Here is a 65598-nt window from a genome sequence, read left to right on the forward strand (position 1 = left end):
TTCTGAGGTCATTCCATCTTAAACTTGATGTTCACTTTATCCAGGATGATCAGGCATTAAGATCTGTTTTATTCTTCTTCAAGTCACCTTGTACAGAGTTGGGCCAAATAATCTAGTTATTATTTTTACTGATACACACATTGGCCTTCATCACTCTGTTGGCCTGGGCAGCCTCTTCCTGTCAAGTGAAAGCCCTTCAGGCATCAAGCAAACTGAGGAACTCTGTGCTCCTCCCCAAATCATCTCTTTGCCTCACACCCAGAGATAATCACTGTCTCCACTTTCGTGTTTATGTGGTTACTAGTCTCCAAAGATGGTTCCCCAGGTAGTCACACCCTTGTATCATCTTTGCCCCTGAATATGGGCAAAATCTGTGAATCATTTCTGACCAATAAAATACATTATTAATGTTGTATGACTTCCAAAGCTGAGTTATGAGATTTGCAACTTATATGTAGTCTCTTAGAATGCTCATTCTTGAGTGACTTCTTCAGAAACCAGCCACCCTTCTGTAAAAGATCCTAAGCCACACGGAGAAGAAACCCAACTGAGCTCCTAGCCAGCTGTCAACTGCCAGAGATCCTGGACACCAAGCCTAGTTGAGTCTTTGGTCCCAGTTACTGTTTAGTCGCATTAGAGATGCCAAGTAAGAACTGCTCAGCTAAGCCCAAACATGAAACCAAGACAGATATTAATCAATTGTGTCAAGCCACTGGATTGTGGGGTGAGTTGTTACATCTCAATGGATAACTAGAACACCTTCTCATTCACTCACTTGCTGTTTTTAACATTTTAACATGTATCATTTGGTATAAACTTAATTATGCAAAAACAATATGGTATCATGCTATACATAGCTCCCTGTGATTTTAAAAAACTCATTCGTTTTAAAATTCATGTTTTGCATATAGCTTTGCTTCATTAATTTTCACTGATGTTCCTCTGTGTTAATATTCCAAAATTTATCCATTGTTTTAGTAATGGACAGACTACTTTCAAATATTTGCTGCTAAGAATATCTGTATACGTATCTCTTGGTGCTCATATGCGTTTATCTAGCATACATATGTAGGAGTGGCACTTCTGTTTTATGACATGCACATGAATAATCTGACATCATTGATCTGTATCAATTTATACTCCCACTAGTAGAGGATGAATGCCAGTTGTTCCACACGTTCCAAAACTCAAGTGTCACCCATCTTAATTTTTGCTCACCTGTACTTGTAAAATCATACCTCCAGTCTAATTTGCATTTTTTAACTAATAGTGAAGTTAACTATCTTTTAATGTTTTGGGGAAAATGTATTTCTTCTGTGAAATAAGTAGCCATGTATTCAGACCACTTCTACTAGGTTGCCTTTTAAAAACTTATTTGTATAAATTATTTAAATTTTCCAGATGATTCATTTGTTGGCATGTTGTGGAAAGATGTCCTTCTATTGTCTTTTCACTTCCTTTTTGGTATACTTTGATAAGCAGTTCTTTAATGTGAACAAATATATAAAACTTTTTATATAGCTTACCTGCATCCTGAAAACCATTTCCTACCCTGAAGTCATAGTTATTCCTTACATATTTTTCCAAAAGTCAGTTTTGCCTTTCATATATTTGTATGGTGAGAGTAGGCATCCATTCTTTTTATATGTGAACAAACCATGTTTTTTAGAGCCATTATTGTAGAGTTTATTCTTCCCTCATACTTGTCCTGTCATGAATACTTATATGTTACCATTTTCCTGGCTTGTTTTTGATAAATACCCTTTTACCAAGTTAAGAAGTTCCTTTCCACTACTGTTTGGTTAACAGTTTTTAACATGAGTGATTATTTTGGTTGCCTTTTCTGTGTTTGATGATATGTATTTAATCTGTTACGATGGTGCATAGCACTTATGTTTTCTAATGTTAAATAAACCATATATTCCCATACCAAAAAAAAAGAAAAAAACATTTATCATGATGTATTAAACTATGTTTAGGTACTTAATGGTTTGGAATTTTTATATTTCTCTTTATGGATGATAGGGGCCTTCAACTTTCCTTTTTTTGTGCCTCCCTGCTTGATTTTGGTACTGGGTTATATTACATTCATTTTGCTTATACATTATCTCCTCTGTAAGATCCTGAATAAGACTTAAATTGTCTGTTATTGCATGATTGATAGATTTCAACTTAAGAATAACTGGGCCTACTCCGCGACTGCCACTGTGCAGATTGGACTCAGTTGTTCTCGCACCTCGCTCTGCTTCCTCTACAATTATGTCTGACAAACCTGATATGGCTGAGATTGAGAAATTTGATAAGTCAAAATCAAAGACAGAAATGCAAGAGAAGAATCCACTGTCTTCCAAAGAAACAACAAAAGCAAGCAGGCAAATTGTAATGTGGCATGCACCACCAGCATGCACTGTAGGTTCTACAAGCATTGCCTTATTTTACTTTTTAGCTGTTTTAATTTGAAAGATGCATAGAGGTTTAAGTTTCAATGACTGCCCTGGTCCCTTTTCATATTCAAGAACTACTGACAACGACATCCGCACCTGCCTCTCCTACCTGCCTGTCTGGCTGGCAGAGAAGGAAAAGAACTTGCATGTTGGTGAAGGCAGAAGCTGCGGGGAACAGTGAAATCTAGAGTAAAAGCCAAGCTGGTCCAAGGTGTCCTGCAGGCTGTAAAATGCAGTTTAATCAGAGTGCCATTCTTTTTGTTCAAATGACTTTATTAGAATGCAGTTTTAAAATATGCAGTTTTAAAACCTGAAAAAACTGGGCCTTGTATTTTTCTGTGATTTTATTGTATTATTATTTACTATTGGGGGGGTGATTTTAGGACTATCTATCTATACTTGGAGAATTCTAGGGTCTCAATGTTTGTGTCCCCTCAAAATTTATATGTGGAAATCCTAACCCCAAATGTGATGGCATGAGGAGACAGAGCCTTTGGCAGGTGACTGTCATGAGTGCGGAGCCCTCATGAATGTGATTAGTGTCCTTATAAGAGGCCCCAGAGAGATCCCTCACCCCTTCCATCACATGAGAACATGAGAAGGCACTGGCTATGAAGCTGATATTATGCCCTCGCCAGAACACAACCACGCTGGTGCCTCGATCTTGGACTTCGCTGCCTTCAATAGAAATGTTTCCATTTATAAGCCACGCGGTCTGTGGCATTTTGTTATAGCAGCCCAAACAGGCTAAGACAGAAGTTATTTTTCTTAGAATTTCCCCAGGAATTACAGAGAATTTAAAAGAATGGCTATAGGGCTACACTGTTAAAATAATTTTTAAACATTTATTAGCAAATTAACTTGCAAAAGCAGTTGTTTTCTGAATAATCTTTCTCTGCTTAATACAACAAAGGTAATCACTTTATAAGAAAACCAAGTGAAATACCATGCATTTAGTGATTTAAAATAAAGTGACTTTAGATCTGAATCAGAGATTGAAATAAGTAGTCAGGGAGAAAACTCACAGGTCCATATACCTGCATAGTTTACTGAGTGATTTTCAAGTGAATGGCTTAGAAAGCAAAGAAACAACCTAAAAGTTTTAACAATCACCAAATACACAATTTGCTTTTAAACAATTAAAAAAAAATTTTTAGTGACAGTGAGGTAGTTACAGGTCACCTGCTTGCATTTCTCCAAAATATTCTTCTTACCAAAGTGGTGTGCATAACACCTAAATATAGTTTCAAAAAATAGATTCCCAGATTAATCTGAAGTCTAGATTTTATGGCTGCGCTTTTACATATGTCAACATGCTTCCCAGTGATGCTTGTGAAAGCTAGTGGCTGTTATCACACATCACCAGAAATAAAATAAAATACTGACCCTTTGATCTTACAAATTTTCTATTTTAGGGTCAGTAATAACTTAAAAACACATGTGGAAAAATTTTTTTTATAGCTTTCCTAATATTCCAAAGGATATCCTGCATCATGAAGTCTCTGATGTTTGATGAGGTCTAAATTCTGAAATTTAACCCACAATTAACTACTTTTTATCACTTTCTCCCCAAGACGAATTCTTTGATATTCAATATGAAATGAACTTCAGTTGGAAGATTTTCCACATGCATTTTATTTATAGTTTTTCTCCAGTATGAGTCCTCTGATGATTAGTAAGAGATGAGCTCTGACTAAAAGCTTTCCCACATTCTTTACATTTATAAGGCTTTTCTCCTGTATGAATTCTCATGTGTGTCATAAGGGAAGAACTTTGTCTGAAGGCTTTTCCACATACTTTGCAGTTATATGGTTTCTCTCCAGTATGAATTCTCTGGTGCTGAATTAGAGCTGAGCTTTGGTTGAAGGCCTTTTCACAGTCGTTGCATTTATAAGGTTTCTCTCCAGTATGAATTTTTCGATGCGTATTAACTGCAGAATGAGAACTGAAGGCTTTTCCACATTCTTTACAATTATATGGTTTCTCTCCAGTATGGATTCTGTTATGTATATTAAGCCGTGAAATCCAGGAGAAAGCTTTCCCACATTCGTTACATTTGTAGGGTTTTTCTCCAGTGTGAATTCTTTGATGTTGTATAAGAGCTGAGCTTTGGCTAAAGGCTTTCCCACATTCTTTACATGCATAAGGCTTCTCACCTGTGTGAATCCTCTGATGTATAATAAGGGCTGAATGGTAACTGAATACTTTTCCACACTCATTACAATTAAAGGGTTTCTCTCCAGTATGTATTCTATGGTGTCTACTTAGCCGTGATATTGAAGTAAAGGCTTTCCCACACTGAGTACATTCATACGGTTTCTCTCCAGTATGAATTCTATGATGTTGAATAAGAGATGAGCACTGGCTAAAGGCTCTCCCACATTCATTACACTTATAGGGCTTTTCTCCAGTATGAATTCGCTGGTGATTATTAAGGGATGAACTACCTTTAAATGTTTTCCCACATTCATTACACTTATAAGGTCTCTCTCCAGTATGCATTCTCTGATGTCCAATGAGAGAGGTAGTAAAACTGAAGGCTTTCCCACACTCATTACATATGTAAGGTTTCTCTCCAGTATGAACTCTCAGGTGCTGAGTTAGGGATGAGCTTTGGCTGAAAGCTTTCCTACATTCTTTACATTTATAGAGCTTCTCTCCAGTGTGGATTCTCTGATGTTTACTCAGGGAAGAACTGTGGAGGAAGATTTTCCCACAGATGTTACATTTGTAACATTTTCGCACTGTATTGACTTCCAGTTGTTTAAATAGAATTGAATAGTGTTGTAAATGGGGCTTCCTTCCTCTGGAAACAATTCTGGATTTTCTAATAATTGATGATTTTAGACCAAGATTTTTCTCAACACCTACTAAGCTCCTCTCTTTCGTGTAGGTTTTCTTGATGGTAACCAAGACTTTCCTGAAAGGTTTATTCTTTTTGCCCTGCTGCTTCTCTAGCTTGTCCTCACTTATGTAGGTTTTCCCCAACTTGAAGTCCAAAGTACTATCATCTATGAGTTTATTCATTACTTCCTGATAGTCTTCTTCGGAATTTGTGGTCTCAAACAAGCTCTCCCATCCTAAAATAAACAAAACATGTAAGTCTCCCTTGCTCTGGGAATAATGAAAAGTGACATCAAAATATATAAGGATCACTAACAAATATATCCTTGAAATCTTAGAAAAAGTAGGCAAGAAGGGCAGGAAAAAGCAGCAGGATGAAGACCCGCCTTGGTGAGAAGGGTCTGAAGAAAATGACATAGAGGTAGGCTGAGGAACTCATGGGGAAGCTCTTCTAGGAGCCAAGCCTGCTTGAGTGGCTCAGGTCAGCAGGGAGCAAGGCATTTCTGAGCACAGTGGAATGTGTCGGTCCTCCACTTCATCTCCATGTTTGTCACCAGGCATCAAGGTAAATCCAAGACAAAACTGGAGGAGCTGTGAAAAAGTGAAAGAGCTACTGTCCCTATAAAGCTCTCTGAAACACAGGGCGTCAACTAGGTCTGTTTTGGGACTCATTCAAATAATGTTGGGATGGACATGAACTCACTCAAAAAATATTTCCTGAGTGCCCACTATGCACCATGCAAAGGTCAAGACTCAGTATTACAGGGATTGTGCCTGATAAGAGTCCAATTTTTACAAGGTTTACAATCTCACAGAATACTGACAATGACCAAGTAAACAAATAAGTGCTAGAAAGTGGTAAGAATTGTAAAAACAAAACAAAACAACAGGTGATATGTAGTAAGACTGAATAAGCTGATATTTTAAACTAGGTGATGAGAAAATAAAATTAAACATGAGATCTAAATAATAAGAGCTGGCCATGTAAAAATGTGGGCATAAAAATTATTCTAGTCAGAAAAAAAAATTAAAAAAAAAAAACACCACAAAGGCCATAAGGCAGAAATAAGTTTTCTGTGTTTGAAGAACATAAAGAAGTCCAATGTGGCTTACGCAAGAGGAACAAGGGAAGAGTGCTATAAGGTGAAGAGGTGGACAGGGGTCATATCATGTGAGGTCTCTTGTAAGATATAGGAAGGCATTCGGAATTTCTTCTAAGGATCACTGGAGGTTAGGAGGGACTTGATAATTGTGTTTAAAAAGGATCACTACGGTTTTGTGACAAACAAACTGTAATTTGCGGGTGGGGAAAAGAGAACAAGGGCAGATGCAGAGCAGCCAATTAGGAGGCCACCAAAACTTCCTGGATGGAGATGATGGCAGTTTGCAGTGGCACAGTAATGGAGGCAGGCACAGCGGGTTGTTTTGGAGGTAGAAATGACAAGTATCTTTACCTATGAATACAGTGTACAGAGTAAGTGAAAGAAAGGACTCAAAAATGATGCTTAGCTTCTGGCTTGGACAGATTGATGGAGAGTGGTGCTATATAATGATATACTGGGGAATACTGGGAAAAAGAATACATTTTTGAAAATAACCTCTGTCTACTTTTTTGATCACTTAGTATACAATGCAAGAAATGGAATCATTGATTCAAAAGGAATAAATGTATTCTACGAAAAGAACTTTTATTTCCTTAACCAAAAAGGAAATACACAGTTGTAATTTAACACAGAAAATTATAAAAATATAGTTCACCAATAAACACATCATGCAAATACAATCACTGTTATATACGGAATTTAGCTCACCAGAACTTTTCTGTATATTAAAAAACACTTTTACTTAAAAATAAAAACAGGTTGAAACTAAGTTTCTCCCTTCCCCACTTCACTTAAAAAAAAGAAAAGCATGGGCCTCTCTCCATGTCAATAAATGTAGGTTAACACTATCATTTTAATGACTATGTAAGATTCCAATGTACGAATGCATTGTAATTTACTAAATCCTCTTTTGAGAGCCATTTAGCTTTCTTTTTCTCCAGTAATCCCTCATGTTATAACAAACATTCTTTCACACCACCTTTGCAACTTTGCACAATTATAGAATTATTTTCTTAAGATAAATTTCCAGACCTGGAATTGATTTTAATAAAGTCAGACAGTCCTAAAGAAAGACTGTACCAATCAAAGTCCCACTAAAGATACTGCTCACCACTTAGAGCAGTAGCAAAAACACTGGATATGTATTTCTTAATTTATGGTAATTTATAAGGAAAAATGGTGTCTTATTTTTTTGTTTGCATTTCAATGACTATAATGAGGTTGAATAGTTTTTCAAAAAATCCTATGTGAATGCTCAGTTCATATACCTTGCTTTTTAATCACAACATTCACGTCTTTGTACTATAATTACTCTCTGGACATCTTCTCTCTTTCTCTTTATATCATACCTTTGTATTCTATAGCCATAGCAGTAATATTAATAGGGAAAAACTCGAAACTAAAATTACCAAAAGATTGTTCAATAAAATATAGTTTAACAATACAACAGAATTCCTTCAAAGAGGTAGGTCTCTATTTAATGAAGGTTGAATAATTGAAAGACAGTTATAAAGACTTGAGAACAATATGTGTAATTAATCTCTGTTTCTCTCCTTCTGTGTGTGCCTGTCTCTCTCATGCAATATTCACGGTCTGAAAGGATAAGTAGTAAAATAACTGCAAAGGTTCACCATGGTTGGTAAAATTTCAGGCGAATCTCCTTCTTTAGCTCCTCTTTTTTACAACACTATGTATATCTTATACTATGTATACCTTATAAAAATAAAAACAATTTTTTAAATGCTTATTAAAGAATTAGTCAATTTGATACTAACGATTTTTTGGCCAACCAGAAAGCTCAGAGCCAAATCTGAAACTCACCCGAGGTTACCCGCTCTGTTTACAACAAGTCTTCTTTATTTTCTAGGGTTCTAAATGAATTTCTATTTTATTATGTCATTACTCTTATAGTCAACTTCCTTGAATTGTTGGTGGAATGTGGCAGAAAATATGTAAGTATGTAGTAGAAAAAAAAAAATCCCTGAAATGAAAAAGACTTTGATCTTCGAAGCAAAGGGCCCAGTGAGTACCGAACATTAATGATAAAGAGGATGTCCTGAGAGATTCCGGACAAAGGCAAAGAAAAAAAAATGTTTTTTATACTAGAAATGGAGGAAAGAGAATCACACTAATGGGGGCTTTTTATTAAAAACACTAAGAGCCCAAAGACAATGGAGCAAAATTTGGACAATTCTGATACCAGAATTCTAGATCCAAATGTAACTCCCACAGGAGAGGTAAAAGAATTGATTTTAAACATGCACTAATACAGCACCCATGAACCTTTCTGAAAACATTTAAGAAAATGTTCTGGTTAAACCAAAGGAGAAAAGCTGAAGACAGAATTCATGAAAGGAAAACACAAGACTAAGCTGACACAGAGAGTCTGTCTCCTGCCATTGGGAAAAATAAATACTGGATAAGCAGAAAAACTAAAAAGAGAGCCATCTCTGTGCCAGAAACAAGGACCAAATTCAAAGTAGAACAAGAGAGCGAGAGCTTATGATTCAGCAACCCACAGGGATTCAGAGATTGACAGCTATGTCCTGGCAGCCAGAATCTGGGACATGTTATCTTGAAATTTTTCACACAGAAATTCAGGAAAATGGCATGACTATCTACAAACCTTCTGCCTTCATTTGATAATTGTTATCATTTTGCTACCCCTGCTTTCTCTCCCGTGCTATATATAAATACACAACGTTTTATAGAAACACAAACATCTGCTTTCTCTTTTTAGCTGAACCATATATAAGTGGCGGACAAAAAAAAGTCCAAGCAAAAATCCAACACGAAAGAGTGGGGGATGTACTTAGTGTTAAAAGGTATGTATGAACTGCAAAAGCAAAATAATTTAAGAAAATAATCAATCCAGGAAAAGGAAAAAGGGGGAATATATGAATTACAAGCCTTAACACACTATATACTGCATTACATATTCTGCAATCAAATTACAAGGGACATATTAAAAAAGTGCAACTCATATTGGGAGAATGCAACTCTCCCTCTGAACCTGCTGTATCAAGTACTCACAAGGCAGAGGGCGAGGGAACATACACCCTGCCCCACATGGCTGCCTGGCCCGGCATATCAACAAGAGTCCTGGTCAATGTCAGTAGAGAGCAGCCTCTTCCCAAACTGGCTGATGATGCTATGCCTATTCCCCAGTGACTCACTCACCTAGACATGCACCACAAGAAACTCCGTTTTCCACCATCCAGGGGTCCTCCCCTTGCTGTAACTGGAAGATAACCTTTGGTTTGGAAAAGAGAATCCCTGTTGGTGAGCAAGAACAAGAGAATGAGTCCATGGCCCAGACATGAGCAGCCATCGTGGCATACAGATCCCACCCCCGGGTCTCTGGGCCAGACGGACAGTCCAAGGAAGGAGAGAGGTGTGGTCTCAGAGGGGCTCCCAGAGGATGGCCAGGAGGTGTCTCAGGGAAAAGTCAGAGCTCTGGCTGTGCGCTCCTAAGCTGGAACTCCTGGGAGATGCAGGGGAACAAAGTTCAGGTGACAGGAGACAGGAGATGCACGGAAAGGGTATCTGCCCCCAGCTCTAGCAAGCTGAGAACCTTCACAGCAGCTGAGGGCAACAGCAAGTGCCACTCTGCAAGCCCCATTCTTGGTGGTGGGCTGCACCTGGCCACACCCTCCAACATCCCCCTTGGAGAGAGTGCCAAGATGCTCCCCAGCAGCTTCTGCGTCACAAGGAAGGATCCTCACCCAGTGACACCAGGGAGCTGTAGTTCTCCAGCATCACCTCCCGGTACAAGGCTCTCTGTGCGGGGTCCAAGTACAGCCACTCATCCCGGCTGAAGTGCACAGCCACATCTCTGAATGTCACGGACTCCTGTAAAGACAAACCCACTTCTGCTCGACCAGGACCATCCCCAAAAGGAGATGACTGAGCAGCAACCCTGTCACCATGCAGGGTTCCAAGCATTTCAAGCCAAGTAGCTCCTGATACTCCATAATTATAGGGCACATGTTTACCACATGCCACTGGGGGTGAAGCGTGTGCCGGCTGAATGCCGAGGCCTAGCAGCCAAACAAGACAAGTACTTGAAATTATGAAACAAAACAGAAAGATGAAAACACCAACCCTCAGACATGGGATGTACAATCACTTAGACCAAATGCTTGTTTTACAGGTGAGACATGAGAATCGAATTTTAACAGGAGGCTTCTGCACACTTGGGAAGGAGAGAAAGGAGGAGGGGGAGGGAGGAGAGGAGAGGGAGGAGGAGGGAGGGAGGAGGAGACAGGGGACAGGACAGGACAGGAAAGGAAAGGAAAGGAAAGGAAAGAAGGAAGGGGTGTGGCTGGACTGTGGGCTCCAGGAACCTTCAACCAGGCTGATGAGATGGCAGCACTGGGACCCACCCTGCCTAGCCCACCTAGCCCAGAAGCCTTTGTCCTTTGACCTCAATCCCCTTTCACTGGACCACAATCACCTCTTTTAAACTAGTGGCCCCTTTCTTTTGTTTTTGTTTTTGTTTTTTAAAAAAAAGTAAATTAGAAAAGATCGATAAGCAAAAAAATGCTAATCTAACTTTTTATCATCAGAAATGTTTTGTTAACTTTGTCCTGTATGTGCTTTCAGACTTTTCACATGCTAATATGGCTCTAGATTTAAACAAAAACAACACATTATACAAATACCTGTACCCCACTCAATATGTTTTATTTGCTGTCCAGTATTTCACTGTATAGATCAATCAGTTAAGCAATCTACTGGTGGGCATTTGCGTTATTTTCACTTTTGTAACTCTAAAATTGCTAGCTTGAACATCCCTGCACATCACCAGAACACCGTGCCAAGCTTTTTTCCTTTGGATACATTTCTAGAGGTCTATGTATTAGGTCACAGCTTGTTCTCTCTTTACCATTCCCCAAAACCCTGAAAGGAGGTCACAAGGCCAGGATGTTCTCTGACCTGTAAGGACAAACACAAATTAAAAATAAGAGGCTGCTGGAAATGGGAAAGGAGGCTTCTGCCCTCTCTTCCTGTGTTCTTCTTGAATTCCTTTCTCAGTCCTTTCCAAACACATGTAAATATTTTTAAAGGTTAAATAAACCTCACAGCTCAGGAAATGTTCCTCAAGGACCCGTCACTATCTCTCTGAATGTGCCCAGCTTCTAGTTTCTAAGGAAGAAATGGGCCTAACTTGTCACCTGACAAATTTCCAAATTGAAAACTGGGTTTAATCCACTTAGCTGCATAAGACTGAGCTTTCTAGCTCTGCGCCTCTTTAGCAGATGGCCTGCCATGCAGGTCACATTCAGGCTTAATGCTTACTCAGAAATAACAAGTGTTTTCTTTCTCTTCTACTTTTGGGGAGAAGTCTTCTGGGTTGGGGAGAGATTGTTTTTAATTATAGTTCCCCAAGTGCCATGAAAGGACAAAGGGAAGGAATCCGTGTGGACCAGATGACGCCCCCTCCACAGGAGGGCTCACTTCCTGGGAACCATCAGAGATGAGACTTCCTTTCGTTTCCCCATCAACATGAGTGTGGGACTGCTTGTAAGTCTCAAATCACCTCAAACTAGGGCGCATCCTTGACCACACCTGCTGACGCAGAGGCCTTCTTTCCAGGATCTTCCTAGGAAATCTTCTGGACCCCTATCAGGTACTGCTGTAGTTGACTGGAAGGCAAAGTGACTGGAAGGCAAAGACCATGCCTTTCCTCCGGGATTCCCTAGTGTTCTAAAGGAATTATCTGACCCTTCCAGATCTCCATCCTCCGTAGGGCAAAAAACTTACCTGGATCCCTCACAAAGCACTGGGTGTGGCAGTGGCAAGGGGATGGGGCCCATTCAATTCCTAGTCAACAAGTACTTAACTGTTAAGTGCGGAATTCACCAAGAGACTAGCCCCAGGGCGAGGGACAGACTTACCTTCCATTGTTCCTAACTCATCTGGTCCCTAACCCCTTGAAGGGCTTCCTCCATGTCCCTTAGAAAAGTTCAACAATGGGTGAAGCCAGTTCATGAACCTCTAAACCTGGAAGGCAGTTCAAGAAAGAAAGCTTCACTCACCTGAGTCGGGACTGGTAACAACTTTGTGGCCATTTCTCTCTACCCACTGCCTCTCTTGGAGAAGGCACCTGAAATGAAGAAAGAAGCTGTGAGGTCTCTCCATCCTGTCAACACTTCCACCTTGATTATGTCAAATCAGGTTCCAAACCTCCTGCAGAGGGAAAGTGGCATAACCCAGGCAATCCCAAGTTAGAGGGGTCCTCAGCATGGTGACCAAAACCAGGAGTGGGCAGCAAGAGTACTTCCAGTTACTGGGCATGTGAGCTTTCACTCAGTGGCTTATGAGTAAAGATGAATCAAATGACGGGATTAAAACCTTCTGATGTGCATCAGCAGAGAAGAGGGCAGTCACACTGGGGTCATGGAAAAAACATAACTATTCCACACATCTGCACTTAAATATTTTGAGTTATCATATTATGATTATGAGAATGAAAAGGGAGCTACAGAAGCCTGACAAGCTCAGTGACCAAAAGTAACTACACAGGAGGGTTAACTCCTAACTGGGCATGTCATGTTGGGTAGTCACAGCCCAGGCCTATGGCTTCTTTCTTAAAAGGTTAATCTCCTTATGTGAGCCCTGTCTATTTTCTTGTGCATTGAGGATAACATGTCTTTGGAATGTCAGAGTAATTTTCTTTTGTAGACCCCTCAAAAACAGACCCACTAGCAGCAGAGTACAACACCGAAACTTTCTGTTATCTTGTTGCGCACATACCAACTCTATTTGTTGTAACTGTCAAATGTCAACTATCCTGCACCTACCAGTGTAAAATATTATCTCTCCATTTTCCTTTTTATCCAACCCTAGAGATTTTCCCCGCATGCTTTCTCTCGCCTCCTTAATCTACCACCACTAGATTTCATGTAACCTTTCTTACTTTTTCTCCTTTGATTCTAAACATATAAAAAGAACTGGAAAACCGACACTCTCCTGAGCATTTTCTCAACCCATTAAGATCTGGCTTCCTGGAATGTCCTCAAAATCTTGGCTCAAATAAATTCTTATTACGGCTTTGAACATTTCTTTTATCAGCAATTCCAATAATTATTCAAATAGCATTTGAATAACTTGGCTATTCCTTTTCAGGAAGAGCTAACCAAAAATTCCTCTCTTTTCCTCTTTGAAACTGTGCTTCCATTATGAAGAGTTTTCATAACCCCTTAAACATCTTTTCCCCACCCACCAAAAATGCAAGACTCAGAAGGAATACCGTCAACTGACTAGAAATGAATTTAAAAATTACAGAAAAAGGAAGTAACTTAGAGACAAAATTACTCTAAACAAAAAAATAATTTAGTGAAAATATTTTAGGTTCAATCTAGAAAAACGATGGCAAACAAGCAATATGAGCCCAAACGGATAAATCTACAAGTTTAAACTTTGTTTAGCGGGGGATATCAACGAACGTTACAAGCCAAAATCTACCACAGGGTTCACGAAACCTGAAACAAGACACAGCTTTTTGCAATCCCTGTTCTGGGCCATTTTCTAGGAGCCCAGTGGAGGCTAACGCGCCAGAGTCAGGAGGTGGCAGCTCTGACTTCCGGCCCCCAATGGCGAACCCTACGGGCAACGCCCCCTCCCCGGGCCGCACTCACCTGCCGAGGCCGACGCGTCTCGGACACTCCGAGCTGGGATTCGCTGTCCTGGCCCCCGCCACAGGAACTGCACACCCTGGGCCCGCGCTCACATCCAGTCCGCACCCGGCCCCTCGGCGAAGGGGAAGCAAAGCGGCGGACCTCACCGTAGGCAAGCGAAACACCTAAGGTAGGAATAATTTCACCGCCGCCGCCAGGCCGCCGGATGCAATTGCGCCTGCGCAAGCGAAAGCCACGCTCCCCTGTTTGAACCACAGTGCTTTTCCTTTTGAACTATATTTCCCAGGTGTCACTGGGGCACGCAGCTCTACGGTAACCAGGGAGGGCCAATAGTAGCACGGGCTAGAGAAAGCGGTCTTGCTAGGAGACGAATAAGGCTGAACCTAACCTTTCCTTATCAGCTCTGTTTAGCCACTCATGCACCCTTTTTATTTGTAATTAATAATGGCAATGATAATAAGAGGGAAAAGTAGTAATATATTTAAATATGTAGAAGAGTAGGCCCTTGCTGCTGCTTATTTTTGGTTGATAAGTGTTAAAATCTGTTACAAATTTTTGAATTTTTAAAAAATTGTGTCTAAACTTTGTAACCTATGAAAGATATTTTTTCATTTTTTAATTTATTATTAGTTTCAAGTATATAGTACATTAGTTAAACAAAAAGGATATTTTTAACTGACATTTACGTTGGACTGAGATGGGACATCACTTGTAAAATTCTTAATCTTTTTTTAAACCAAGTTGTTTTTTCCTTTTTTTGGGAAAAAGGCCCTCTCCCTCAAATCCTGATAATTGTCCTGAAAACCAGTGACTCAGATTCTCTGCCTATTGATAAGGGTCATCAGCCCATTGTTAAGCAGAAATGGTGTTAAGCCAGGCAAGGCCCTTAGAGTCTGAGAGGGGAGGAGACTTTAGGCCAAAGGTCTTTTTTTACTCTTTAAGAAATATGTTAACCAAACCTGTTTCCCTTTACTCGCTTAATAGGCAAATCAATAATAGAAATCAATAGATATATGATTTAAATAATAAGTTTGTATCTTCTTTTCCTTGTCTAGGGATTGAGATGGCACTTCTGCAGGAAACCCAAGACCCACCCTGACTGAGGCAGAAAGAGAAAGAGCTCCATGAAACCCCTGTAGGCAGTGACTACAGCCATTCTCAACAGGAAGCAGATCCAGAAGAAGAGACCTCCCGTCCCTCAACATCCATACTAATAACAAGGGGGTTCATAACTACAAGAAAAGAATTAGACAGGAAAGTTAGGAGGTTTCAGGTCTGCAAAGACACCGAAGTCATCTTATCTTAGAAGGGGTTCGCCCTAATACGCCCACAATTAAACAAGCTAGAAGGCATTTTTTTTCTTTATAACTTTTTATTTATTTATTTATTTATTTATTTTTATTAAGTTTATTGGGGTAACGTTGGTTAATACAATTATATAATTTTCAGGTGTACATTATAGTTTGACATCTATATATTCTATTGTGTGATTACCGCCCAAAGTCCAGTTTCCTTCAGCTACCATATATTTGATCCCCTTACCCACTTCACCCTCCCCCTACCCCTCATATTTGACCCCCTTTACTCCATTTACCTCTCCCCTCCTCCCCCACCTCCTACCCTCTGGTAACCACTAGTCCATTGTCCATGTCCCTAAGTCTCTGTTTGTACTGTACATTTGTTGCTTTTAGGTTTATATCCCACATATAAGTGATATGAGATTTTCAACTTTTATAGGCTGGCTTATTTCGCTTAGTATGATTATCTCAAGGTCCATCCATGTTGTTGCAAATGGCAGTATTTCATCTCTTCTTATGGCTGAGTAATATTCCATTGTATATATGTGTCACAGCTTCTTTAGCCAATCATCTCTCATAGGACACTTCAGTTGCTCCCATGTCCTGGCCACTGTGAATAGTGCTGCTATGAACATCGGTGTACTAATATCTTTTTGGATATGAGTTTTCAAGTAGAAGGCATTTTTTAACCCTCACAAAGAAACAAGTACGCACAGAATTTGGTACTAGTTTAAGCCAGTCACTCGCACCTGTGCAGAAGACTCCAACGACCTTCAACTCACCTGAGCCTCATTATACCATCATTATAATATAATGCATATGCCCAGAAGTTCATTAATATCATTATAACAGACTGAATTCTGGGAACAAACATGAACAGAAAGCAAAATGATGAGTCACTGAGTCCTGTCAATCTTAGTTGTCAATCAAGGAAGCCCACTTCTCTAAAAAAAAGTAACCACCCACTGCAAATAGGGATAAAAACCTGAAAGGCTTTGTCAACAGGCCTTTTGAGCCACACTTCTCTTGCTCAGGCCTGCTTCCATGTCTGGAAGTGTACTTTCCTTTCTAATAAAACTTGTCTTTTCTACTGTATTTCAGTGTCTTGCTCAATCCTTTATTTGAGACATCAAGAACCTGGACAAAGCTCTGGGAGAGGATCCTCACTCTCCAGTAGCAAAACCAGTATTTCTCTTTTCATGACACACATTCATTTAAAATGATTCATTTAAAAAATAAATCTTGTCTTCTAGAGTTCATTATAATCCCCTTCTTCAAACTGCATCCTCCGTGACTGATACTGTACATACTGACTAATAAATTGCTCAATAAGTGTTGAATAAATGATTTTTAAAATATTCAACATTACATCTATGGCCATGCTACTCTGAATGAGCTCAGTCTCATCTGATCTCGGAAGCTAAGCAGGGTCGGGCCTGGTTAGTAGTTGGATGGGAGACCACCTAGGAGGTCCAGGTGCTGTAGGTGTAAAAAATAAAAAAATAAGGGATTGTAAGCTGACAAGGTCCTTGCAATCTGTAAGGTCAACTAAGGGTTATCTCGCTAAAAAATATTTAAAAACAAATAAAAAATAAAAACCTCATTCTAAAAATAAATAAATAAATAAATAAAATATTCAACATTACAATTTACAAAAACGAACCTAAAATTAAGAGCACTTGATGGTTGAAAATAAAGAGATTAAATATGCCAGGAAAGTAATATAAAAAAAGAATTCTGGGATCATAATGTTGCAATAAGATTATTTCAAAGTAAAAATAGTTAAATTGGACACATTAGGTTGTTTCCTATTGTTAAAAGATATACATTACTAACCATTAGGGAAATGGAAATCAAAACTGCAATAGGATATCAATTCACACTTATTAATATGGCTACTAGGAAAACAAAACAGTATGATGCAGGAAACAAACGTTGGTGAAGTTGTGGAGAAACAAATCCTTATGCATTGCTGGTGGGAATGTTAAATGGTACAGTCATTGTGGAAAATGGTATGGCAGTTTCTCAAAAAATTAAAAATAGAATTACTACATGATCTAGCGATTCCACTTCTGGGTATATTCCCGAAAGAACTGAAACCAGGGACTTAAACAGGTAATTGTACAGCAATGTACATAGTGGCATTATTCACAATAGCCAAAAGGTAGAAATAACCCACGTGTCAATGAAGAGTGTGATGCAAGACAGGGCAAATTTCTCCAAGTGGGAGTAGACCATGACCTGCACCAAGAGAAGAAAATCCTTGGGTGGAGAGTGTATAAAGAATTCAACACATACACTAAAATTAGAGTCAAAAAGAAAGTTTACTAGAGAAAGTTTACTGTGTCTCTGAGAGAACACAGAGTGTGTTCTCTCAGAGACAGAGAGTGAGAGGGAAATAAATTTATATATCGTTCGTTAGTTCCCATTTCCTTAGGGGAAGGGGACAAGTGTGTAACCTGAAAGGCCTGCTGGGTGTTCTGTTGTTTTAACCATAGAGAATGAATGATTTTATTTGTGTAGGGCAGCCACTTAAAGACTCTGTTGTTACTGATTCCTCTTCCACAGGTGTGGGGAAATGGGTTTTTAGCAATCCCAATAGAAATTTTCCTTTGTTCTGAAGGTGTCCTCCTGGCCTGGCTGCAGGCCTGACCAGTATATTGTAGTCTCTGATTGTAGATTGATTAACATTTTATTTCTCTTGCCTCCTCCCTACATTAAGTGGATAAACAAAATGTGATAAATACATACGATGGTTTATTATTTAGCCTTAGAAGGAAATTCTAATACATGCTACAACACGGATGAATCTTGAAGACACACTAAGTAAAATAAGGCAAACTCAAAAAAAAGACAAATACTGTCTAATTGTATAATTCCACTTATATAAGGTATCTAGAACACTCAGATTTATAGACAGAAAGTAAAATAATGGTTACCAGGGACTCAGGGAAGAGGGAAATGAAAATTTGTTGTTTAATGGGTACAGAGTTTCAGTTTGAAGTAATGAAAATGTTCTGGAGATGGATGGTGGCGATAGTTGCACAATGTGAATGTATTTAACGCTACTAAAGTGTACACTTTAAATGGGGAAAATGGTAAATTTTATGTTATGTGAATTTTACCACAATAAAAACTTACAAAAACGAACCTAAAATTAAAGAGCACTTGATGGTTGAAAATAAAGAGATTAAATATGCCAGGAAAGTAATATAAAAAAAGAATTCTGGGATCATAATGTTGCAATATTATGAGTACTATTATAGGAGGAGTACTATTCCAATTAAGGTCTAAAATGTAGACGTGTCTTCTTCCAGAGGGTTACCTGTCCCGGCCAGCGGGACAAAACAACGCGGGACGAGGAGGAACCTGTGGAGGATGAAGGTGAGACAGGAGACACAAAGAAATGGAGGCAAGACAGTGTTCTGATCAAGCCTCAAAATTTTATTCAGCAGCAAGAGTATTTATACAGGATTAACAAAGGCGGGCAGGGCTAGCTGGGCGGGAGAGTATCTGTCACAAGCGCATTGGTTCTTAGCTGGTGGGGTGAGGAGTGGTAAGGGTTAGAGGGAGTGGAGGCAAGGGGATGTTGTAATTCAAAGCTAGGCTGAATATTCAGGAAGTTAGATGCAGAACAAGGAACCACAGGATGCAGATGAGGCCTCGCCTAGTCACAAGATTCTTTGTTCTTAGTTTTGGCTCCCAACAGTTACCTTGACAGGTTACCTTGACAGGCTCAGAAGAGTCTGGAATACATTCCCACTCTGTAGCTACAGGTTTAAGTCTGCTGTGATGTATCCAGGGCATTATTTCAGCAACCTTAACTGCAGTGGGGGTAGACAAAATGACAGTAAAGGGGCCTCTCCACAGGGGTTTTAGGAGCTGAATGTTCCACTCTTTTACCCAGTTGGAGTCTCCTGGCTTAAAGGGATGAACTTCAGTGCTTAAACTGACAGGAAGCCTTTCTCTAACCCATTGGTTGAGAGTCTGGAAGGTGGTCCCTAGGGCCTGAAGCTGTTGTCTCAGATTCAATTCACCTATTTCCTTGAGGTCTCCTTGTAGTCCTTTGATGAGGATCTCGTAGAGGGAGAACCCAGTATTCTTGGTTGGGGCTGACCTGATTCTTATAGTGCCATGGAGAAGACTTTGTCCCAATGTAGATGTGTCTCCTGACAAATTTTTTCCAGCTGAGTCTTAAAAATCCTGTTCATGCGTTCCACCTGTCCCGAACTCTATGGTCGATAGGTAGTATGTAATTTTCATTTAATATTTAAATACTTGGCTAGCAGCTACACTATTTCTGCTACAAAGGTTGGCCCATTATCTGAACCAATGGTAATTGGTAGGCCAAATATTGGAACAATTTCTGGGAGGAGCAGTCTGGCTACCTCCAGGGCCTTCCCAGTCTAGGTGGGTAAGCTTCTACCCAAATGGAATAGGTGCATACAAAGACCAAGAGATACTTGAGGCCCCGTGATCGAGGCATTTCAGTGAATTCTACTTGAGTTCCTCAAATGGGATACCACCAACAACTTACTGAAACGAAGGAAGCACAGACATTGAAAGTTCTAGATAAAAACTTCAATCAGATTTAATTTAAGTTTCAATCAGATATTTTAAATTTATTTAAAGGGCTAAAAGAAACCATACCTAAAGAATGGAAGGAAAGCATGAGAATGACTGTCTCACCAAGTAGAGGATGTCAACAAAGAGATAGAGATTATAAAAGGGAAACAAATATAATATTTAGAGCTGAAACATACGATAGCTAAAATGAAAATTTCAACAGTAGATTTGAGCAAGAGGAAGAAAGAAACAAAGAACTTTCAGATAGGACCATTGAGATTACCCAGTAAGAAGGGAGGAAAACGAAGAAAAAAGAACAGGGCCCCAGAGATTTGTGCAAAACCATCAAATATACAACATGTGAGCTAAAAGAAAATGATAACACAACATACCAAACTTATGGGATGCAACAAAAGCAGTGCTCAGAGAAAAATTTATTGTAAATGCCTATGTGAAAAAAGAAGGAAGGAGTTCTGGTCAAGATGGCGGAGTAGGTAAATGCTGTGCTCACCAACTCCCACGGCCACATCAAAGTTACAACTAAATTATACAACAACTATCATTGAGATCCACCGGAAGCCTAGCTTAACAGAAGTCTTATAACTAAGGATATAAAGTTGAAGCCACGCTGAGACTGGTAAAAGGAGTGGAGATGCTGAAAGGACGGTCCCACGCCTAGGTGTAGCTGTTGAGAATCTTGAGGTGATGTCCTGAGTGATGTCGTGAGACTCTGCCCCACTGAACTTGCAGACCCACACAAACCACTTCTAGTGGATTTTCCTCAAAAAATGGCCTGTCTTGGCTCATGTATGGACTTTCCTAAGATCTTTCAAAGGTTCACAAACCACAAACAAGCAGCACTGGCCTCTGCATGCCCCATACCTCTAAGTGGCTCCCAGTCCAGCTCTAGTGGCAGCCAGCTTCAGTTCAAAGCAGTCTCTTCCTGGTGCTTCCAAGCCCAGCACAGGTAGCTACCAACCACAGATTGCTTTATAGTGCCTACTAGGTGTTCCCAGGCTGGAAATAGGCAGCAGCTTACCTGGGCCTCGACCAGAAACTTTTCCAAGATGCCCCAGAATCATCATGCCCAGTAAGCACATTCAAGCCACACAAGAACACCACTCGATTACCTCCCCAAATCACACGCCCAAAGAGTGGACTCAGCAGGCACCAGAGTCCTGCTTCAGTGAATCCTATTCAGTGGGGTCAGCCCCTACACAACAGCTTGTACACTATAGTCATGGCCAGTCCTCACAGTCAGCCTGAAGGTCAATCCCACCCACTGTTGTGTTAACAGCAATCAAAGCTCAACTATAACAAGGGGGCATACACAATCCATACAAAAGACACCCTTAGAGCACCCAGCTCAAGTGACCAGGGAGACTGCAACACTGGCCCACACAGGACTCCAACCACATAAGGCCATTCTTCCAAGACTGGAAGACATAACAGATCTACCTAATATGTAGAAACAAACATAGAGAGGCAGCCAAAATGAGGAGACAAAGAAACATGTTCCAAATGAAGGAACAGAACAAAGCTCCAGAGAAAGAATGTTTTTACCAAACATTCAAAAAAAATTTACACCTATTCTTCTCAAATTATTTCAGAAAATTAAAGAGAAGGGAAGGTTCTCAAGCTCATTTTCCAAAGCCAGTATACCCAAATTCCAAAACAAGACAAAGATATTACAAAAAAAGGAAATTATAGGCTGATATCTCTAATGAACATAGATGCTAAAATCCTCAACAAAATATTAGCAAACTGAATTCGGTAATACATTAAAAAAGATCATACACCACAATCAATTAGAATTTATTCAAGTTTGGCTCAATACACACAAATCAATTACTATAATATACCACATCAATAAAATGAAGGATAAAAACCATATGATCATATCAATAGACACAGGAAAAGCATCATGCTAAGCAAAATAAGTTAGAGAAAGACAAATACCATGTGATTTCAGTTATATTATAGTGAAATCTAAAACACGAAACAAACAAAACAGAAACAACCTCACAGATACAGAAAACAAATTGCTGTTTGCCAGGTGGGAGGGGTGTTGGGGGAGCTGGGTGGAAAGGTGAAGGAATTCAATACAAATCAGCAGTTACAAAATAGTCACATGGACATAAAGTATAGCAGAAGGAATATAGTCAATAATATTGTGATAATTGTGTATGGTGTCAGGTGGGTACTAGACTTATTGGAGGAATCACTTTGTAAGATATATAAATGTCTATCTGAAGCTAATATCATATTGAATATCAACTGTAACTTAAAACATTTTTTAATAAAAACAAACAAAAATATATTTAAAAAGATGGATCTCCAGTTATAACCTAACTATACACACAAAGGAACTAGAAAAAGAGTAGCAAACTAAACCTAAAGCTAGAAGTAGGAAGAAAATAATAAAGACTAGAGCAGAGGTCATTGGAGAATAGAAAAACAATCATGGAGGTGATAAAAACCACAGTAGGTTCTTTTAAAAGACAAAAAAAAAAATCTTTAGCTAGATTAAAAAAAGAGAAGATGCAAACAAGATCAAATGAAAGTGGTACATTACTACCAACCTTACAGAGATAAAATGGGTTATAAGAGAATACCATAAACAATGCATGGTATAGATAACCTAGATGAAATGAACAAGTTCCTCAAAACAAACTACCAAAACGGACTCAAGAGGAAATAGATAATCTGAACAGATGTATACTATTATCTGTAACAAAAAATTTCCCAACAAAAAAAAATCCAGGGTCAGATGGCACCTCTAGGTAAATTCTACCAAATGGGTAAAGAACAATTAACAACAATCCTCGAAGGCTTCTCCCCAAATAAATAAATAAATAAGAGGGAACACTTTCTAAACCATTCTAAGGGGCCAGCATTAACCTGGTACCTAATAACACAAAGACATCACAAGAAAATTACAAACCAATATCCCTTGTGAATATAGATCAAAATACTTAATAAAATACTAGCAAATTGAATCTGAGCACACTGGACTTGTCCCAGGAATGCAAGGTGATTCAACATAAGAAAATCAATTAATGTAATACAGTACATTAATAGAAAGAAGAGTAAATATACATGGTCACCTCCATTAATATAGGAAAAGCATCTGACAAAACTGAACACCCTTTTATGGTTTAAAAAAAAAAAAAAACAACTTAGAAAACTGGGAATAGACGGAACTTCCTGAACATGATAAAGGGAATTAATGAAAAACCTGGAGCTGACATCATATTCAGTGGTGAAAAATGAATGATTTCTCCCTAAAATCAGAAACAATATCTGCATGCCAGCTTTCACCACTGCTATAGGAAATTGTACTTGAAGTTCTTGCCAGAGTAATTAGGCAAGAAAAAGAAATAAAAGACATGCAAATAGAAAAGGGAGAAGTAAAACTATATCTACTCACAGATGGCATGATCCTTTATATCAAATCATATAGAATATATAAAAAACCACTAGAGCTAACAAATAAATTCATCAAAATTTCAGGATACAAGATCGATACAAAAAAAACCAGTTGTGTTTCTATACACCAACAGAGCAATTTCAAAGGGGAGTTAAGAAAATAATTCCATTCACAACAATTTCCTAAAGAATAAAACATGTAGGAATCAATTTAACCAAGGAGGTGAGAACTTATAACTGCAAACTATAATAAATATAGAATTATCATATGATGCAGCAACTCCATTCCCAGGTATACACCCAATAATATGAAAAACAGGTTCTCATATAAAATATTTATACACAAATGTTCATAGCAGCCCTATTCACAATAGACAAGTTAGAAAAAACCTAAATGTCTATCAGTGAATGACTGAAAAAACAAATTGTGGTATATACATACAATGGAGTATTATTCAGTTGTAAAGGGATGAAGTACTGATGCATGCTACAATGTGGAAAAACTTCAAGGACATTATTCTAAGTAAAAGAAACCAGACCCAAAAAGTGACATACTGTATAATTCCATTGATATGAAATGTCCAAAATAGGTAAATCCATAGAGACACAAAGCAGACTCGTGGTTGCCAGGGGCTGGGAAGAAGATGGAACGGGGAATAATTGATTAATGGGTAAAGTGTTTCCTTGAGGGGTGAATAAAATATATTGAAACTATATAGATGTGGTGGTTCTCAACACCATGAATGCCCTGTGACTAAAGTCAATGAAAAACTACATCAACCCAACCCAGGGAGGGCTACTCACATAGCCTAGATCCTTCAGGAATGAAGGTTTGGGTCACATCATCAGGTTAGGAACCATGACCAACTGTGGTGTTTGCTGAAGGCAAAGGGGATACAGAATGGGTGGTGGAAGAAGGTGGTTATAAATACCAGCTGTGCCATGTGACCAGTTACAGAAATGAGGAGTAAAATTATCATAATTTTTTTATGACTTTTGTTCATATACCTTTGTTTTCTTCCTTCTTTTATTCCCTTTTCATGTAACATAAGATGTATTGACTTTATGTCATAGTATTTAAGTATTTTTGCTTTATATTATTGTATTTAAGTTACAAAATATCAAAGAGAAGAATAAGTAAGGACTTTACCTCCTCTTCTGGGGTAAATGTTAACACATTTTCTGTTGCATGCAGGCTCATTGTATCATTTTAGACGTTAGTATGACTTTGTTATTGTTTTTATTTGGAGATTAAGTATGGTTTAAGGAGATGTATATGGGTGCCAAGATGACAAGGAGTGGACTATGATGGTTAATTTATATGTCAACTTGTCTGGGCTACGGTGCCCAGATATTTGGTCAAACATTATTCTGGATGTTTCTGTGAGAGTGTTTTTGCATAAGATTAATATTCGAATCAGTGGACTTTGAGTAAAGCAGATTGTCCTTCATAATGTGGATGGGCCTCATCCAATCAACTGAAGGCCTGAATAGAACAAAAGACTGACTTTATCTGAGAAAAAGAGAATTCTGCCAGCAGATGACCTTCACACTTGAATTTCAGCATCAGCTCTTCCTGGGTCTCCAGACTGTGGGCTCACTCTGCAAATTTTGGACATGCCAGTCTCCATAATTGCATGAGCCAATTCTTTAAAATAAATCAACTCTCTCTCTCTCTCTCTCTCTCTCTCTCTCTCTGTCTCTCTCTCCACACACACACACACACACTCCCTATTGGGTCTGTTTCTCTTGAAATCCTGACTAATATTATATGTTTCTCATTTTCTTGGGTATATAATCAGGAGTAGAATTGCTAGATCATGTAATAATTATATATTTAACTTTTTAAGAAACTATAAAACTGTTTTCTGTAGTGAACCATTTCACATTCCCACCAGCAATGCACAAGGATTCCAATTTCTCCACATTCTTACCAACACTAATTATTTTCCACATTTTCATTATCTACTTCCTCTTGTGTATGAAGTGATATCTTATAGTGGTTTTCATTTGCATTTTCTTAATGACTAGTGATGTTGAGCATCTTTTCATGTACTTTTGTCCATTTGTATATCTTCTTTTTGAGTACTATTTGAGTACTTTGACCCTTCTTAAATTGGGCTTTTATCTTTTTGTTATTGAATTGTAAGTGCTCTTTACATATACTGGATACTATATCTTTATTAGATATGTAATTTGAAAATATTTTGTCCCATTTGATAGATTTTCTTTCATTCTTTTGATAATATCCTTTGGTGTGCAAAGGTTTTCAATTTTGATAAAGGCCAAATGATGTATTTTCTTTTATTGTTTGTGTTTTTGGTGTTATTTCTAAGAATCTATTGCTAAATCCAAGATCATGAAGATTTACACCTAGGTTTCACTGTAAGATTTTAATACATTTTATTTTCAGATTTAGGTCTTTGATCCATGTTGAGTTAATTCTTATATTTGATATGTGGTAGGGGTTCAACTTCATCCTTTTGCATGTGGATATCCAGTGAATATATAAAAGGCCTACATGGTAGGTGATATTTGGGAAGAGACCTGAATGAAAAGTGTGATAAAGCAAAGTTGATATCTATCAGGCAGAGGGGACAGCAATTGGAGACTCCAGGTACAGAGAAGTGGCACAAATTAATCAAGGAATGAATACAAGTTTTTCCACTAGAGCACAGTATGTACTCCTGAAAAAAAAAATGTGTTGAGTAAAAATGCCAACAACAAATAAATGGAGTTACAAGAAGAACAGTATTTGAATAGACCACTCAACCCATAGCAGGTTTGGAACCAGAACACTAGAAAAAACTACATTCTAATAAAAATTATATCATAGTTAAAAAGAGGTGGTAGGTTATTAGATACATAAATACACACACGCGAGAGAGAAAAAGAGAACTTCGCCTCTAAGAAAAGTGAAAGTACCTTGGAGCAAGAGTATGTGACAAAGGGTTGATGCCATCGAGTTATGAAGACCACACAGAGGTGTTTCTGAGCAAAAGAAGGTGGCCACACTGAGCTAAGAGAGATTCTCAGAGTTGAAGGGACATCAGGAACAGTTTTGTTTTCCCTACTTTCACTGCTCTCAGCTGTATGGGTTTATCTGCATTAAGACTTTTTTATTTGGAATGTAAAATGTTAATGTGCTGGGAGGAAATCTTATACCAACCAAGAAACCTCCCACATAAAACTGAATTAATCCACAATACAGATATATGTGTTGCAGCAGAACATATTTCTTCACAAAAAGTTTTTTAAAAAGAAAGCCATTTAGCAATACATTTTTTGAAGCTAAATACATAGCTAGGACAAGACATAAAATCTGTAGCCAAACTAAGAAGCATAGGTACCAATATAGTAAAATATTACAGACTGAAATACATAAAAACATCATAACAAGACTGGTTTGTCCCAGAAATGCACTTTAGGAGATTAATGACTTAGGAAATTTATTAATGTAATTCACTGCATTAACAGATTAAAGGAAAAAAAAAACATGTTTATCTAAATGGATGGAGAAAAAAACATCTGAGGACATCCAATATCTATTCATGATTTTAAAACATAGCAATCTAGAGATTTTCTTTAACTGATAAAGTTACCTATCAAAAGCCTATAGAAAGTATACTCAGTGATGAGTCATTTTAAGTATTTATTTCCTTTAAAATCAGAACAAAACAATAATTCCAATTATTACTCCCTTAGGGGCACTAGTCATTGCAAGGAAAAAAAAAAGCATAATGATTGAATTAAGAAATTCACAATTTTCATTTGTAGTTATAATTGGCTACTGTATTATTCAGGGTTCTCCAGATAAATGTAATATATATGTATAAAATAAGGACTCAGCTCATGTGATTATAGAGGCTGAGCAATGCCAAGATCTGAAACTGACAAGCTGGAGACCCCAGAGAGCTGATGGTTTAGTTCTAGTTTGAGTCAAAAGGCCTGAGAACCAGGAGAGCCCATGGTGTAGGCTCCAGAACAAAAGCCAAAGGCTCAAGATCGAAAAAGAACTAATGTTTCAGTTAGTCTGAAAGCAGAAAAAGATCAATGTCCCAGTTCAAGGCAGTGAGCAGACATTCCCTGCTACTCTTGGGAAGGTCAGCCTTTTCATTCAATTCAAACTTCAACTGATTAGATGAGGCCTGTCTACTTTATGAAGGACAATCTGCTTTACTCAGTCTCACAATTCAAATGTTAATTTTATCTAGAAACACCCTCACGGATACACCCAGAATAATAATTGACCAAATATCTGGGTACCCCATGGCCTAATCGAGTAGACACAATAAATTAACCATCACAAGTCCATTCCTTGTCAACTTGGCACCCATATGCATCTCCCTAAGTCATACTTGATCTTCAAGTAAAGACAATAACAAGGTCATACTTCCACCTAACATGATACAACGATCCTGCATACAACTGAAAACGTATTAACTTCTTCTCCAGAAGATGAGTTAAAGTCCTTAAGCGAAATCTATTCTTCTTACTCTTCTTGATATTTCATAACCTAGAACGACACAGCTTTGAACTTCATGGGTCCACTTATCCACAGATTTTTTTCAATTGATGACAATTGACCTGTACAGTTCAAGCAATTCAAGGGTTAACTTCATGGTTGGGAATTCATGCTTGCAGAGAGCTGACTGTAGTTATACATAGATTTTTGCCTGTGCGGGAGGTTAGCACACCTAACCCCTGCATTGTTCGAGAGCCAATTGTATCATGCTATAGTTAACAACACTTAAATACATCTTCCGCTGTATGGTAACAAAACAAAAAAAGGAAAAAACAAAGAAAAATAAATCAACATAATTATGAGCAAAATGATAATTACAGTCTTCATTTCTGTAACTGGTAAGAGCTGCTATTTATAACCACCTTCTTCCACCACCCACTCTGTATTCCCTTTGCCTTCAGCAAACACCTCTGCTGGGCACGATTTTTAACCTGGTGGAGGGACCCAAGCCTTCATTCCTGAAGCGTCTGGGCCATAGGTCATCCTGCCTGCATTGGGTTATTGTACTTTAGCCACAGAACATGGTGATATTAAAAAGTATTCAGAGGGATCTTCTGTATTGCAGACATGCACCTCCTTATGTCCACTGTAGAGCAATAGTTCAACTTCCCCTAGGTTATCAGGATAAACCCTCCCAGCCAGCACAGTGACTTCCTTCTTTGCCTGTTGACTCAGAGGCCTGAGGAGTCCAAAGTGGCCAGATGGCAAACTTAACTTCCAGTTCAATGCATCACTGTTGTGTCTCCAGAGGGAAATACTCCTCCTCTGGTACTAAGATCTCTAAGCCAACAGAAAATTAAGTCACAGGAACAGGAAGCAAAAGAATCTCTAGTGAGTCACTAGGGGTAGGAGCAAATGATGCCACTTCCAATCTCATCCCCTTGAGTTCTTAGACCCATGAATCCTGGCTATGGGAGAAACGGCACCATATATCGGACACTGATACAAAACATATACAGACCAGGAGAGAAACTTGCCCCAGCCCTGCAAGGTATTGCCATTTAGTTAGTAATGTAACTAAGTCTTCAAATGTCCATTCCACTCTTATATCAATTCAGCTGCTTCAGGATGGTGGGGAACAAGATAAGACCACTGAATTCCATGAGTGTGGACCCATCACCCCGCATCATCTGCTGTGAAGTGAGTTCTTTCATTACAAGAAATGCTGTGTGGGATACTGTAACAGTGGATAAGGCATTAACCTGCCACCACATACCTGGTTGATTACCACTGAGGACTCGGTGTTGGTGGCAGATTGGGCACCTAGTGATTGACGTGCCCAAGTTGGCCTGGGTGAGTGGGAGTCCATGCTACTGAGACTGTGCATCACTTCCACCCCTACCACCACGGCCACTGTTTCTGTCAGCCTCGTGGGCGATGACAGGAGTGCCTGGGGAAAGAAGCTGCTGGTATACACAGAACGTGCCATCTCATTCACTTTTTCAAAATTCTCCTCTGCTAAGGTCACCCTTTGGTGAACATTCACATGAGACACTAATATCTACGTTTTCCGTCCATTCAGAGAGGTCCTTCCACATACTTTTGTTCCAGCCCTCCTTGTCACCGGTTTTTCAGTCGTGTTCCTCTTGGGTCTCTGACCATCCAGCCAAATCCCGAATCAGCATATAATCACACGCTGGCTGTTTCTCCTTTCACACAAAGTGAACAACCAGGTGCATTTCTTGAAGTTCTGCCCACCATGAAGATTTCTTTTCACAACTGTCCTTCAGAGATGTCCTGGAGAGGGATTGTCGTGCTACAGCTGTTCACTTCAAATGATGTCTGCATTTTATGCACAACCGTCTGTCACTCAGGCTCAAGTCTTCTCTTCCTCTGTTGACTGGTCATGGGGAAGTCCCCGTGAGGCTATAGATACAGGTTGGGAGAGAAAAGGCAGTGTAAGGAGTGAGAGCATGAATGTGGAGGCCACTTCTCCATTTAACTTGCTTATGCATTCAGGGCTTGCTCAGGCCCAATCACACTTATATCATTTCTGATCACTGATGGAGTGCTGCCGTGTACACCCAACTTTATGACTTAGGGGTCAGATAACAACCAGTCTATGATGAGCAGCTGAGATCATATGGTAACATGATGGTCCATGGTTAAATGTTCAATCTCTGCTAAGGCCCAGTAGCAGGCCAAAAGCTATTTCTCAAAAGGGGAGCAGTTATCTGCAGAGGGTGCTGGAGCTTTGCTCTAAATCCTAGGGGCCCAGGCTATGATTTACCTATAGGGGCTGCCAAAGAACCCTTAACAGCATCTCTATCTACCACTGACACTCCAGCACTCTTAAATTTACTGGTCATGTGTTCCCGGTGGCAGAGAAGCTGGCATAGCAGTCTGGACCTGTTGCAGAGCCTTCTCTTCTTCTGGGCCTCACTCCAAATTAGCAGCTTTTCTGGCCACTTGGTAAATGGGCCAGAGTAACACATCTAAATGAGGAACATGTTGCCTCCAAAATCTAAAGAGGCCACTAGACATCACACATACCCCACACTACTGGACTTCTAGAAATTTCACTGAAGTAGAAGGTCCCTGAATTTTTGTCAGATTTATTTCCTATCCTCTGACACACTAATGTGTTACTGATATGTCTAGAGTAGTTGCTTCTTCTTACTCACTAGGTCCAATTAGCATAATGTCATCAAAGTAGTGGACCAGATGATATCTTGTGGGAGGAAAAAGTGATCAATTTCCCTCTGAATTAAATTATGACATAAGGCTGGGGAGTTGATGTACCCCTGAGGTAGAACAGTGGAGGTATATTGCTGGCCTTGCCAACTAAAAACAAACTGCTTCTGGTGGGTCTTATTGACGGAAAGAGAAAAAGGCATTTGCCAGATTAATAACTGCATCCGAGGTACCAGGGAATGTGTTGACTCATGCAATGGAACCACATCTGGTACAGAGCCTACAACTGGAGTTACTACCATTTGGATTGTTGCAGGATTCTCGAACAGAGAGACGGACACCGAAGCTATAAGCAGGAAGCACCATTTATTGATGCTGGCACCCGCCCATCGGATTCTTATCCAAAGGCTGAGCCCTGATTGTAACATGGTGAGCAGTTTCATACAATCTTGTACTTCCACATTCCTACATAGCTATAAATATTTCATATAAGGAAGAAGAACATTGATTGGCTGCCAAACTATAAGGAAACTGGCTCAATCATTTAAGTGGATTTTTGGACTGCCGTGTCAGCTGGAGAGTCCTGGGAAGGGGAGTGCAGTCAAGAACTAACTCGTTCGAGGAGGAAATGGTCGGGCAAGGTCAGGTTGCCACAAGGAGACCATACTCTGTCTGCGGAGTTTTACTAATAAACTTTTCTAATAAACTTTCCTTTTGACTCTAACTTTGGCATGTGTGTTGAATTCTCTCTTCACTCTCTGCCAAAGGACCCTCTTCTCTCAGTACAGGGTTTGGTTTCTACCCCCCAACTCGGAGAAATTTGCCCTGTCCTGCATCACCTTCAGGGTACACACAGAGGCTCTCAGATCATCTATGTGGAATTTGAGCTCAGAAGTCAAATCCCTGAACTCATCTTTAGCTTTTACTACATTGACTAATGACATTCGGAGCAACCAGCTAATGTCACTGCGTTCATCAGTTTGCCAAATTGTTCAAAAGTGTCATAACAATCATGCAGATCTTTTCTGTTTATAAGTGATTGAGTAGGAGGAGTAACCAATGTTGATATTTTGTGTATATCTATTGCCAGATCACCCCATGGATGACCAATGCTCTCTCTACTACTGAAAAGAGTCATTAGCATCTTTATATCTAATCAGATTAGAAAGTCAGTTCCAGAAACCACAAAACCAATTTTAAGAACTCATCATTAAAATTCTGCTCCTTTAGAATCACTCTTGGTACCCAAATCTGTATTATTCAGGATTATCCAGAGAAACAGAACCTACAGTGCATTAGAGGAAGAGGGAAGAGGGAGAGGGGGAGAGAGAGAGAGAAAGAAAGAGAGAGGGAGAGAGAGGGAGAGAAAGAGAAAGAAAGAGAAGAGAGAGAGAGAGAGAGAGAGAGAGAGAGAGAGAGAGAGAGAGAGAGAGAGAGATTAGGTTATTGGCTCAATGGATTACAGAGGCTGATAAGTCCCATGGTGTGCAGTAAGTAAGCTGAGACCCAGGAGAGCCAACATCCATACTAATAATAAGGGGGTTCATGACTCTTAGAAAAGAATTAGGCAGGAAAGAGGGGGTTTTGAGTCTGCCTGCAAAGACACTGAGGTCATCCTATCTTAGAAGCAGTCCACCCTAATCCACCCCCAATTAAGCAAGCCAGAGGCATTTTTTTTTTTTTAACTCACACAAAGAAACAAGTAGGCAGAGATTTAGGTGCCAGTTTAAGCCAGTCACTTGCACCTGCGCAATGAAGACCCCCGATGACCTTCAACTCACCTGAGTCTCATTATGCCATTATTATAATATGCTTATGCCCAGAAGTTCATTAATATCATTATAACAGACTGAATTCTAGGAACAAACATGTGCAGAAAGCACAATGATGAATCACTGAGTCCTGTCAATCTTAGTTGTCAATCAAGGAAGCCCACTCTAAATAACCACCCACAACAAAAAGGTATAAAAACCCTGAAGTCTTTGTTACCTTTTGAGTCACGCTTCTCTTGCTCAGGCCCACTTCCACTTCTGGAAGTGTACTTTCCTTTCTAATAAAACTTTTCTTTCCTACTGTATTTCGATGTCTTGTTCAATTCTTTGTTTGAGACATCAAGAACATGGACAGTGTGCTGGGAGAGGACCCCACTCTCTGGTAACACTATAGCTTGACAATAGATCATCCTCTATGGCTTGACTCAGAGCTTGGAATATCCCCTGCCATAGAAAGTCCTGAAACTTATGATTAATGCCCTTATACTTACTAATCACAATCTTTACAGTCTAGCATTCTTTCCAGACTACTCCCATCTTTGTTCCTGGGTTGCTAACGCCCCCAGAGGACCATGTTGCCAGAGGCAAGGCTCTGTGAAACACAACAGACTTTTCTAGAACTGTCATGAAGCCTCTGGAATAATGTCCAGATCTTGCTTCCTGGCAATTGTTGTCAGTTTGGCTCAGAAAAACTCATTAAAATTCTCTATAGGCTTAGACAGTTTATTATGTCGACAGTGGAAAACCTGACATTGTAAATCATAGGGAAAAGAATAAGCTATGAATAAATGACATAGGAAAATTGGGCAACAATAATGAAAAAGAATAAAATTGAGCCCTTACTTCATATCATGCAAATTTAATTCTAAATAAAGACAAATATTAAATTAAACTTTAAAAATGTTCGAATGTAATCTATGAGAACAGGTCCTTGACCTGAGTATAGGGAAGGATTTGTTAAATATGATAAAAAACAATAAAAACCCTAATGACAGATTACATTTCTAATATGTGGGTTTTTTCTCCATACCAAGGGATCCTCTGACATCAACTCAATGCTGACACTACCTACCTGCAGATAGCATCAGATCTCACAGGTTAAGGGCTCAATCCTACAAGACTCCGCCACCTTCACTTCAGATGCCAATTATAAGTCTACCATGTCACTTGTGCTTCTGACTGACAATAAATTGGAGATCCCAATGACCCCCTCTTTGGGTTTAATTAATTTGAAAGAGCAACTCACAGAACTCAGAGAAACATTTTATTTATTAGATTACCAGGTTATTATGAAAAGATATAGTTCAGGAACAGCCAGATGGAAAAGATGCACAGGGCAAAGTGTGAAGAAAAGTCACAGGGCTTCCAAGTCCTCTCTGGGTGTCATTCTCCCAAAGTCTTCACTTGATCACCAACTTGAAAACTGGAACCCCATCTTTTGGGGATTTTATGAAGACTTCATTACGTAGGCATGGTTGGTTAAATCATTGGCCTTCTTAATTGAACTCAGTCTCAAGCCACTTTCCCCTTTCTCCTCCCCCTCCACAGAGTTTAGAAGGTGGGGCTGAAAGGTCCAACCCTCTCTCCTTTCAACACTTAAGGTCTTTCATTAACATAACAAAAGATACCTTTATGGCTCTCCTCACTGATGAAATTCCAAGGGTTTTAGGAACTCTTTGGTAGGAACAGAAGCTAAAACCAAATACCTGTTTCTTAATATAAATCACAATACCACAAGCTCTAACCCAAAAGGGAAAGAATTATTAAATTGCCTATTAAAAATTGCAAACATTTGTTCATCAAAATACACCATGAAGTAAGTGAAAATTGTTGCCACAAACTGTGAGGATATTTACAATGTCAGCAACTGACAAAGAATCAAAATTCAGACTAGATATAGATATGAATTAGTAAGAAAGAAACAAACCACTCAATTGTTAAAAGGGTAAAAATTGAACCAAGTGAATTTGAAGACCTAACTGGCTTTACTGAGCAGTTCATGAATCTGGCAGCATCCCACCTAACAAGCAGAGAGGAGCCCCAAGAAGCTGTACAATATGAAAGGCAGAAACTGGGCGAGACAAGAAAGGTATTAGCAAAAGAAAAGAAAATTATTTAGGCAAGGTGACCTTCCCTTAGGGTCACTTCCCTATGGAGTGCTTATCAGGCTGATTGCCTGAACTTCTTTGTGGAGAGTGGATAGAGAGGGCCCACGTGACTCACTACCTCACAGGCACTGACCAGAAAATCCCAGATTCCATTCTTGGAGAAGGCTGAAACTGCAATAGGTCAGGTATTAAGTCCTTATTGATTCTAGATTATCAGTGCTTTTTTCCTCCTCACTACCTCTCAAATTGTCGAATATGTTTTTGCTGTTTGCATCTCTTGAAGTAGTGTGGCAGCCTGACTCTGCCTGACCATTTCCTACTCAAATGAGTTAGTTCCTGACTGCATCTCCCTTCCCAGGACTCTCCAGCTGAAGCAGCAGTCCAAAAACCCACTTAAACGATTGAGCCGGTTTCCTTATAGTTTGGTAGCCAATCAATGTTCTCCTTATGTTCTCTTTCCTTATGTGGACCATCTATAGCTGCGTAGGAATTGGAAAGTACCAAGTTGTATAAAACTGCCCACCATGTTACAATCAGTGCTCAGCCTTTGGATAAGAACTCACAGGTGTCATAGTAGGGGGTCTTAATTCAACTGCTAGTATCTTGGCACCATCCCGTGGCTTATCTCTCCAAACGGCTTGACTCTGTTGCCCAGGGCTGGCCACTCTGCTTGCGAGCACTCACAGCCACGGCCTTCCTTGTGTCAGAGGCCGACAAACTGACTGTGGGGCAAGAACTGACAGTACAAGTTCCACATTCACTAATAACATTACTGGAGTACAAGGGACAATATTGGCTAACTAATGCCCAGATGGTCAGATACCAAGGAATGCTGTGAGAGAATCCATGTATCCGCCTAGAGATACTACGAACCTTGATCTCAGCCACCTTGCTACCTGTTGGGCCTGGCCAGCCAGACCACGATAGCATTGAAGTCATGGATAAAATGTTTTCCAGCCGACCCGACTTGACAGACCAGCCCATCAAGGACCCTAATGTAGAATATTACACTGGGTAGCAGCTTTGTGAGAGGAGGAGAACGCCTTGCAGGATATGCTGTGGTGACTCTTCATTCCACCACTGAGGCAAAACCTCTGCCTAGGGGAACCTCAGCACAGAAGGCAGAGCTTATCACCTTGATTCACGCCTTTCAGCTGGCAGCTAACATATACACTGATTCTAAGTATGCCTTCACCACCCTCCACGTACGTGGAGCCCTGTACAAAGAAGGGTCTAATCAATTCTGGGGGAAAAGACATAAAATATGGAAAGGAAAATCTAGAACTCTTAGATGCTGTGTGGGCCCCCAAGAAAGTAGCAGTCATGCACTGCAGAGGACATCAAAAAAGGGATGCCCTAATGGCTTGGGGCAACTCCAGGGCAGACCATGTTGCCAAACTGGCAGCAGCCAAGGAGATGGCTAGCCCTATGGCTCTAACTGCTTCCCTGTTTCCCAGTCCCTTAGCCGAATGGGACCCCAAGTACTCACCTTGAGAAGAAGCCTGGTTTAAGACTGAAGAGGGGAGCCTTCTCCCGATGGATGGTGGAAGTTCAAGGATGGGCAAATTGCAGTTCCTGGGACCCTAGCGCCAGCTTTTGTCAAGCAGTTTCACCAAAGAACTCACCTTGGTCGCACTGCCCTAGAAACCACTCTGGGCCAGTACTTCTATGTCCCCTGGCTCTCTAGCGTCTCCCGAGCGGTATGTGAATACCGCACAGACTCCCGTGCGAAGTCTGTGCCTGCAACAACCCCAGGCAAGGGCCGTGTGTCCCACTGGGGGTCCAAAGTGTTGGTGGTACCCCCTTTGAGGAACTCAAGTAGAATTCACTGAAATGCCTCGATCACGGGGCCTCAAGTATCTCTTGGTCTTTGTATGCACCTATTCCATTTGGGTAGAAGCTTACCCACCTAGACTGGGAAGGCCCTGGAGGTAGCCAGACTGCTCCTCCCAGAAATTGTTCCAATATTTGGCCTACCAATTACCATTGGTTCAGATAATGGGCCAACCTTTGTAGCAGAAATAGTGTAGCTGCTAGCCAAGTATTTAAATATTAAATGAAAATTACATACTACCTATCGACCATAGAGTTCGGGACAGGTGGAACGCATGAACAGGATTTTTAAGACTCAGCTGGAAAAAATTTGTCAGGAGACACATCTACATTGGGACAAAGTCTTCTCCATGGCACTATAAGAATCAGGTCAGCCCCAACCAAGAATACTGGGTTCTCCCTCTACGAGATCCTCATCAAAGGACTACAAGGAGACCTCAAGGAAATAGGTGAATTGAATCTGAGACAACAGCTTCAGGCCCTAGGGACCACCTTCCAGACTCTCAACCAATGGGTTAGAGAAAGGCTTCCTGTCAGTTTAAGCACTGAAGTTCATCCCTTTAAGCCAGGAGACTCCAACTGGGTAAAAGAGTGGAACATTCAGCTCCTAAAACCCCTGTGGAGAGGCCCCTTTACTGTCATTTTGTCTACCCCCACTGCAGTTAAGGTTGCTGAAATAATGCCCTGGATACATCACAGCAGACTTAAACCTGTAGCTACAGAGTGGGAATGTATTCCAGTCCCTTCTAAGCCCCTCAAGGCAACCCTCCAGAAGAAGACACCGACTGTGTGGACAGACTAATGGTAAGACATCGGCCCTGCTTTGCTCACACCGGAAGCTGACCAATCCATGCACAGTAGAAGCCTAGAAACAACATCACATCAGGATGGGACCCTAGTAGCCTCTTTGGAGGCTTGTTCTTCACTTTCGATGGCTTTAAGACCTTAGTTGAGATAGTAGTACTTCTCCTCCTCGTGTTGCAGAAAAATTGCAGAAATCAGACTGATGAGAAACCAAGCAGCACTTGGAGAGCTGGAGAACTCAAGTTTATTATGCTGGTGGTCCCAGAAGAGCTAGCGCCCTGAAGATTTGGGCCCTGAGCTTAGGGGAAATTTTGCTTTTATATCCACACTGTTACAGCTGTTACAGTTGGCATGAGCTGATTGATTGATTTGTCCTCAGCTGGTTACAGACCTTGGGAGTTGCTATGGTTTACTGGCGGGGGCAGGGGAGTTGCTATGGGCTACAGGCAGTTACAGAACATGAGATTTTCAAACAAGAATTTAGGCAATACATGTGTTATCTAGACAGAACAATCAAAGGCAAGGGTGAGTCTTCAGTTGATTTTGAGATCTCTCTGCCCTTTGGCCTATGTACAAGCATGTTTACAGAAGCAGAACAAATTGCTGATCATAAGGTTAGCCATTTGAGTAGAAAATTCCTCTTCACTCGGGACCTGCCTCCTCCTCCCGTGCCTATTGCCTCATATTATCCTACCTCCCCTTATAGAGACAATAGTAGAAAGAAAAACTGCAGCAAAAGTCCTCATGCTATGGAAGTACCAGTCCCTGAACCAAGAACTAGAAGAAAAAGATGATGCTCTCTGACTCAGTCCTGGGTCGGAACATCAAAGTGGGGAATGTTTGCCTGACCCTGCCTGACCATTTCCTGATCGAATGAATTAATTTCTGACTGCACCCCGCTTCCCAGGACTCTCCAGCTGATGTGGCAATCCAGAAACCCGCTTAAATGATTAAGCCTGTTTCCTTATAGTTTGGCAGTCAATCAATGTTCTTTTTATGTTCTCTTCCCTTATATGGAATATTTATAGCTGTGTAAGAATGCAGAAGTACAAGATTGTATAAAACTGCCTGCCATGTTACAATTGGGGCTCAGCCTTTGGATAAGAATCCGCCGAGTGGGTACCGGCATCAATAAACACTGCTTACTGCTTATAGCTTCCGTGTCCCGTCTCATTGTTCAAGAATTCCGCAACACTGTTAACCATGCAGTTGAGCTCTAGAGTGTGCCATGCTTGAGGACTACAAGCTTCCAGTGACTGGTGGGTGGGACAAACTGGCCCATGGATGGGACAAACTGGCCTTTGGATGAGACAAGCTGGCCCTTGGAGGCCAGAAGCCAATAGGAATCCTGGGAGGAGGTGATGCTGTGACTCGGTGACAGCCCTGTTCCTGTGGTGCACTCCGTTGCTGCAGAGAGGTGCCTCATGGCCTGGATATTAGCAGTTGCTCCCATTCCCAGGGTGGGAGGTGACGATTAGGAAAAGGTAATGTAGAGAATTAAAAATGTTTATCAAGCCACATTCAGAGATAGCAATGTGCTGATCAGCCCTGCAGCCAGACCAGGAGGACATCTTTAGAACAAAGGAAGATTTCTACTGGGATTGCTAACAACACATTCACCACACCTGTGAAAGGGAACCAGGAACCAAGAGTCACTCCCTAAGGCTAAAACCATGGGAAGCCTATAGATTAAAGTCTGGAAATTGCCCGCAAGCCTTTCACTCTACATATTCTTACCTTTTCACTGTTACATACCCTTCCACTTCCTCACTGTATGTCCATATTAAAGGAAATGGGAACTAAAGAATGACATATAAACCGAATTCCCTAAATACTCACTCAGGGGCTCTCTTGGTGCCTTTACTCTGTCTCTCTGTCCTCATCTTTGTTGTCTCTCGTCTCTCGTCTCTATTGTCTCTGTCCCTCTAGGCCCTTGCTCACTGTCTCTCCTGGTCCTTTTCACTCTCTGCCTCTGAGAGGAGACCACAGTGCCTGTGGAGTGTTACCCCTTCTCCGATAAACTTTCCTTTTGACTCTAACTTTGGCGTGTGTGTTGAATTCTTTCTTCACTCTCCGCCAAAGAACTCTCTATACAATGGGAGCATTGTATATAGGGAGCATTGTATTCTCCCTATACAATGCTCGGTCTCCTCCCACCAACTCGGGGAAATTTGCCCTGTCCTGAATCAAAAGTGCTAGCAAAAAGCAGGAGTAGAAGGGAAGCAACAGGGTGGCAGGCTTCTTAAGGCACACTTGCCTCACACTTGTCCAACACATAGGACATTCAGGGAAGGGTCAGAGGGACATTCTCAGGTACAGACACCATGCTTTTGAACATCACTGTGCTAGAGACTGTGCCATATGCACCATTTCTCTCACAAAACATGTCCCAGACACTCTCTTTAAATAAAGGAAGGTGAAATATGTGTACAACCCAATCCAGGGATCGGGGGCTTTGAAACTAACCATTAAATGAACCCAAGAACATATGGTTTTCAGTGAATTGTGTAATAAAAGTCACATGGTTGTTAAATTGGAGGCAAGTCTAAAAAATATATCTCACATCCAGCTCTGGGACTAGAGATGTGGAAAACATACTGCAGGCAGCAGCCCTGGGCTTTTAATTGCATTGAATCTTGTCAATTGAAAAAGTTGGAGCTGAAATCATGAACTCAGAAGTAAAAGCTATTGAGGTTTTTACCCCAGGTTGTTTGAGCAGCCCCATGTCCCCTGTGCTGTGTGGCCATGGGGGAGGTATCTCTGCCTCAGCTGTCTCATCTGCATGAAGTGAACAACTGTTGGCTGCCAGATGGGGCTGAATTAACTGTGACAAACTTTTCTGCCTTCCTCATCCATTGTTTCTTGGTCTCAGTGCCACCGACTCTCCTGTCCCTTCTCCACTACTTTGGCCACTCCCTCCCAGCATTCTCTTTTTGCTCAGCCTCCTGATCGAAATGTTGAAATACCTGAGGCTCCATCCACACCCTCAGGCCAGGTAAGTGCAAGAGCTATTCCATTCCTTACAAGACTTTAGCACACCCTTGCTGATGCTAACTCAGCTTTGTCTCCTGTCTTAAACCCTTTCCTCAATTCTAGACTCTCAAATCCAACCATAGGCTTGACCTATCCTTCAAATCTCAAATAAGATTCTCAAATTTCCTGTGTCCAAAAATCAAACTCTTACTTTCTGCTCTCCACGGTCCTGCTCTGTCGGGTTCTGCTCCTCACAATCTCAGGGATGCTGCCCCTCTCCCAGGTGCCCCAGCTCCCATGCCTTCTTCTCCCTTACCTCATAGCCAGTTCTTCCTATCTCTGGAGCACACCCTTCTCTCCCCTTCCAACTCCAGCACGCTGATCAGACCTACTGGCCTCCCTCTTGCTCCATTGTGAGGGCTTCTGCTCCAGCTAGCTGATGGTCCATCCTGTGCTCAGGAGCCAGAGGGATGCTTTGATCCTGTGTGTGAGGAACCTGCTTCAGGATGTCAGCAGTGGCCCTGTCTGACCAGTCCTGAGTGGGGAAGGGCTGGAAATGGGCTGTGAGCCCAGCTGCTGGCTCATCAGCCTCAAGCATTAGGTTTGTACAGATCTGTGCAATGTCAAGTACCAGCTTAGTGCCTTATCCTTTCCAACTTGGGAAGTGGGGAGAGATCACACTTGACCAAGGTTTCCTGACTCCCACCCAGCCTCTGTCAGAGAGAGGTACCTGGACGGCTCCGGAAACAGGACTATTGGGGCCCTTGGATGTGGTGAGGGAAGATAGAAGAGTGACATGGCTTTTGTTTGCTCCCACTGCCAGCTTTGACCAAATCCCTGTGGCTGCCCTAATCCACCCTGTCTAATGGAGCTCAAGCCAGCTCAGGCCCCGCAGGACAAGCCTGCTAATCCCTAGTGCTAAGAGCTCACCACCTGTCTCCAGGATGCCCTCTGCTCTCAGAGAGCCAAATCAGGGCCTCAGACAGAGCTGATGGTAAGTGTCTTCGCCAACTTCCCTCACCTCTGGCCCTCAACGATGAGATGGGTAGAGTCAGGTACAGAGCCTCACATGGTGTGAGTCACCACTTCAGACCCCAGAGCCCAGGAGGGCTTGCAAAGGACCACAGGAGCAATCCTTGAGTGACCCTGCATCAGCTGCCGGAGGTGGGGCTGTGAGCTGTAAGGCACACTGGCCCTGTTCCCTCTCCATCACAGGCCATGCGGGCTGATGGTTTCACACCAATCTGGGTGCCAATCCTGATGCTGACACTTGCCAACCATGTGACCTTGGGCAAGTCACTTGACTCCTTAAGTCTCTATTTCCCCATCTGCAAAATGGGGCTGATGATAAAAGTCTCTCCTTTGCAGGGTTGTTGTGAGTGTGCTAGGCAGGGTCCTTGTTGACATTAAAGATTGGCTTGCTGCCCAGCCCCCGTCTCCCAGTCACTCAACTCACAGTTTGTGCTCCTTTCTCCCTGCACTCAAGGGGTTCCCGCAGAGTTCTGCAAGGAAACAGCTGGGGAGTACGTTAGGAAGCTGGAGTCAAGAGACTGGTGGCCACAAAGGAGAGGGAGACAGAGACAGAGAAAGGGTGAGACAGAGAGAGACAAAGAGAAAGAGACAGCGAGAAGAGAGGAGAGAGTGAAGATAGAGACAGAGCTAGAGAGAAACAGACAAAGAGACCAAGAGACAGGACAGAGCGTATGTATCAGAGACAGCCCAGGAGAGACAGCCAGACAGTCAGGTCACACACACACATCCGAACACGGAGGAAACAGGCCCAGGGAGCTGGAGGGGAGAAGATGTGAGAGAGCCAGTCTGCGCACACCGCGCTCAGGAGGGGTTCCCCCGCCCTCAGAGCGGACTCTCATCCCTTCCCCACAATCCTTAAATCCTCTCTCGATAGGGCTCTCTGCATCTGTCACCGCCGCTTCCTGACTCGACAGCGGCTGGAGCAGGTGAGCGTGGCTACAGAGCGAGCCTGGGTGTGCGTGGGGGATGGGCCCCAGGTAGAGTGGCCCAGGACTGTCGGGGAAGGGAGGGGCTGGCGCGTTGGAGACAGTAGTCGGGCAGGGGTAAGGTTCAGAGAGTGTCGAGAGCGAGGGGAAAGCCCGAGAAGGTGGCGGAGTTGCTGTCCCACCTCTTCTCTGACTCAGCCAACATTTATTGCGCGACCCCCTCTCCCTAGGCCCGGGGCTCCAGTTCCCCCAGTTGTCGCTGGCCAAGCTCTCAGAGTGTTCTTCGGTCCTGTTCTCCTCCCCGCCGGGTCTCCTCCCGCAGCCGGCGAGCCGATGGCCCCTCCCCGGAGCACCTTGGAGCCGCCGTCGCTGGCGCTGCTGCTGCCGCCGCTGCTGGTGCTGATACTGGCGCACGCGGGCGCAGCAGGCGCAGCGGGCTCGGTGCGCCTGGCGGGCGGCCTCACGCTGGGCGGGCTGTTCCCTGTGCACGCGCGGGGAGCGGCGGGCAGGGCGTGCGGGGCGCTGAAGAAGGAGCAGGGCGTGCACCGACTGGAAGCCATGCTGTATGCGCTGGACCGCGTCAACGCCGACCCCGAGCTGCTGCCCGGCGTGCGCCTGGGTGCGCGGCTGCTGGACACCTGCTCGCGGGACACCTACGCGCTGGAGCAGGCACTCAGCTTCGTGCAGGCACTGATCCGCGGCCGCGGCGACCGCGACGAAGCGGCGGTGCGCTGCCCGGGCGGCGTTCCCCCGCTACCCGCCGCGCCCCCCGAGCGCGTGGTGGCTGTCGTGGGCGCCTCGGCCAGCTCCGTCTCCATCATGGTCGCCAACGTCCTGCGCCTGTTTGCGGTGAGGGCCACGGGACGCGTTCGTTGTCCAACCCCTCTCTCCTGCCCTCGCCCTGAGGTCTTGTGTCCTTGCAGAAATCATTCTTGTTCATAAACGGCTACTTCAAAGAAAGCCTGGGCGTCTGGCCAGACGCAGCGGAGTCGGGTGCACCCAGCCTCTCCAGCTCCCTAGCCCGCTGCCGCACGCGCGCAAGGCCCTTTTTGTGAACCAAGGAAACGTGCCTCCTGGGCTGACAGGGCAGTTAGAGTGGACTTTAGCCTCCGTCGCGCTGCTTGTGCCAATGTCCTCGTTTTGGCCACAACTTGCACAACCGTGCACGGAGGTCTGCCCCTTGGCCCTGCGGAGAGCTCTGGGTGACGACGAGCACGTGTTCCCTGAGACCAGGGCACTCCTCCCGGTGGAACAACTGGCAGCTGAAACAGCTGCTGGCTGTTCTGGGTGGTGGGTAGGCCGGTAAGTTCTGGGACCTCGCTCCTCCTTTCATTTAAATTCAATTTCAAAACGTCTATCTCTAGCGATCTCTTAAGGGACCTCTGAAAGAGGTGACATTAGAGTCCCCTTTCTAGAGTGCTCCTCTCCAGCGCCCTGCCCTGTTGGAGATGCTTGGACAAGCCCTGCGAGCCCTCATCTTTGGGGAACTGTCTTCTGTGGGAGGTAGCACCTTCCTTGAGATCTGGGGGGTAGTGATTTAGGGGCCCTAGGAATCAGGGATTTGGGGTCCTTTGGCATTAGATTTTCTGTACACTCACGGCAGCGGGGGGAATTCTGGGACAGTTTTGCTGGAGTTCTGCAAGGTGCGGTTGGCTCTGTTCTTTTGTCTTTCTGAGAGAAGAGGAAGGCTTTGCTTCTGTCTGGCTAGGGGAGGGTCTGGTCCTTCTTGAGTTTATGGGATTCTCCCAGGAGTGGCCTCTGTGTCTACCCAATGGGCACTAGGTGGAAGTTTGCTTTGGGCCCCATTCCATCATGTACATCCACTTCATTCCTCCCATCCCAGTTTCCGCTGGATGGCAGCGTTGGTGCAGAGCATACAGACTCAGAGAGGTACCCAGAGGGGTTGTGTGGCTGCCCTGTGTGTGTGTGCGTGTGGGAGGGAAGGAGGGGGTGTCTTTGTCTCACCAGCCCATGTCTGTTCGCATTTGTGGGCTCTGTCTCCTTCCCTGCCTGCAACTCTGGTTTCTGTCTCTCTCCCTCTAGATCGATGCAGAGATCTCAAACTCAAGGGCTTCAGGGTTGGAGTGGGGACTGTAGCTGAGTGAGCAAGACCCTGTGAGCCCAGGGCCCGCTGCCGCCAGCTCAGCCCAAGACTGAGGTGGTGCTGCATCCCCACATTTTAGACACTGGTTACTAATTCAGACATTGAAATAATAAAATGCAGTGTGCGAAGCATAACCATGAGCCAGATTTGGCTTCCTTGCGGCTTGTTTTGTAATTCCTGGTCCTGAAGCAAGAATGAGAGCTTCTGAATTCACTTCTCAACCACATCCTGGCATTTTAAATGAGGGTCGACCTGCATGGGGAGGCTTTTCTGGAGACAAACAAAGTGTCTGGATTGCCAGAGTACCCACAGTCTCCACTAATTAATTGTACTGCAGCCAGCAGGCCTCTCTCTGCCTCCTTTTCTCTGATTTCCCCTCTTTCTTTGCCTTTCTTTTCCTCTCTCCTGTCCATCCTTCTTCCCTCCTGCCGTACCTTCCCCTTTCCATAGGTCTTCACAGCACTCCTCACTTTCTTTCTGTCTTTCTTAAAGCAACCCCGCTCCCCTAGACCCACCCAGCTCCCTCTTTCCAGAACCATCCCCCTGCCTGACCTCCTCGCCAGCTCTCGCTTGCTGTTTCCTTTGTTACTGTGTCTTTCTCTGTGGTTCTGATTTGCCCCTCTCTCTGCCAGGCCCCTCTTCCAGCTTCCTCAGCCTTCCCCGTCTCCTTTCACACGTACTGCCTGCCTCTCCTGGACCAGCGCGGCCCGTTCATTTCTGGCATCCATCACTCTGACACTCACAGATAAACACAGTTCCCAACAAGCCCCTCCATTAGGCCAGACACAGCTTTGAGTCAAGTGCCCCTGCCCAGCTCCCCTTCCTGCTCTGACCCCTCCTGGGGCTGTCCCCACCCACAGAGATGACCCCTTTGAGTGAACTGGGAAAACTTATCTCCTCTGACAAAGATGTCCCTTTCCAAGGAAGACACAGCCTGAGTCTAGTGGCTGGATTGGCTTCAGGCTGGCTTTGAGCTCCCACCTCCCCTTAGCCCAGACACGCCCTGTGCACCCGTCTATGATGGTCTCTTTCTCTCCCCTGTTCCATCAAACCCAGTCGCAAGGTGCATGTCTTTCCCCACACCTTCCGGCCACTCCAGCTGGTTCTCAGCTCCCTGCTTCAAATCTGCCATGTCCAGAGTCCCTATGGCCCTTCCTTCCAGGGGTCACTGACCCTCTCTCCACAGTCTGGATTTCCTTCCCCTCCAGATCCCCCAGATCAGCTACGCCTCCACGGCCCCTGAGCTCAGTGACTCCACACGCTACGATTTCTTCTCCCGAGTGGTGCCGCCTGACTCCTACCAGGCCCAGGCCATGGTGGACATCGTGCGGGCACTGGGATGGAACTACGTGTCCACATTGGCCTCCGAGGGCAACTACGGCGAGAGCGGGGTCGAGGCCTTTGTACAGATCTCACGTGAGGCTGGTGAGCTGGGGCAAGAGGGTTGGAGGCTCCAGGGAGCCTACAGATGGGTGAGCCAGGGGCCATCAAATGGGGCAGAGCCATGAGGTAGGGGCACTGGGTCCACTGCGGGAGCCTGGATGAAGTTCTCTGTGGATGAGTGCCCCTTCCTTTGGAGGATTCAGCCCCTGCCTCATGTTCTGGCAGGTGGGATCCAGGCTAAGCTTTATCCCTTCAGACCCTGTCCCAGGCCCCTGAGTGATCACACTATACAGCTATGTCCAGTGGAACCCCCAGTGGGTGGGTGGGATGGACGAAAGCTGACTTTGGCCTCCCCGACACCCAGGGGGGGTCTGTATTGCCCAGTCCATCAAGATTCCCAGAGAACCGAAGCCTGGAGAATTCAACAAGGTGATCAGGCGGCTCATGGAGACGCCCAACGCCCGGGGCATCATCATCTTTGCCAATGAGGATGACATCAGGTGGGACAGAGGGCACTTAGGTCACTGTTCCTCAGAGGCTCTCCTCAGGGGCCCTGCCTCCTCACACACTCGCACACGCATATCCTCCCTTTCCACACGCATTCACTCTCTCTCGCTCCCCCTCCTCCCTGCACACTTCTCCTGTTGCCATCTCTGTCTGGTGCCCCTAGAAAATAACCAGGTCCAGTCTAGGTGGAAATGCTCCAAGTCTAGCCAGAGAAACAACACAAAAAAAAATGTCCAGTTTTATAATTCACAGGGTTAGGGGGACGCTGTGGGCAGATCTAAGTACAGAAGACCAGCACCAGGGAAGGAACCCCGGGGGCAGAGCCAGCAGGAGGCTGTGCAAGAGACGGGTGGCCCTGCTCCCTCCCAGGCCACGTGAAGTGGGCACAGTGCAGAGTACAAGAAGGCAGGCCTAGGCCAGAGCCTGGCTGGACCCCCAACGACCCAAGAAGCCCAGGCACATGTTGTAAACACCCTGCACCCCATATTTCCTGATAAATGAGAGTCTACTGAATGATGTGGGATGGGATAGATGAAGAGAGAAGAATGGGAATGGACCCAGGGTGAGTTGGAGGAAGATCTCAGGCCTTTACTCACTCCAGCCATTCCTGCCAGGAGGGTCCTGGAGGCTGCCCGCCAGGCCAACCTGACTGGTCACTTCCTGTGGGTTGGCTCAGACAGCTGGGGAGCTAAGACCTCACCCATCCTGAACCTAGAGGATGTGGCAGTGGGGGCTGTCACCATTCTGCCCAAAAGAGCCTCCATCGATGGTGAGTACAGGGATGCCCACTGCGCCCCTACCCCACTGTCCTTCCCCACCATTTCCTCCTAGGGAACTCATTTTCCCCGTCTGTAAAATCGTGCTGTGATCCAGGTTCCTTCTAGGACTGCCAGGTTCTATGAGTCTGAGATTCTGTCATTACACCCCTCCAAGCAGCATTTGAATGAGCAGGCAAATGAGGAAAAGCACACTCACGACACAGGGCGAAGAACTGTTAATGTTTTTTGTTTGTTTTTTAATTCAACACCTGTTTTCTGGTTCTGCCAAAGGCACTGTGTGACTTGAGGGTGGGTGTGGGAGGGAGAGAAACCAAAGATGGGGGACATACTATCCTGTTGATCAAAGCAATGAGGCTTTCCCCATCTCCCACCCTCTCCCACCATCCCACCTATGACTATCTGGAAGAATCCAGCAGAAATGTTCACTTTACAGCAGTATTGCTCATTTTCTCCGAGCCTGAACTGAAGACACCTTGATGAGAGGCTTCAGGGCTATTTATGAAGCAGGGATCCTTATAATGCTGAGCCCTAACACCCACACTGATGCCTCTTGGGGTGTCCACCCACCCTCACACTCTTTTTTCCATTAGAATGCAAACCACTTGCAACTGAATACATTGGGTAGTTTTAGCAATGGAGGCATTTCATCACAAGACAAGAGTTCTGAAAGAAAGCAACCTCAGATTTGGGGCAATGGGTCAATCATGTTCTCACAGCTTTGAGCTCTCTCCCTGCTTCTGTTTCAACTGTGGTTGCTATGTGTCTTCATGCTTGTAACATCACATTTACAAAGAGGCTGCCGAAGCTCCACCCATTACAGCTTCACAGCAGCATCCTAACCAGGAAAGAAAGGGCAGCATAAGTTTTTTGTGTGGTGAGGCTCTGAGTTTTCATCAGGATTCAAATTCTACCCTGAAGTCCCCAGATGATTTTAACTCATGAGCCAGAAGTTTGTCGCATAGCCACTCCTAGCTGCAAAGTGAGCAAACGGTGAAGGAACACGGGACGTCGGCTGGCTCAGATGGTCGCCACCTTGCTCCCTCCTCCTTCTCAGGATTTGACCAGTACTTCATGACCCGCTCCTTGGAGAACAACCGCAGGAACATCTGGTTTGCGGAGTTCTGGGAAGAGAACTTTAATTGCAAACTGATCAGCTCAGGTACCCAGTCTGACGATTCTACCCGCAAATGCACAGGTGAGAGCTGCCCAGGGTGGCAAGGGAGGCGAGGGAAGAGGTAGGAGGCCAGGTTGGGCATCCGGGGGCCGGGCATACTTCCTCTGGGCATTCCTAGGACAGGTGAGGAACGCATTGGCCGGGACTCCACCTATGAGCAAGAGGGGAAGGTGCAGTTTGTGATCGATGCTGTGTACGCCATTGCCCACGCCCTGCACAGCATGCACCAGGCACTCTGTCCTGGGCACATGGGCCTGTGCCCGGCAATGGAGCCCACTGACGGGCGGACGCTGCTACAGTACATCCGAGCTGTCCGCTTCAATGGTGAGTGGGTAAGAGAGCCCCTACATGAGTGAGGGGAAGCCCACTGGGATGAGTTTTTCTGTGGGACTTGGGATGAGTCAAGATTGAGAGGATGGAGAGGCAGCATGGTCAGGGAGCACCTGGGCCTGTGAGCTGGTTACTTGAGCCAAGTTCTGGGAGCTACTTTTTAATACTCCTCCTTCCCCAGGTGTCAGCATCCCCTGCCCCATCTTGCAAAATTCAGGTGTTAGAGAACTTCTCTGTGACCCCTTATGCCTGGAACCCTTAACAGGTCACACACACAATTCTCGCCTCCACTGCACAGAGCTTGGAGACATCTGGTGTCTCGGGGCACAGGTGGGACGCAAGGCAGACAGTGAAGAGGCACCGCCTACGTTGTGGACATGCTGCCCACTCTGAGTTTCAGGCTTCCCAATGTTGCCGCAGCTGGGCCCTGCGCTGCTTGAGCACAAGACATAAGCTATGTGTGCCCTGGTACTAGCAGAGGGCCTGGCACGTGCTCAGGGCTTCTAAAAAGACCTAAACAGACTTGGCTGTGCTCATGATTTGTGGGTTAACTCTACCCTTCTGGTACAGTTACCATCCTTTATATAATTAAAACTCAGGTCTCCCACCAAATTTTGAGCACCTTCTCTCTGCCAAGCTCTTTGTTAAACAGTGCAAATTAATTCACTCTAGACCAGCTCTCCAAGCTGATAGAACAAGCTTCTAAAAGAAATACAGCCGATTGTTCAAATCAGTACAAATTTTGTGCCAACGCTCAGACCTTTGTGCAACTCTGAACTCATCCTTTTGCTTGGACACTTAAGCTGTCTCTTCCTTTTTAATTGTGGTAACATATACATAGCGTAATATATATTTATCATTCTAACAACGTTTAAGCGTGCAGTTCAGTTGTGTGCAACCCATCTCCAAAAGTCTTTTCATCTTGCAAAACTGAAACTATCTCTGGTTAAACAGCCACTTCCCATTCCCCTCCCCCAGTCCCTGTCTCCCACCATCTACTTTCCCTTCTCTATAATCCAGACTCCTTTAAATACCTCATGTGAGTGGAATCACGCAGTGTTTGTCTTTTTGAGTCTGGCTTATTTTGCTTAGCACAATGTCCTCAAGGTTCATCCATGTTGTACATGTGTCAGAATTTCCTTCCTTTTAAAGGCTGAATAATTTTCCATTGTGTGGATGGACTGCATTTCATTCACTCATTCAACCGCCACTGAGCACCTGGGTTGCTTCCACCTTTTGATTATTGTGAATATGCTGCTGGGAACACAGGTGTAGCAGTATCTCTTTAAGCTCCTGCATTCAGTTCTTTTGGGTCTATACCCAGAAATAGGATTGCTCACGTGGTGGTTTAGTTTTCTGCGGAACTGCCATACCGTTTCCCCCAGTGGCTGCATCAGTTTACATTCCCAGCAGCAATGCATAAGGCTTCCAATTTCTCTGGTTCATGCTGATCCTTGTTATGTTCTGTGGCTTGGACAATGGCATGAGGTGGTACCTGGCTGTGGTTTTGATGGCATTTCCCTGATGACGTTGAGCATCTTTGCATGTACCTGTTGAGCGTGGCCTTTATCCTGGCCGGGCCCCTGGCCTCTCCAGGAGGCTGGCTGAGATGGGTTGGAGAAGTAGCTGAGGATGCCAGGCTCTCCTTCCAGGCAGCGCGGGAACTCCGGTGATGTTCAATGAGAATGGGGATGCGCCTGGCCGGTATGACATCTTCCAGTACCAGGCCACCAACGGCAGTGTGGGCAGCGGAGGCTACCAGGCAGTAGGCCAGTGGGCGGAGACCCTCAGGCTGGATGTGAGTGTCACAGGCTGATCTGGGGGGGGAGGGGATAGGTGGGCCCCCCAGTGCAGGTGGCCTAGGTCACAGGCTCTGTGTCCTGTGTCGCAGGTGGATGCTCTGCAGTGGTTGGGAGACTCCCGGGAGGTGCCACCGTCTCAGTGCAGCCTCCCCTGTGGGCCGGGCGAGCGGAAGAAGATGGTGAAGGGTGTGCCCTGCTGTTGGCACTGTGAGGCCTGTGACGGTTACCGCTTCCAGGTGGACGAGTTCACATGCGAGGCCTGCCCCGGCGACATGCGGCCAACGCCCAACCGCACGGGCTGCCGTGCTACGCCCGTGGTCCGCCTCACCTGGGCCTCGCCCTGGGCTGTCCCTCCCCTCCTGCTGGCCGTGCTGGGCATCACAGCCACCACAACTGTGGTGGCCACCTTCGTGCGGCACAACAACACACCCATCGTGCGGGCCTCGGGCCGTGAGCTCAGCTACGTGCTGCTCACCGGCATCTTCCTCATCTACGCCATCACCTTTCTCATGGTGGCTGAGCCCGGGGCGGCTGTCTGCGCGGCCCGGCGACTCTTCCTCGGCCTGGGCACCACCCTCAGCTATTCTGCCCTATTCACCAAGACCAACCGCATCTACCGCATCTTCGAGCAGGGGAAGCGCTCTGTCACACCCCCGCCCTTCATCAGCCCCACCTCACAGCTCGTCATCACCTTCAGCCTCACCTCCGTGCAGGTGGGTCCCCAGGCTCCTCAGTGATGGGGCCCCTGACCCCCACTTGGAATATCAGAGAGTCACTCTTCTATTTGGTTCGCATGTTTAAAACACACACAGCCTCAGGAGGTAGGGCTCTCCCGTTCTCCTGTGAGAGGGACATCACTTAGGGTAGCCATTTCCCTGCGCCCTCCTGCAAGGGAAGTGGGTCGCCAAGGCAGGGGCACCGGCATCCAGCTGTTTCTTTGTGAAACAGTGAACTTAATACTGTCAACTGAACCCTGAAAGAATTGAAACTCCGTTTTCTCCCTGGTAGGACCTGTATCTGACTCAGATGACCTCCTCAGCTGCCCAGCATCAGCCCACACTCTCACTGCCCTCCATGCAGGGCCTTCCCAGTGTAGGCCGCACTGAGGGTTTTGTTACCCATGATGTCATGACATCTAGTTCAGCAGTTCTCTGGATCTGGAGAAGGAAGGGATCTCCAGGAACTAGGTTTGCCATATTGCCAGATGGGGTCAAGCCAGTGCTCACATTTGCAGAACGGAGATGGTGCTGTCTGCATGGTGGAGTGTGAGCAGACACTGTCTCTGCTGGGCCTGGCCCTTGGTCAGTAGTCCGCACACTGCTCTTCTTCCGAGTTGGCAGCAGGTTCTCACAACAGATATGAGGAGTCCCATTCTGTACATGGAGAAGATGTATTTAGGGTCACGATCCCACCTGCAGTCACTGTACCTTGTAGGGCTCAGTAAATGGCATTAGTAGTGGTTAGACTGCAGGAAGAGAACATCCAGGGGCCCCTTACCCAAGCAGCCCCGATGTTGCCAGCACTTACTTCCACCGTAACCCCTTCTCTCCACTGGACCATGTCACAGGCCTTTGCCAGGTTAGTTCCTTCCCAGATGGCCCTCTCCTCTCCATGGTGCATCTTTCAGGCCTAAGCATCATACCCAGTAGGCCAAGAGCCTCAAGGGATCCTAACCTGCCAGAGATCTCAGTTGGTGGCTAGGCTGAGTGTGTCCCTGACATAGTGCTGGCTCCTGCAGGTGGTGGGAGTGATGGCGTGGCTGGGGGCCCAACCCCCACACAGCGTGATTGACTATGAGGAGCAGCGGACAGTGGATCCGGAGCAAGCCAGAGGGGTACTCAAGTGTGACATGTCAGATCTATCTCTCATTGGCTGCCTTGGCTACAGTCTCCTGCTCATGGTCACATGCACAGTGTATGCCATCAAGGCCCGTGGCGTGCCCGAGACCTTCAATGAGGCCAAGCCCATCGGCTTCACCATGTACACCACCTGCATCATCTGGCTGGCTTTTGTGCCTATCTTCTTTGGCACGGCCCAGTCAGCTGAAAAGGTAATTTGGGGTCTCCTGTTGGTCTCACTACCATATTTGTTTCCTGCATGTCTGCAGAAGGGAAGGGCTTGGTTGTCCCAAGAGCTGGGCCACACATATGAATGACTGCTTGGTTGGTTGACTCATTCATGTACTTAGATAGTTGTTCGTTCATTTGTCTTTCCAGTGTCCCTCCGCTTGTGCATTTGGTCATTCACCTCTTCCTTTGTTCATTCATTCATTTGTTCATCCATGCTTCTAACCATCAATTAACTTTTTATTCAATTACTTCTTCATATACTTTATATCTGCTGATCCATTAATCTATTGGTTCATTTGATTGATCATTATTCATTCATCTATTCATATATATAGTAGACATTTGTTTATTCATCTTTGTCATCCATTTGTTTGCCCATTTACTCCTTTATTCAATCTTGGTTCATTCATTCATTTGTACATTTGAAAACATGTTCATTCATTCATTACCATGCTTTAGTATGTTTTAGGCATCTGGACCCAGCATTTTCCCAGGTGTCACTCTCTGTAAATAAAATACTCTTCCTTCAGTCACTGGTCCACTCAGTGCCATTTCACTCACCTTCCTTCTTGCCTACATGAGAGCCACACTGTGACTACCATTTCTTCATGCCACAGGGCCTTTGCTTATGCAGTTGTCCTTTTCTAAGTGCTCATTCCCAAGGCTATGCGTGGGTGGAGGCGGGAGAGAATAGGCCACAGTCCCACCTGGTCCCTTCCTCCATGGCTCAGATCTACATCCAAACCACCACATTGACTGTGTCCTTGAGCCTGAGTGCATCGGTGTCCCTCGGCATGCTCTATGTACCCAAAACCTACGTCATCCTGTTCCACCCGGAGCAGAACGTGCAGAAGCGGAAGCGGAGCCTCAAGGCGACCTCCACGGTGGCAGCCCCACCCAAGGGCGAGGACACAGAGGCCCCTAAGTAGTGAGATAGTTGTGCCCTCCTCTCTCTTCCTTTCTTTCCCTTGCTTCACAGTGGAAGTTGTGAGGGGTCCAGGCCTGCAGACAGCATCAGAGGAGGGTGTTCATGGAGGCCATCCCAAACAGCATGGGCTGGCCTCCAGAAGGACCTGGACACACGAGCCCATGTTATTCTGCTTTTCTGTGCCTGTCGGCATCACACTTCCTCACTGCACACAAGGCTTTCTACTCATGTCGGGAAATGGCCACCCAGAGACTTGTACTTCTAGAGAGGGACCACACTCACACGCTCTAGTCTGAGGTTGAGAGGTTGCATTGAGACCCTGGGGTTGGCCAGTGTAAGACTTCCACCTGTTTATCAACCACCAGAACTTAGGGACTGGGCAGAGTGCAACAAACCAGAATGAGATGCAGAGCTGGGGTCAGGAGGAGCAGTTTGCACAAGAAGAGACTGTAGGTCTGCACTCCAGACTGAGCAAATTGGGCACAGAGGGATGGAGCCTTGGGAAGAACTATGTGAGGGAAGATGGGCCTGTGGGGATATGGCAGTGAGCAGAGGGACTGGGTGCACCCCAAGATGATTCCTGTGTAAAGGCATTTTCCTTAGAATCTAGTCCCCTAGGATTGGAGCATCTCACACTCAAAGTATGACCTTTTTCCTTTCCCATCTGTACTTCTTTGAATGACCCCTGAAACCTTAAGAAAATCAGATGCATTTGTATGGTGGTGGTGGTGTGAGAATAAACTAACAAGGGTGGCATTTGCCCTCCTCTGATACCTGTTGAAGGACTGTGCCCAGGAGTTCCAGGTTGAGACCAGTGACAGAGAGTTGTGTCCATGGTGAGGGTTAGTTCCAAGTGGATAACATAGGATGGATATAAAAACTCTTCTCCAATACTCTCTGGGAAGTCTTCCCTGAAAGGAGAGCATGAGGCATGGGGAGAAAGATGCTTGCACTGCAGATGCATGGATGCTCATTTTTCGGTAACTTTATTTTTTATAAAAAGCTTGGTTTAAGTGATGGAACTTTATTTCCTTGAGGGTACAATTTAAATTTAAAACTGACTCTTTTTATTTATCAGTGTAAATGCTCTAGCATCTAATGTCTGACACTGATTTTGGAGCTCAACCGTACCATACAACATAGAGACCCTTCCCTGTACAGACTCTCTGGAGCGTAAAGGTTTTGAATTCGGGACTAGGTGTTTTTGTGTTCCTTAAATGAACAGGGCTTCTTGTCAGAGTAATATTTTGGTGCACAGATTCTCCTTCACACATGTTGCATTCCTAGGGTTTGTTTCTCTTCCATGTTAATTATAAATTCACGTTTTGCTGAATGCTTTCCTAAAGTCATTATTTCATGGAGCTTCTTTCCTGAGTGGGTTTTCTGATATATAATGAAGTGTGTTTTCTTGCTGAAGGCTTTTCCATCTTAGTGTTTTGCTAGAGTTTTTCTCCTATATGATTATATGAACTTGTAGAGAGTCAGTGAGCTCTGATCTTCAAATGAAGGTTTTCCTGCATTTACTGTTTTCTTGGTGTTTCTCACACTACGAATTCTCTGATGTGCAATAAGTCTGGGCTTCTAGTTGAAATTTTCCACATTTGTCATATTTTTGTGGTTTTCCCCATTCTAAACTCTATGACTCAGAGTTCAGATGATTTCTTAGTAAAAGCTTTCCCACATTTGGAGGATTCCTCCTCATATGGTCTATGATGTGAGGTTTCTCACTCTGAGTCCTGGCTTCCTGCTGAGGACTTCTACTCACTGCCTACCTTCTTTCCTACCTGCTTCTGATGTGAATTCTCTGATGCACAGTGAGTTCTGTCTTCTTCTTACAGCCTTCTCACATCTGTCTGCAGCATGAACCCATTCTGTCTGCAGTGGCTCTATTCCTAAAGGCATTATCGTATTTAGTACGCTTGTGAATTCTTGAATGCATTCAAAGGTTTGACTACTAGAAGAGGGCTTTTCCACAGTCAGTGTGTACGTAAGGTCTTTCCCTTTGGTCATTTCTTTGATACTCAGTGGGGCTCACAACTCCCTGAAGTTCCTCTGCTATTTGCACGCATAGTTTTGCATTCTCTGATGCCCAATTTATCAATCTGAATTCCTGAATAAAGTTTTTTTTTTTTCAAATATTTGGAATCCATAAGGCATTCTGCCCACATGGTTTCTTTTATGTCGAATAAGAGCTGAGCTCTATTTGTAGGCTTTCTCACATTCGTTGCCCTCGAATGATTTCTCCCCAGTATGAACTTTATGTTCCAGTGGAAATGGGGTTCTGGATTGGAGGCTTTTCCACATGACAATCAGTATTTCTCTCCAGTGTGAGTTTTTTTAATGCAGAGTAAGATTACATTTCGACATAAGCTTTTACTCACCTATTCAATGTGTCCATTGTGTTGCAAGTTGTATAGGAGGACCTTTTAATATTAATTATATTCTAATGCCTTTTCACTATTGTGAATTTTTGACACATTTATTACAGCTTTGTCACATTTATTACATTCTGGGTTTTTTGGGTTTTTTTTTTTTGGAAAATTTCCCCAAAGTCATTATACTCATTGTCTCTCACTTTTATTCAGTGATTCTGGTTAAATAAATGTAACTTTTCTCAAAAGTTTGACTTGGGTTTTCTCTTTTTTATATATAATTATCAATCTGCAAGACTCCTAAAATGGAATAAACGCACAATTCCAAGTGAATCTTTCTGCCATCATTTAAGAGAGTGAAACCTCCATTGGGAATACTCTTTTACAGTGACATCTTTTTTTCTAAATATAAAAATTTTCTAACTGTAAATATTTTCCATCTCTTGGGCTTTGAGAAGGAAAACCCGCTTCAGTGTGGACATAGAGTAGTGTAGTGATAGCGATGACAAATAGATTGGGCATTTCAGAGATGACCTTTCGACCTGTGGAGCAAAGGGCAGGAATCAAGATGGAAAAAGGCTCTGAAAAGAGAGAGACTGGGTGGGTGGAAAAGGCAGACAGGGTGTAGAGAGGCAAGTTCGTGAAAGGACTGGATTTGGATATTTTCAGCCTCATCACTTCCTTCATGGATTACTATGTCAGGAAAATGTCTAACTGGTCTCTCTGCCCCCTGTATCTTTCCTCTCTCAGCCTATACACCAATATCAAAGTCATCATTGCAGGGCACCAGCTCCCTACACTTAGAGGAACATTGCTGTGGACCCTGGCCTTTCCCAGCACCTGCATCTGGCTGTGATTCTTTCTCATATTTGCCTGCAGACTCAGAAACAGAAATAGCAGGAAGGGTACATTAGTCTAGAGTATCATGGTCCCATGTGCTGTTTCCTGAGATAATCTGGCAGATTAATTATCATTCAGTTATTCTACCAAAGCTCTTGAATATTGAACTGACCCATAATATCAACTCCTGTGTTCTTTTTCCCATTCTGACTTTCCAGAAAGGGAAAATTTTCCAGGATTCACAGACCTTGGCTTGCCCTTGCCACTATATGCTTCCTTCGGTCAGCTTTCACATATTGAAATTGTACAATGTTGAGGTTAAGACTTCTTGAGGTCAATTCCAGCTCTGCCACTTACTAGATGAGTGACCTTGGGCAAGATAGGTATCCTCTCCCACAGTTACTGACAGCCAGAGTCTCCTTAATGATCCCTACAGAGATGCCCAAATCATTGATGCCATTCACCTACCACTGACCCTGCCAGTCCTACCTGTCACTGCCACAGAGACCCCACTCATTAAGCAAAGCCCTCAGCTGACCAACCCCAAGATCCCATCTCAGATGCATGGGCCCCCTATCTACCCCCACAGATTCCTCATTCATTGCTGTTCTAACAAGTGTCATTGGGTGTTTACTGTGCTAAGCACCTGGGATGCATCAGTCAACAAAATAGACAAGGATTATTTCCTTCATGGGACTTATATCCAAGTGGTGGATACAAGCGATAAACAATATCTAAGACAAATAAATACATTATGTAGTATGTCAGAAGATGACAAGTACAGTGGAAAAAAGAAAATAGTAGCAGGGTAAGGAGAGCTGGGAAGCCCAGAGGGGATGGGCTGCAATTTTAAATAGAGTGGTTCAGTGTAGGTGTCACTGAAGCAGTATTTGAAGGAGGTGGGCAGAGAGCCATGGGGTTATCTGAGGGAGGGGGTCCAGTAGATGGAGCAGCCAGAGTAGAGGCCCTAGGGCAGGGGCATAGTTGGTATGTTTGAGGACCTACAAAAGAGGCTGGTGTGATTAGAGCAAGGTGAAGGGAAGGAACAAAGAGAGAAGGATAGGCGAGGTCTATCAGTCAAGGTTCTTCACAGAGACAGAAACAATAGGCCATATTCATTTCTCTGGAGAATCCCAATAGATAGATAGATAGATAGATAGATAGATAGATAGATAGATAGATAGACAGACAGACGGATGATAGATAGATGATAAATAGATGATAGATAAACAGAGATAAATATCTCTATCTATCACTATATAGAAAGATATCTACATGTATCTCCTATTGGGTATAGGTAGATGAATGGATGGACAGAAAGATGGACAGGCAGATAGATGATAGATGATAGATAAATGGAGATATAGATCTTTATATCCATAGAGAAAGATATCCATATCTTTATGTCTCCTATTGGGTATAGGTAGATGGATGGATAGATAGATGATAGATAGATAGATGATAGATAATTGATAGATAGACAGACAGATATGAATAAAGATATAAGATATGAGAGGGAGTATAGTACATATATGATACATATATACATGTGATACATATATATGATATGAAGACAGACAGAGAAGATGATAGATAGATAGATAGATAGATAGATAGATAGATAGATAGATAGATAACAGATACATAGATAATCTATACAGTATCTATCTATCCTATACCCAATAGGGCAATAGGGGATATATATATATGTGTGTATATATATACACACACACGTATATATACACACATATATATACACATATACATATATATATACACACATATATATACACACATATACATATATATATACACACATACATATATATACACACATATACACACACATATATATATATATATATATATATATACACGAGATATATTTTAAGAAATTGGCTCCCATGTCTGTGGGGTCCAGCAAACCTGAAGCCTTTAGGGCAGGTGGCAGGTAGGAGCTCACACAGGAGCTGAAGCCATAACCTTGAGGCAGAATCACTTCTCTTCTGGGAAGCCTTTTGCTCCTAAAAGTCCTTCAACTAATTGGATAAGGCCCACCCACATTATTGAGGATAATTACTTCTCTCTCCTTTACTTGAGATCAATGGGTTGGAGTGTTAACCATATCTATGAAATACCTTTACAGAAACTCGTTGATTAGTGTTTGTTTGAATAACTGGATACAATAGCCTAGTCAAGTGGACACAAAAAACGACACCATGAAATGATAAGGGTATATCATGTGGAGCCCCACAAGCCATTATGATTATGAACTTGCTTTTATTCTAGGTGAGATAATGAGGCATTGGAGGGTTACAGTGGAGGGCTTTAAGAGAAGAGTGAGATGGTCTGAAAAGTTTAAAAGGAGCACTCTGGCTACTGCGTTGAGAATAGTGTGAAGATAAATAAAGGAAACCTCATTTAAAATGAAGTAGGGAAGGCCTGAAGGGGGAGCTCTCACACACTACCACTCATACCCCAAACAGGAGGAAGCTTACTTTATATTGCCTAGCAGAAGGAAGGAAGAACTTGCCCAGCAACAGCCCGGACAATGAGAAGCCGTTGCCACATGGGAGCTCTTCAGTGTGGCCTCTCCCAACTTCCTTTTTCTATCTATAAAAGGGAACTCCTTTGTTCTTCAGATCTGCCTATAGTTCACCATAGTTTGCTTGTTCCAACTGGCAGTTTCTCTGTTATTCCTGAATAAACCTATCTTGCCGGTAAAATAACTGGCTCTTTTGTTTTTTAAGGTTAACAATATCTTAGAAACACCTTTTGTACATGTATTTTTTCAGTGTTTTACACACATAATAGTGTGGTGGACACATTCATTGTTCTCAATCACGTATGCACTAGCATTCTTAGAGAAACAACTTTCGATGTTGCCTTATATTTCAGGAAGGGGATAACAAGGAATAAAGAGAAGAGATGAGCAAGGACTCTGGCAGTAAGTGCAATCAGTTCTCCAAGATCCATGACAGTACAGTTTAGTGGTTAAATTTTTGGTTCCTAGAATCAGAAAGACTTCACATTTAAAACCCTTCTCTTATACTAATACTGTGATCTTGGACAAGCCATAGATTTCTCATCTATAAAGTGAGTATCATAACCACATTTAGCTGACAGGTAATCAACCACTTCTGCAAACTTGGAGTTTTTGCATAAATTTCATGGCATAAAGTTGGTAAAGTGCACAGTACATGGCTGATCGTAAGTGCTCAGTGAATATTTCCTATGATGTGAACATACCTAGCATGCTATGATGGTAGAATAAAAACCACTAGGAAGGGTAAGAAAAGTCGATGATTAAGGGAAACCTAAAAGATGAGGAGGAATATGAGGATCATGATCTACTTCTGAAGGAATAAACATTGATATCTCCTTTATCTCTATTATTATCACTCAGATGAATTACTGTGGAGCCGCATAACTGGACTCTCAACACCCAACCTCTCCCTGACTTCAGGTCTTCATAATACTTTCCTACCACAGGATCTGTAGAAATGGGGTCACAGACATAAATAACTGCATTTTCGAATAGCTCCACAGGTAATTCGGATAACAACCCTTGGTGAGAAACCACTTTCATAATGAATATGTGTAATCATGACATTCTCTCCATCTTATCTTCCCAGTCCACCCCCAATGCCCACTTAGTAAATTCAAACACATAAATAGGTAACAAAGCCCTTCAAGAGTCATTCTCAGCCTACACACTCATCGACAAAGGAAGGCAGAAGTAATATAACTGGAAGGGATCTTCAAAAATTTCAGTCCATTCCTTTTTTTTTTTTTATAAATCAGCAAAGAAACTAAAAACTGGATGGTAAAAGATTTGTCCCAAGTTACACAGCTAAGAAGTGGCAGAAACAACAAGCAAATCTACGTCTCCGAGTACATCACCCCTACAAAAACACTGTGACTGCCAAAAGCATGCAAGCATCTCTTTTCACATTCCTACCCACTTAATGCCAGTTTGAAGATCACTTACTGCATGTAGCCATTTTATGAAGCCTTTGCCAACACCTCGGTCATTTCTGTGAATTCCAACAATTTGTTCTTTTCTCTTCATGGTATCAGTTGGAGTTCTGTCATGCATCATAGCTACTTATTACTATCAAACCAAATAATCTTGAGTAGTTCATGGTTCATTGATCTTTTTAATACCCAAGACTCTGAAAATTCATAATCAAATCAAAACTAAGATATTTAGAAATATATTAAATATAAATTCTCAATTCTCATCTCTAGAAAAGCAAAGTGGGTAAAACAGTATTAGGACTATAGTGTAAGCCCTGACAGTGTTTTTTTGCTTGTTTGTTTTTATTTTTTCATTTTTGTAACACAAATGCCTGACTCAGGCTTTGGTTGGGAAGCATCCACTTCACAGAGGCATTCACATTTTGAATAAGCACATTGCAGCCATGGACTAGATAAAGAGCCAAGTGGACTCCCATCACTGAGGCTCCTTTGTTTCAGAGATCTTGGTTGATTTCAACCACTGACATTTGAGCTACTTGTTTTATTTTTTCTTCCCATGCTTTAAATTCCCACTCTTATGTTTTAAATTCACCAATAAAGAGTGAACCCATGAAACACTAGGCCCACCCTCATCCCCAATAAAAGCAAAACTGAGGCCCATGCACTCACTCTACCTGTGACCTTACTGTGTGGCCTCAGGTGTGTTGTGTAATTTCTAGGTCCTGTGAGTAATAAACCTTTTATTTCTTCTCCCAAATATCCTACTGGTTATCGCTGAAGGGTATCATAATAAGAACCACAAGGGCTGGCCCAGACACAGTGTTGGTTATTGATAGGCTAAGATCAGCACAAAACCAATAATGGAACTGTGTGAACAATGACATTAAGAAGGAGAACTTCTGACACTGAGGCACAGTAACTTTCATTATTTATTCATCTCAGAATTCTTCTCATGTGAAAGCTTCATAATAACACAGTAACATCATAGGCACTATGATGAACTAATCAAGGTTAGCTCCTTTAGAATTGATCAAACTCTAACTTCACATTATGTTCAATAAGTATCATACTACTCCCAAATTACACACCTCAGTTTTCTGGAAATACATACTTTCCAGAAAGAAGTTACTGAATCTTCTAGTTTACACGAAAACCTGACTCTATTTATAACTCTTCTAAGCCAACTCTGAACATCCTTTATTTAAAAGATAATTTCGTGTAATGTATTTACCTGTGGGAAGCTTCTGATTTACCAGATTGTTAAATTTCAATGCTGATGCCTGACTATTAATGCCCTTTTCAACTATTTACAATGTCATGAAAAGAACAAGAGTGGACATAAGAACAAATTTCAATTCTAAATAGTATAAAACAAGACTATGCCCAAGTCCTACTCTTCTTTTACCTTCACCTAAATACATTGATACAAACTTTTGGTTTACGCGGTTGATTAAACAGTTACGCTTTCTTCTTACCTACATAAAGCCTTACTAAAATGATAGCACAAGTATAAAAATTATAGAAACTCACACAAACAAACTACAAAAAGGGGCAGGGTAGCCAAGAGGACTTTGGAAAGTACCCAGCAGCAGGACTTTGGAAAACAGAGTTCAGAGAGAGCTATTTTGTACCAGAGTACTCTACAAGGAGTGAGCACTTGGAAGTAGTAGGTTTAGGGAGGAGGTGGGAGTGTGCAAAGAGGGGGGCAGAGAGAACAAGAAGTTATTTTGAAAATCCGTCTATGAAAAGATGAACTCCCACACTCATTCCAGACACAGAAAACCATCAATAGATACCTGCCCACCAAGGATGGAGAAAGAGAGTAGTTATCTTTCTTAGTGACATTAATTGACTGGGAAAGCCTGAGGACTTAGGTACATAGGCATGGTAGGGGATGGGGTTAAGCACTGGGCTAGAAACAAGGGTAATATTGGAAAACCTGCTTCCAGAAAGATTAACTTGTCCCTTACACAGCCTTAGAATTCTGTAATTGGTCAACTACCAATCAAATATACAGGTAATGAAGACATTCAGACATGCAAAGACATGAAGTCCACCTCTTATGTTTCCTTTCTTACAAAGCTTTGGAGGATATGCTTCACCAAACTGTGGATTAAATCAAGAAATTAGTGAAAAGAAGAGCCAGTTGCAAAGATGCAGGCAATTTTAGAGAACAAGTCCAAAATGGGTGGAGGACCAAGGGTTCTAAATGGAGGATTATGGTATAAAAGTAAAATCAATAGAAAAAATAATAGATTCATATGATAAAACATCTGAAAAAAATCGAACCTCTGTGGGAGTTAGTATAAGAAAATTTAAGGTAGTTAGCTTAGGAAAAATACAACGCTGTCTAAAAATAAATTTTTTTTTTTCTGGCTTCCAGTTCTGAGTAATATGGAGTAAGTAGACTCCATCCTCTGTCTCCCACTGAATATTGCTTTAAACTTGGACAGAAAGCATAAAATAGCTATCCGAGGATGCTGGTGAATAAATCACAGCAGGTAGATTTGGGGGAAAGACCGAAATTTGAGGTACTACTGAACTGGCGGCAAGGCTCTCTGTCCTATTTCCCCTAGTCTGAAACCTAGACATGGGCACCAGGGTATGGTCAGTAAAAGCATCCCTCTAGTTCTGGATCAAGGTCAGGAAAGGCGATTCTTGAAGCTCAGAGAAAAGGGAGATCTCCCACATTCCTTCTTTTTCCTTTGTTCTCTCATGTCTCAGTCCCAGGCAGATATGAGGAGGAAACACATGTGCTCCATTGGACGTGTTAAGGTTGAGAGCTTGAATAGACATCCAAGTGGAAATTTTGAGTAGGCTGTTACAGACATGAGTCTGGATTACACTGAGGATGCCCACACTAAACATGTAAGATTTGGAGTTTTCAGTCTATAGAACGATGTTTAAAGTCATTCATTTGATGATTTCACCATGGTAGTGACTGTGAAAAGGACAGAAAGAAGAGTGGTAGGCCTCTGCGACATTCAATGCTCAGGGAGGTGAGGACAAAGTAGCAGAAGACATTATTACCAAGGAATAGTAGGAAGAAAAGAAGAGAAAATGGCAGCCTGGTAAAGTAGGAGGAAAATTTAAAAAAAAAATGCGTTATTCTGAAAGCCAAGTAAATAGAGTAATAAACTATATCAAACACTGCTGTTGGGTAATGGAAGATGAGGACCGAGAATTGATCATCATGTTTAGCAAGAATGTAGAGCTCTATAATCTTGTCAAGAGCAGTTTCAGCAAAGAAGTGGAGGCACCTGACTAGATGGGTTTGAGAGCAGAGGGTTCTATTTATAGGAAGTGAGAGGGCAAGTTTACTGAAACCAAAATCTCCTGGTTAAAGCAACTGACAGGTATAATAAAAATATTTTTAAAATCTTCACTGAAAAGCTAAAAAGATCATAGAAAGATTTTAGGTTGAAATCACAGTGAAATGTAATCCTAGAGAAGTAAGTGACTGATGAAGCTGCTTGCTGCCTGATGGCATTTGAAGATTCAGGCAAATTTGAAAGTTGGTTTTGACAACCTGCTGGGGCAGTGTATACAGAGTTCAAAGGCATAGGTCGGCTCCATGGGAGCATCTAATGAGAGACCCTCTCCTTTTAAAGCTGGAATCTCAAAGGGCTACCCATTTCAGGATTGGGCAAAAACCAGAAGTGAACTTGTCCCCCTCTCTCCAGCTGCCAGAGGACTTCGGGGTGCCTTGTGAAGTTCAGAGCAAGAGAAAAATGAATCAAGTCCAAGATGTTATAACCACATGACAGCCCTTGTGTGTACATGTAGCCAGATTCACATCCCCTGAGTGTTCTAAAATATCTTACTCATGGAGTGATCCATGAGGTACTTTGCAAAAGCAAATGCGAATATTCCCTGGGCTTAAGATTCCTCTAACACAGTTATTCAAAGACAAAGAACAGTATAAGGTTAAAAGTAAATCAGTCAAAAAGGGAACCACAGACTCATCATAAAGAACCAGTAGAAATAAAAGACAACAGCAGTAAAGACTTCTGGTACTGAAATTATTGGATACAAATTTTAAAATATCCTGCAGATAAACTCTCTCTCCCACCCTGCCCAGCATTCCTTCTTTAAAAACTGCTTTCTAGAGAGATCTGCACTGTATTTCCCTTATAAAAATATAAGGGAATATAAACCAGGCTCCTAATGACAGATTTAAGCCCAAGTTTTTTGGGTTGTTTTGGAGAGTGAGTGGGGTTCTTTTTTACATTAAACAAAAGCTACTAATGACTTCCTTTGAATTATCAATGTGAATAATAATAATAAAAAAGAACATAGTTTCAAGAAAAAAATAACAAAATAATCTGCTTACTGTGGTTAAGAAACTGAAGACAAGCTTGAAAATATCTTTACTGTAAAACGTAATCTAGCATTTTGAATAGCAAAGATTGGCTTTAGTTTTGATATGTAGTATTTTCATTGTCATTCAGCTTTCTGCAGGTGTCAATGCTCCATTCTGTATGCAGTTCCATAAGGTCAAGTTCCTTAAACATGCTGATCAATTCTTCTCTTTCCAATGATATAGTAGACTTTTTATCCAATAATTCAAGTGAAAAAAAGGCAAAAGGAGATAAAGCACTAAATCACATTGAGACAAAGACATGTGGACATCCTTAAACATGCCAAAAGCGGGGATCCTTGAGCTCTACTTAGAGATGCTCTTTCGACTAGGTTGGTTGTCAGGAAATTCAACTGTGAAGAAAAGGACATGTGTGAAGGATTAAAGTAGATCCTTGAAAATTGGGCCTAAAAGGTAAGGTATAATGAAGGGCTCTTTAAATATTCATTGAAGTGGAGGACTTTGAAAATCTTCATAGACATTCTTTCCAGCATTGAAATCAAGTTTTGATTATCCTCTTAAGTAAAGTGAAAGAAGATAAGATTTTGAAATAAGAAATTACTTTAGAAAAAATATAAGTTAATTTTACTGTCTATATTTTAGGGTCAATTCATATTTTAAAAAGTCATATTATTATCAACCTTTAATAATTTAAAGTACTGGTTCATAGGTCATAGATAGACCAATTGGACAGAGTGGTCCAGAAAAAGATTGAAATATGTGTGAAATACAGTAAAAGGTAAAGATGGCATCTTAAACTAGTGGGGGAAAGATAGCTTAGTTAACAAATGGGGTTGTTGTAATCGGAATAGTGTGAAAGAGGTTGCTGAGTTGTGAAACTAACATATTTGCTGAGCTATCTTGCAGAGGAAGGACATCCCGGGAAAAGCTGACCATAAGACTATATAACACCTTGTTCCTACAGAAGCCAGATAAGGTTGCCTAAAAGAAACAGACTAACCCTGCTCAATTATTATACTGAATTCTCCCCAGAAAGAGCTTATCTACCATGTTCTATACATATGCTGTATGATA

The 65598-nt window shown here is 42.8% G+C and overlaps 2 protein-coding genes and 1 pseudogene across 6 annotated transcripts; 2 read left to right on the forward strand and 1 right to left on the reverse strand.

Annotated features, from left to right (window-relative positions):
* Positions 1–3269: 3269 nt before the first annotated feature.
* ZNF879 (zinc finger protein 879) lies at positions 3270–14264 on the reverse strand. Of its 4 annotated transcripts, none has more exons than XM_039880289.1 (5): positions 14035–14263; positions 12433–12500; positions 10117–10243; positions 9572–9667; positions 3270–5524 (listed from the first exon to the last, which is right to left on the reverse strand). In XM_039880289.1, exons 2-5 carry the CDS (start codon positions 12463–12465, stop codon positions 4083–4085), a joined length of 1698 nt encoding a protein of 565 aa, XP_039736223.1. In that variant the 5' UTR covers positions 12466–12500; positions 14035–14263; the 3' UTR covers positions 3270–4082. The 4 variants fall into 4 exon arrangements, with proteins under 4 accessions (XP_039736223.1, XP_039736224.1, XP_039736226.1 ...); XM_039880292.1 differs by lacking the exon at positions 3270–5524 and adding an exon at positions 5534–5879 and having other exon boundaries at positions 9572–9644; positions 14035–14264; XM_039880291.1 differs by lacking the exon at positions 3270–5524 and adding an exon at positions 5534–5879 and having other exon boundaries at positions 14035–14264.
* A 2437-nt stretch (positions 14265–16701) lies between these two features.
* Positions 16702–16820, forward strand: LOC120616734 (uncharacterized; annotated as a pseudogene).
* A 24966-nt stretch (positions 16821–41786) lies between these two features.
* Positions 41787–54914, forward strand: GRM6 (glutamate metabotropic receptor 6). 2 transcript variants are annotated; one of them, XM_039880272.1, is made up of 10 exons: positions 41787–42783; positions 45247–45463; positions 45786–45921; positions 46543–46697; positions 47762–47902; positions 48005–48205; positions 49864–50009; positions 50103–50726; positions 51752–52063; positions 52814–54914. In XM_039880272.1, the coding sequence occupies exons 1-10, from the start codon at positions 42268–42270 to the stop codon at positions 53009–53011; spliced, it is 2646 nt and encodes an 881-aa protein (XP_039736206.1). In that variant the 5' UTR covers positions 41787–42267; the 3' UTR covers positions 53012–54914. The 2 variants fall into 2 exon arrangements, with proteins under 2 accessions (XP_039736206.1, XP_039736204.1); XM_039880270.1 differs by having other exon boundaries at positions 41787–41934; positions 42165–42783; positions 51752–52894.
* The last annotated feature ends 10684 nt before the right edge of the window (positions 54915–65598 follow it).

Source organism: Pteropus medius, unplaced genomic scaffold (genome assembly GCF_902729225.1).
Source record: "Pteropus medius unplaced genomic scaffold, Ma_sr-lr_union100, whole genome shotgun sequence".
In the NCBI taxonomy this organism is placed as follows: Eukaryota; Metazoa; Chordata; class Mammalia; order Chiroptera; family Pteropodidae; genus Pteropus; species Pteropus medius.

Coding starts and splice junctions, on each gene's coding strand:
- ZNF879 (XM_039880289.1), bottom strand. CDS start 12,465: ATGGCCACAAAGTTGTTACCAGTCCCGACTCAG. Junction 9,668..10,116: donor CAGCTCCCTGGTGTCACTGG/GTGAGGATCCTT, acceptor GCTCACCAACAG/GGATTCTCTTTTCCAAACCA. Junction 5,525..9,571: donor TTCTTGTGGTGCATGTCTAG/GTGAGTGAGTCA, acceptor TGTTTATTTTAG/GATGGGAGAGCTTGTTTGAG.
- GRM6 (XM_039880272.1), top strand. CDS start 42,268: ATGGCCCCTCCCCGGAGCACCTTGGAGCCGCCGTCGCTGGCGCTGCTG. Junction 47,903..48,004: donor TTCTACCCGCAAATGCACAG/GTGAGAGCTGCC, acceptor TTCCTAGGACAG/GTGAGGAACGCATTGGCCGG. Junction 52,064..52,813: donor CGGCCCAGTCAGCTGAAAAG/GTAATTTGGGGT, acceptor TCCATGGCTCAG/ATCTACATCCAAACCACCAC.